This window comes from Hetaerina americana, unplaced genomic scaffold (genome assembly GCF_022747635.1).
Source record: "Hetaerina americana unplaced genomic scaffold, ioHetAmer1.1.p SCAF_2, whole genome shotgun sequence".
Taxonomy (NCBI): Eukaryota; Metazoa; Arthropoda; class Insecta; order Odonata; family Calopterygidae; genus Hetaerina; species Hetaerina americana.
In genome coordinates, this window is record NW_027286763.1 from 99,480,023 (window position 1) to 99,552,111 (window position 72,089).

At 36.0% G+C, this 72,089-nt stretch overlaps 3 protein-coding genes across 4 annotated transcripts in view; all 3 read right to left on the reverse strand.

The window, feature by feature from the left end:
* Nucleotides 1–13,782, reverse strand: part of LOC139687807 (acetylcholine receptor subunit alpha-type unc-63-like) — an 18,954-nt gene extending 5,172 nt beyond the window's left edge. For both annotated transcript variants that reach the window (XM_071585119.1, XM_071585117.1), the window contains exons 1-8: nucleotides 13,693–13,782; nucleotides 10,224–10,405; nucleotides 9,410–9,692; nucleotides 6,771–6,949; nucleotides 4,907–4,951; nucleotides 4,693–4,799; nucleotides 4,334–4,559; nucleotides 970–1,234 (exon numbers count right to left, since the gene is read on the reverse strand). In XM_071585119.1, coding sequence (XP_071441220.1) covers nucleotides 970–1,234; nucleotides 4,334–4,559; nucleotides 4,693–4,799; nucleotides 4,907–4,951; nucleotides 6,771–6,949; nucleotides 9,410–9,692; nucleotides 10,224–10,405; nucleotides 13,693–13,777 — 1,372 coding nt within the window. In that variant the 5' untranslated portion in view covers nucleotides 13,778–13,782. The remainder of the gene's footprint in view (nucleotides 1–969; nucleotides 1,235–4,333; nucleotides 4,560–4,692; nucleotides 4,800–4,906; nucleotides 4,952–6,770; nucleotides 6,950–9,409; nucleotides 9,693–10,223; nucleotides 10,406–13,692) is intronic.
* Nucleotides 13,783–21,608: 7,826 nt separating this feature from the next.
* LOC139688184 (acetylcholine receptor subunit alpha-like 1) lies at nucleotides 21,609–32,094 on the reverse strand. Its single transcript, XM_071585610.1, has 9 exons — nucleotides 32,049–32,094; nucleotides 30,785–30,942; nucleotides 29,834–29,878; nucleotides 29,617–29,720; nucleotides 27,657–27,879; nucleotides 26,991–27,186; nucleotides 26,666–26,821; nucleotides 24,040–24,209; nucleotides 21,609–21,843 (listed from the first exon to the last, which is right to left on the reverse strand). Exons 1-9 carry the CDS (start codon nucleotides 32,092–32,094, stop codon nucleotides 21,655–21,657), a joined length of 1,287 nt encoding a protein of 428 aa, XP_071441711.1. The 3' UTR covers nucleotides 21,609–21,654.
* Nucleotides 32,095–45,503: 13,409 nt separating this feature from the next.
* On the reverse strand, nucleotides 45,504–57,509 carry LOC139688344 (sorting and assembly machinery component 50 homolog A). Its single transcript, XM_071585856.1, has 10 exons — nucleotides 57,316–57,509; nucleotides 57,189–57,239; nucleotides 57,008–57,109; nucleotides 56,807–56,923; nucleotides 56,466–56,677; nucleotides 56,282–56,387; nucleotides 55,875–56,144; nucleotides 55,585–55,746; nucleotides 50,447–50,579; nucleotides 45,504–46,010 (listed from the first exon to the last, which is right to left on the reverse strand). The coding sequence occupies exons 1-10, from the start codon at nucleotides 57,334–57,336 to the stop codon at nucleotides 45,847–45,849; spliced, it is 1,338 nt and encodes a 445-aa protein (XP_071441957.1). The 5' UTR covers nucleotides 57,337–57,509; the 3' UTR covers nucleotides 45,504–45,846.
* Nucleotides 57,510–72,089: the final 14,580 nt, after the last annotated feature.

Genomic DNA, 72,089 nt, shown 5'->3' on the forward strand with positions numbered 1-72,089 from the left:
ATAGGAGAAAAATTTTTAAACATAGGAAATGCAAAAAGGACACTGACACAGGAGCTCACTCGATGTTTCAGCAATCATGTTGCCTTCATCAGATGAAGAGAAGTGATGTCTATGAGGGACTGTCCTCTGAGTGGGGTCAAGGGGTGGTGGAAAGGAATAGAGGAGGAGCAGAGAAGAAGAAGCTGTAGAGAGGAAGGGGTAAGAGAGGGGCAAGAGTGGAGAGAATGTGTGAGGTGAATGAGGAGTCCCAAGGGTGGGAGGGGTGCCAACAATTGAAGGGGCAGGTGAAGAGAATAAGTATGATTGGAAGTTATGGAAAGGGTATCAATACATCATGTCAACACTTATAATAATACCTAATTATAAGGATTTCGTCAGCCATAAGAGAGCCCTCTCTTGAGTTCTCACTTGGATGTTTCTTGCAGATTCGGGGAGAAATTCAAGAATTTCATATGAAAGCAACTGTCAAAAGATTGGTTATGGAGGGCAGTGTGTTTTGGGATAGGATAGTTGGTGAAGGCAGTGGATTTGGTGGAAAGATGGTGTTTGTTCATTTGGACGGAGAGAGAGGTGGTGCATTCCCCAAAGTAAAATGAGGGGAAAATTTTCATGTTAATTAGTGTGCATTTGGCTATGCAAGTGTTTATAGTAGACCAAGGGGCATTTTGTGAAGAGGGGAGAAGCAGATCTTTGATTAATAATCCCCTACCAAGAGAACAGCCCCTCACCATCATCACTTCTCTCTATCTGATGAGGGTACATGATTGCTGAAATGTTAACTGAGCCCCCATTTGAATGTCCTTTTTATGGGTTTTCTATGCTCAAATATTATTCTTTGGTTATATATTGTCTCGTCACTCACCAGCATTTAGGGTAGACATATTGGTTAGATGTTCCTATATACATGCATACACACAGTCAAACTACATTTTTGTGTATGAATTATTATAATGGAGACAGAGAACTTACTTGCTAGAGGTATCACAAGAACAGTGCTGTAGCCAGCATTGGTACGTGTTAAGGTTAGCTTCAGGGCCATACTTGAGTGAACTACTATTTCAAGTTCTCCAGAATCATCTGTGGCCAGAGGATCTACTAGGTCTGTCCCATCTTCCATAAGAGGGATGTCCATTCCAAGCTCAACTGCTGTATTTGCCCAGGGTGTTCTTATCCAAACTGTTTCTGCAGTCACTTCTTCTACTTGCCATTCTGTCTCAACCCTATTTTCTTCCAACTTTTTGGGTGAAAGTAATCAAATGTAATTAACCATACAGAACTATAAACTGCCATTACTGAGCATATCAAATTGTTTTAGGTATTTTTATTTTTAATAATATTCTTCATTAATGGGTTTTTTTTCCTCGATATTTTCAGAAAGTGAAGCATCCATTGGTATACATAAGAGGTATGGGCACAGAGGGCATGGGAGGAAGGGGTCAGCTACCTGACCCCAAATATCATCAAGAACCACTGACTTTCAACATTAATTTCATGTACTTGCAAGATATTCTAAATGAGGCCTAACCAGCAGATGATGACATTTCTCTTTGACCTTTTCATCACATTTACCCAGTAATCCTCTAATAAATCCTTAGTTTTTCTTGGCTTATCCACATATTCCCCATATATGTTTCACCCAGGAGAGGTCATGATTGAGGTTGACACCTAAGTATTTAATAGAGTCTACCCATTCCATTTCCGTATTTCCGATACAGTAGGCATTCGGGAGGGAATTGCTCTTTTCCCAAAAATTCATCAATATGTGCTTTTTAATGTTCAATACTAATTGCCAAGAGTCAATGCTGCATAGCATTAAGGCCATCTGATAAAGCTGCTCTGTATTCAGGATTATGGCTATCATGGTAAACCACTGCATCATCGACAAATAAACGTATCCTACTAGTGACTATGGAGTCAATTTTGTTAACTTAAAGTAGGAATAAAAGAGATATTTAAGAAGAGCTTTATGGCTAGGCACAGATTTAGGAACAGCATGAGCAATTCATAGTTTCCTGGGAGCAGATATACTCCTAGACTTGGATCACAATTATGTAATAATGAAGTTTAAAACCCAATTCTAATAGATAAAATGGGTAAGATGGTTAAAAAAATGGGAAATGGGAAGAATTAACCGCACTGATAAGGAAATGGTATCATCAGGCTGTAGAGAAAATCATAAGTAAGGAATGAGAGCTGGGAACTAAAGAAAAAAATGGAAACTTACCAAAAGAGATATTGGAAGCCATAAAATAAACTATAGCAATAGTAAACAGGAAAAGGACAATGAAACCATACATTTAGGATGGGATGATTTGGAAGATGAATGAAAGAAGTAAATGGAAGAATATAAACACAAGAGTTAAGAATAAGGAAAGTTTTTAATCGAGCTGCCTATCCAAGTTCAATAATAATATAAAGCACAAAACAAATAGGGTGAAAGAAGCATGGCGAAATACCCAGAGTGAGGATTAGAAAGATTTCAGAAAAGGATGAAATTGGTCCCTGGAAAGAAAGATGGCCAAAATAGAAAATCATTGCAATCAATCAAGGTTAAGTCAGGAAAGATATTAATGGAACCAGGGAAGATACAAGAGAGACGGAAGGAATGCATAGATCAACTATACACCTGTGATAAAGGCATTAAGTCAGCAAGCTTAGAAATGGAGAATATGGCATAGGTCCCGGCTTGAGGGTAGCATAGGTCCCGGCTTACTTGATGGTGAGATGGAAAGGGCATTAAAGGAATTGGAATCAAATAAGGCCATGGGAGTAGGTGATATGACCTCAGAACTATTGAGAGGTTTAGGAAAATGTGGGAGGAAAAGTTTTTATCGACTAATTGATACCATTTATGAGAGAAGAATTTGGCCTTAAGATTTCATCAGAACAGTTTTAGTTCCTATCCCAAAAAAGGGAAAAGGCAGCCAGCCATATGTGAGGACTATAGAACAATTAGTTTGATTTCTAACACGGCTGAATTAGTTCTCTGGATCATCGATTGAAGGATGGGGTACAGGGAAAATGAATACTTAGGGAATGATCAGTTAGGGTTCAATGCATTCAGGCCGCTAATACAGAGGAGGATAGAGTGCAATCGATGTATTTGTTTGGTTTTAAGATTTTGAGGAATAATTTGATAGAATGAATTTGGGTAACTAACTTATGTATTACAGAAAATAGGAGTAGATTAGAGAAATATGAGATTCATCCACAACCTATACATGTCACAGACCACTCAGGCGTGAGTTAAAGATGGAGAGTCTGAATTGACATTGTTAGGAAGAGGGCTAAGACAGGGGTGTCCATTGTCACCTGTGCTTTTGAATGTATAGGAGGAGGAAATGGTAAGAGAGAATTAACTATAGCTTTGGTTGAGATGTTTAGTATATAGTATGTCTTCTCTTCAAAAAAACTACCTAATACTATACTACAAAATTAGGTGTTACAAATCCATTAAATTGAAGTTTGAACATTAATAAGGGTAGTCCAACAGAAGAAGTACTCCTAATAATTCTTTTGTATGTACTAACTAACTCTATAACTATCCTCTAGTTGCACAGTAAGAATTTAGAGGGAATATGAATCTCAATCAAGAAATGTGAAACTCTCTTTTGTGTAATTTCACTAATTTTGACTGACACTTTATATTTAATTTCCCCTTATACTATTGTATTTCATTTTCTAGTTTTATTGTTGTATCATTGTGATAAAATGATTTTTCAAAGTCAACAATTTTTCATCTAAAAAATAGTTCCCTTTCTATTTGAATTAATTGCATTTAACTCCTTAAAAAAATATAAATAGCTTAGTGATTGACCAATCTGTTGGAGAGGAATTTTCAAATGTGGCATAGTTTTACCGTACTCTTAATGTCAGGAAGAGCATGTTTTCAGAGTTGCATAACACATACTTGATTTTCTCCACCTAACTCCATACTCATTTAATGGAATTCTGTAAACCAATAGTTCTTTCACAGCGGTAAGTCAATGATGACACAACATGCTAGAGGATCCCTTGGTACATTTTTAACATTCTAGGGATGTGCTGTCTCTTATAATTATTGAACTTAAATTATATTCTTTAATGGCAGTCAAATTAGACAGTAGGGATGTATTCGAGTAGATGTGCACTGGGAAACTGTTGTTTTACATTATGTTTACACTGCTTCCATGTTTACTTGTATTATAAATTAAACTTTGAACTTTTTCACTCTGTAAAATAACTTAATTTGTTGCTAAATCTAATCATTTCAAATTTTTAATTGTTCTTCTGTTATGCCAATACATTTACTTCTATTTCACCTTTAGTTATTTTACTTATGGTAGTTACTCACATATGATGCATTTTCCCAGAGGGTCAGTTGCAGTAGATGCTGTTGGCTCCAAAAGCCTAGTCGTAGCTCACAAGTTTGAGTGTCCTTCGGCCATTTTCTCAAGTCTATATTTTCACAAAATGCCAAAAAGTGTGCAGGGGGAGACCAAAATACAATCCCTTCATGTGAGACTATCATTCCTTCTCTAAAGCCATACATAACATCCATGCTAACAGGACCTGCAGAACTGAATGGAGATTTGTTATATGCAAATTTAGATTATTTACTGTCAACATTTATGGCATTATCTAATGATGAATAGATTGAATTATTGTTTACCCAAAAATTTATCTTATTACATATGTTTATGTCTAACTTACTTGTATAGCATCATATCTGGAATCCATATGTCACTTGGTTGAAGCACTAGTGATGTAATATTTCCATAATCATTTGGTGACCAATGTAGTTTCTCATCTCTCCAAGACTATTCATGATGATATTTAGAGGAACTATTAATAGTTGATTGACCATTGATATATCTATGTGATTGATTATTCATAAATCATAGGAATAAGTTAAAAATCAGCTTACCATTGCCAGGGTTCCATACACATCTAAGGTTGATCTCTTTTCATCCTGAAAGAAGTATCCTTTTTGTAAAACTTCATGTACGATAAGGCTAATTGATAACATCTCTACATATGCTTTCCGTGGTGCTAAAGGAAAATTTCCTAATTGCAATGAATATATATATTAGTAACACACATGAAATACGATATGTAAAAAAAGGAAACCTAATTACTGAAGATTGGGATTTCACTTAATGATAAAATCAAGATGGAAAAATTACTGAATGCTTTTAAGGGAGCTGCCATAATAAAAGGCCAATCTAGTAAATGGAATTTTAACAGCAATGCATATAAATCAGCATGATAATGAGGTGGGAATATGAAATTAATAAGAATTGATGCTGAAATACTGCATACATAAGTCAGTATCACTCACTTTTCAACACATATGAATGAATAATATATGAATTGTTATTACATGAAATAGACATCTAATTGGCATAAGTTTATTGCATGAACAAATTATTTGCATAATACAATTATTATCACTTCACCATCTTCATCTTTAAAAGGTTTCTACATCACATCATATCTCAAATAAGCACTTCAAATGAAAAGAATAAATGCCTTTTAATTATCATTTGGATATAAATATTTTTTAATCTTTAGTTAAGAACGAGTGATTATGGATAAGGAAATGAAAGTGACTAGGGTAGAACTCTGATTCTGAAGCATTTGTATATATGTTGAGAGGGTATTCTAGTTGACCAAAAGTAAACAGTCTTTTGCCTCAGTAAGACATTCATACTTACTAGGTAATCTTCACCAATAGCAGTTTCTGCAGTGAAACCAGTTTGGCATGTACCTAAGTAACAATCATTTTTTGAATCCTTTTACTATTAAAGGTGACTTAAAATGACACTCAACTACTGATAATTGCACTCTAGTTCATCAATTTGCTTACTTCGGTTGATAATTTATTTCAAAATCCCATGCGAAACATTATAAATATTAAGAATAGCTAAAGGAATAGTTCACCATGATATAATTTCTAACCTTATAATCATTATTGCTAAGTTGTGCATGTGAGAGTTCTTGGTATGCCAAATGTTGCTTTTGTGGTAGACAGTGGCATATTATATGCTCATTCCGATGGCTAGTTTTTTAATTTCTTGAGTGCCTTCCTTTGCTCAGTTCTACTGTTACTGGAATAATCTAATACTATTAAAGAAAAGATTCTCGCTTGACCATGCAAAACCAAGTATTTTTCAATCATTCACAATTTTAGGTATATGGGATGCTAGTCGCATGAAAACAATGGGCATGATTATTAAATTTTTTGACACTCTTCAAATTGCAAAGACAACACATTTTTCATTTGTACTATTGTGCTAATGATATTGAAGTGAACCATTTGTTTGAAAAATATATTCTTAGAATTAATAGAAACCTTAAAGAAATGACAGGACTATGTATCTATATTTAATACTATTATTGAATAGTTACAAGAAATATTGTTAGCTACAGCATATCAATTTGGATGACTTTTTCAAGTCTGGTGTGGATATATCTAGTAATATGTGTGCTTTAGTGTGTGTGTGTGTATGTGCTCTTGCACATGCATGTGTGTTCCTTTATTTCATCTTAACCCCTGATAATAAATTGGGTCTTAGGAAGATACAAATCTGATGAAGTGTTTGGCTAGATTTGGAGAGTAAAGAAACACAAAATAATGGCCTGATACTTAAGAATACCTGATAGGCACATGATATTATATTTAAATACCAACATTTTCAGCATGAAAAAGGTCTTCAGATGATTTGATATTGTCTGAGCACTAATGATATGAAATGCAATTGTGAATTTTTATGAATGACAAAACTTACCAAGTCAACACGTCTGCATACAAGATGAGTAATTATTTCTGTCCGCTTTGCTGAAGTTGAGTTGCTTGGACGTGGTGCAACGTATGGATCATAATCGTGTAATAAGTCTTGGATGAGTTTTTCACTCCACGTTAAAGGTCTTGAAGAAGTTATCACCTCCTCCTTTGCTTCATCTTCACCTTTTTACAAATTATAAATATATTAATATGAGGCAAACAGGGAGGACAATTAGTATCCATTTCATAAAAATGGATGCCCTTGGACACAAGTACGAGGGTCATCCGGAAAGTAGTACCCGTTCGTGAAATAAAAAGACAAAAGTAAATATTAACAAACATAAAAAATTTTATTTGAAAGAGGATACTTTAAACTACTTCTCAACATAATCTCCAAGCAAATTAAGGCATTTGTCATAACGTGTGACAAGTTTCTGTATTCCTGCTGCATAGTCCTTCGCCGCCAGCTCATTGAGATACGCGAGGGACCCATCTTGCACAAATTTTTGCATAATGCAGATGGTGTTTAACAATTTCATGAACAATTGTTCGAGAAACATTGGGAAAATGCTCACAGATGTCATCAATTGTGACGCGCCGATCGTTCCTCACGAATTCGTCAACTGAGCTCACCAGTTGGTCTGTAATGACAGACGGTCTCTCCGAACGCTCATCGTCGTGTGTGTTCCCCCTCCCCATGTTGAAGTTGCGACACCACCGCCGAACAGACGACTCGTCCATTACATTGTCTCCATACACCTCCTTTAATTGGCGATGAATATCACATGGGCGAACGTTTCTTGCATTGAGGAATTTAATCACTGCCCTCACTTCACAACTGGCGGCGTTCTCAATTTTTTTAAACATTGTAAACAATCACAGAAACAACACAGGCAATGCTAGCGTCACGCAACTTGGCTCAGAGAAGGCAGACAAGCCACTGAAGCTATCTGACCTCGTCCAGCGGCTACTCGCGTCGTCAGCACTTCATGCGGCACGAACGGGTACTACTTTCCGGATGACCCTCGTATTTCACCCAAAATTTGTCCAGCATTGGCAAGTTCTTTGCAATGACTGTGTGTGGATGCAACACCTTCTGTATTTTATTATTCAATTTTAAATGTAATATTAATATGTATTCATATTCTGGTTTTAATCAAACAAGATGTCATGCCACATTGTAAGAGCTGGGTCAACAACAAAGGGAATCATCGGTGAATAAGTTCCTCCAGAATATTTCCACAAAGATTGAATCCAACTGTCATTGCACTGCATAGATATTTCTATTTCATGATAAAGGACTGTGTGTCACTACACTATGGCTATCAGATACATAATAGTTTCATGAGATACTGACCACACGATAATGATACACAAGTCTGTATCTCGCAATACAGACCTTAACCATTGATACAGATATCCTGTATCCAAATCAGGTCCTCAATATCATGATAAAGAATTTTCTATATTATATCTGAACCCGTTTTCTCCTGAGCATTCCACGAAACAAAATGATTAATGTTAAATTGAAAATAAATATATTAAATATTTATTATTCTAAGTATGACTAAATAGTTTTAGTTGTGGTGAAATATGTGAAAATGTTAACATTTCAGTCAAAAGTAAATTAACTTATTAATGATAATGGGTCAAAATAGTCCCACTTGTGCATGGAAATATGTTGAAAAGTCTAGGCATAAAATTTTAAACTTCCCATGAATTTTCAAAAATGTTCATATGTTCTTATTACAAAACACTTTATTTCAAACTCATTGGATTAGAGCCTTAAACTTTAGGTATAATAAGACAAGAATTTATTCAGGTCTTCAATAAAATAGGGAAATTTCAGGTGATGCTCCTGTTTTTACAAATTTAAGTGTTTTTGCCTTGATGGGAAAAGTTGTACCATGTAAAATTTTTAACTTTACCTCTTCTGTTATGTTCTTTTAAATTATCCAGTTCTGAAAATTTTTAAGATTTACCAAAGTTAATGCATAATTGGAATGTTTGCTGTATTTGATTGTTGATTTAACAACATTTTAAACATGTAAATCAGAAAATTTAAACTAATGATTTCAGTATTGCATGGAAAAATTCTGAAAAATTAATTTATTTTCATATTCTCCAGGAATTTCATTAAAATTATTTAATAAATATATGAATTAAAGACTGATGCTGTGTACGCTTTTCAAGAAAATAGATACATAAATTGATTTGGGAACATTTGATGGATCATTCCTACTGAGCCATTAAGTACCTTGCATTTTTTTCAAATAAAAACTTCTTATCTGGCACATTATATTTCTCCAAGTCACATATAGTGTGCTGTAAATGAACATTATGTGGTCATTAACTGAATACTTTTAGGAAATTCAACTGCACACTTCATGAACATAACATTTAGCAGTAGAAGTTTTATAAAATTGTACTTCTTTGAAATACAGGTACGATTTTCCTGATTCATCATCTCACTAAAACCAATGGGCAAACAATTATCCTTTAAGCCATGGTACAACTTGTGAAGCTAAAAAGATTCAATTATCCATTGCTAATTCCCAGGAAAAACAAAAAAGACTGCCATTATAATTATATAGATTTTAAATAAAATAACTAATATGGCCACATTGTCAAACTATAACTAACCTTTGTAATTTTTGCAATTGAATAGCCATTTTCCATACACATCCCTCCATGTGCTGAATGAGATGAATCTTATTTTTAGAGGAGATGTGTCCTGCCACATGAGCATTGGCATCGTATCATTCTCTTTGCCAACCATAATTCTACCGTCCTTATGCATTTGGATCCAGAAACCACGAATTTCCCGGGATGATACCATGTTTGGTGTATTTATCCTTTGCTTAGATGTTGTGCCTTTCCCTCGACGAATATCAGTGTTTGAGTTCCGATTCGCCCCAAAAACTATCTATCGTATGTTAGGAGGAAAGAGTTTAAAAGAAAGAAATGAACATATAAGATTGATGCATGCAATGAAGATTAGTCATACCTGTATATGCAAGTAAAATCAAGGTTTTTTGCATTTTGCTATCTTAATTAACTATTTAATTATATTATTGCAATTTTGGCCCTAGTAACCCTACAATTTTTACACAAAATAATTAAAAATATTGTCTATTTTTTGAGTAAGCCCAGTGAAAGAAAACTGCTATTCAATGATTATATTTTTTCACTTGTAGGTAGCTTTACAAATTCATATCACCTGAAATAGTTCATTATGTAATTGGTTTAGAGCCAAGCACACCTCCCATTTTGAAGAAAATGTTTCTGTATCATTAATCATGACTATTATTTCATTTAAACCTGTATTATTTTGGCTTGGTACAAAGTAACCTTGGTAATTGACTTGACAAATTTTAACTTGGTTACTCAACGAAATATCTAGTTTTAAGACATGATGATTAAAATGTTATTCACTTGAAGAGCATTTTTTACTTGCCTCATAAGCCATATCCAGCTGCCCTGGGAAAGACTTTGGAGACAGTAAGACATGTGCATTGCTTGCAGCTTGAACTTTGAAATCCAGGCGGAAACCATCATCAGTAAGGTTAGCAATATCAGAGACTAGATGAAATCGGTTATAGTGGTAAGAGAATGAATATTCTTCCTCACAATTGACACCTGGAAATAATGATTCATTGTAAGCATTTTTGGCAACTTGGTAAAGGGAGGTACGAAAAAAATACTTATTCAATCTTGTGGATGTATGTAGGAGAGAGCTTACCCAGAATCATGTGCCTTATGGCCATGAAAATTATGAAAATTATAATGAGGCCACTGGGGTAAGATTTCTAATGGAAAAAAACTATTCACACATGTAAACCAATATTGAAATGCTTTTGCTGTGATATTAACATTTTTTATGCTGGTCTGATAGTTAAGTGATATAAATGATGTAAATCTCTTGATAATGCATGGCCTCCTTTGAAATTTTAAAATTAATGCCACCAGAAATTCAGTCACCCTTTTCACTTAGTGAAGGCTTACATATATTCCCATTCAATCAACATGCAAGTAGGCAGCAAATTTGAGAATGTTGAAGATGAAATTTCTATAAGAAATAACCTTCCTAAATAAAATTTGATAAGTTATGTACCTCAGTACCTCAAAGTCTCTCGTACAAGTTCTTCATTTAAAAAGTTTGTTTTGCTACCCTGGCTTAAATTAATCTTCAAAATCTAGCTCAGATGTTGCGCTAGTACTTATTCAATCAGCCCATGTGCTATATTTGGTAATAGCAAAATAGGGCACTCTTATACCAAGTAACAGGCATGTGGAATTAAAAGTAATGCAACTGTATTTTTGAGAGCCTTGACTCAATTTTTAACAACTGCCAGTGAAGGTCATTGATGAAAAATAAAATTCCAACTTTAGTGATTATGATTTATTTGGCTCTTATTAGTGATTAGGTGAGACAGTGCAAGCAAGTGTAATCCCCTATTGTACAGGTGTTTAATTCGTGATAAGAAAGATTGCAGAGGATGGAGGTAGGGAGAAATGACTTTTGTTGTAGTCAACTCTAATGAAATGGAAGATGTCAAGAGGTGGTGGGTGACAGAGGCATTAAAATGTTTGCTGGAAGGGTTGCCATGGACTGTTGAAAAGATATTTTGAAACTATTTTGAATTTTATGATGATTTAGAATGATTGGTCCTGACCTTTCATTAAATTACATACACGAACTTGTGTAAAACACTTGGCAAAATCAATCCTCCTGCCTTTACAGGGTCAAGACTGCTGGTCTATAGCTATGTTTTTATCTTCCAAATATTGCTTTCTAACTAAATTTGTCTTTTCCAAACTAAAGTTGTGTATGGAACCACATTTCGTGAAAACTAAGCGTCAATCAATATCCAATATCTCGTATGGATTATTGGTCGACGATGTCAATGCACAATACTGAACGGAGTGGAATTGGTAAGGGGGACAGCCAGGCACATGCTCCGGGGGCATCGCCTAGGAGGAGGTGCCAAAATGGTGAAATAGCTTTTTTATTTCTTGGCACTTAAGATAATTCTCTCAAAAAACGCAAAACCTATTGTTACGGGGGTCGCGAGGAGAGGCTCGCGTAAGGGAGAGGGCGCGGAATCCACATTTGTCCCGGGTGATTCAGATCCTAACTGCGGTTTTTCCTGTTCAAGTCAGTTTTATGGCATCTACCTCCTCTTTTGTCAATAGTTTCCGCTCAAAGTCCGATTCACCTTTGAATATAAAAATACAGCGAAACGGATAGGCAATGGAAAATCCTTCCATCCGCTAAAATAATAGTCCCTTTGCCTCAGAGCGTGATCAACTGAATGTTCAATGGTCAATTGCTCATTACTGGTCAGTTCTATTTTCATGGCAGAAAAGAGAAAGTTGGATAAACGGGGGGAAGAGGAAGGAAGAGACCAGGCTTTTTGGAATATGTAAAGGGTTTTAGGAGGCTCGAATGACCAAAGCAAATAATTGAGGGCAAACGAGAGTTTAGTACAGAATGAAGTTTTCAGAAGTACAGAACAAATGTAAAATGGATAGGGATCTTCCAAAGCTTATCTACGAGGGTAGGTCGAAAACTAATGCACACTGTAGACTACAAGAAAAATGACCTTCAGAAGCACTCCTTGTAACAAATGGAAGTAACATTTCCCCTCAACACGCATGCGCAGGTTTGAGGTCGTTACATTCATCCAGTGTATTTTGAGAAGCAGAAGTATGGAGACGTGTTCTAGTGCTATGTCAACGCGAGTTAAACAGCGTGACTTAAAAAGTGACTTCTACTGAGATTCTTCGTCGTTTAAAAAGGCTGTTTATGGTGACGATGCTGTTGAAAGGTCTATTGTTAATTGATGGATAGTAAAATTTCCTGGTTGCGAGCCTGGAAAAGCCATAACTGTTGATGAAACATGCAACGGACGTCCAATCACTGCCACAGACGATAAATATCGAAAACTCGTCAAAGATTTGATTCGAAATGACCGTCAAATCACTCAAAAGCGTATTGTAAACCACGGTCGAGTTTGTCGTGTTGAAGGCAGCCTGGCGCCAATAATCTTGTTTCATGACGACGCTCGTCCGCACACCTCGTGCGCAACTAGAGAGACTCTGGTAACCTAAAATTTGAGCCGATTCGACACCCTCCTTAGTACCCCGATCTTGCGCCATGCGATTATTATTTTTTTCCTCAAATCAAGAGACACCTCAATCGTAGCCATTACACTTCGGACGATGAGGTGAAGGCAGCTGTCAATAGCAGCACGCTGTTTAACTCGCGTTGACATAGCACTAGAGCACGTCTCCATACTTACGCTTCTCAAATACACTGGATGAATGTAACGACCTCAAACCTGCGTATGCGTGTTGAGGGGAAATGTTACTTCCGCATGTTACAAGGAGTGCTTCTGAAGGTCATTTTGTTTGTGGACTGCAAGCATGTGTGCTTTAGTTTCCAGCCTACCCTCGTATAATTGATAGACCTGTATGATGGCGGGCGCTGTGTTGTCTCCGGCCATAAGCTCTTGAACTTATGGCTTTCAGGATAATACGTAACCTCTAAGGACATTGTTAGGCTGCGTCAGCTGCAGAATTTTCAACACTCTCCCCGCATCGAGGAACAAAACGGGGACATTAAACTAGCGAAATTTCGTCAAGGGAAAATAATTGTGCAAACTTGATTTTGGTCTAAAATTTTAGATACGTTAAGAACATTTTACAGTTCTTCCGATTATCTGAATATTCTCAGTTTTAAATTTACGAAGAAAAGAAAAATATACGAAATCCGTGAAAATCACAGTGAAATGATTTAGTACTTATTTAATTAATCACATGTCACTAGCATTTGTAGCAATATGGTAACTCCATTCTTACATATGTCTGCCTCAAAACAGACCTAATGCACGAAAGAGGGTAATCTACCGTGAAATACCAACCATTTAAGCTCTCGGACGACGACTTTAAGCCCCACACGAAAGACCAAACTGGGAGGAAGAAATATGCCAGCACTCCTGCCTTCATTTTCACAGCAATGATGTCGACTGCTGGGTGAGAATGGCTTCGACGCAAGGCCGTGTATTCCCGAGATTTAACGGATGCAACGAATCTGCTTTCGGGAGATAGTACGACCCTACTTCCGCAGTCCTCCTTGGCGAGGAAGAGATTAGCACCAAAGGGATGATGAATACGTCATGTTCAGAACAGGGTTTGAGGCATGGGAGGATGCAGAATGTGACACCTATGTCACCCAAAGGATTGCCTTACCGAGGGTTGTTTTCAATTTGAACTTTACGCTAACGTGCAATGGGTTCTGTGACTATATCCGTATCTATGTATTTTTGTACATGAATATTTACTTGTAAGTGTGCTTCCCAAGGATTTCACAGGAAAGGGAATAGTTGCACAAAAACAAAGAAGTAGGAAAGTTTAGAAGTTTAAAAATGTGTAGAATTTGCCGATTCCAAAGAGAAAATGAATCATTCTCATGTCCCACCTACCTTATGTTCGTAATTTTAAGTGCCCCTTTCCTTCTTCTCATATGAAAACCCTCGGGAGTATGTTACCGTTCTGGAGTGCTTTTCGTGAATGACCGTGCAAATGCCTAATACGTCAGAGCCTATTTGGTAAGTTTCGCCGATCCGTTTTCGGCCAAAGAGAAAACGGCACGACGCCCCATGTCTGCCTCATATGCGACCGCATCAGCCTCTTGAATAGTCATCATTGGAACGGCAAGGGTCCCGGACCCAGTGGTATAGCTAAGGGAGTGGAAGGCGGGGAGGGGGAATTCGTCCCGGGAGGCACTTTTGGGGGGGCGGTACTTTAGACCCACTGCAATGGCAAACATTTTTTTATATAGGAAACGCCAATGAAAGCAAATTCAAACACTCCACGGAGCAAGTGGTCGTCCCCTGACTACTTTCGCGATACGTCTTTGGGTTTTTTTAACTGCAGAAAACTTTACCGTGGTACAGGAAATATTGAAAAGGGGAAAATGGGGATATTAAGCGGCAAGGGTTCCATGCAGTTGACGCATTTGTCCTTAAAGTAGAAAATTATTGAAGACACGAATTTCAAAATTAGATCAATTTCTGTTTAAATTATTCGTAAAGATTCTATTGAGATAAATCGGATGATCTCAATTCTCTCAATTTCATGTGTAGATGGAAACTCACGATGAAATGATTTACTCATAACATGATTAATTACACACATGAAATTTGAAGTAATAAATTCAGTTAAAAACGATATCATTCATTATTTTGAACCTTTATCATAAGATAGATCAGCCACTTCTGGGAATATACATTAAGTGAGGAATGAAGCAAGTTGCGTAAGTAGGGCCAAAATAGGATAAAGAAAAAAAAATAGGAAAGGAATTGGAACACCTTAAGACCACTTTCCGGAGAAATGGCCATAGAGAACGTGACATCAACTTGGCCCTAAAAAGGACCTTCGAGAAGCCGGAGAGTATGAAGGATGAAGGAGAAAAACCCATCGCCAGAGCCTGCATCCCGTTCGTGTCCACCATATCGAATAAGATTGGCAGGATCCTTAAGAAACATAAGGTGGAGACAATACATAAACCTCAGAGCAAGTTGAAATCCTTCTTATCCACCGTGAAGGACGACCGGAATCTAAAAAGAGCTGGAGTTTACGAAATCCCCTGCGAGTGTGGGAAATCATACATTGGGGAAACCGGGAGAACAGTGGAAAAGCGACTCATCGAACACGAGAGATGTATCCGACTGTGCTACCCCGAGAAATCGGCGGTGGCAGAACATTGCATCGAAAAGGAACATAGAATAGAATTCTCTAAGACAAAGGTCCTTTTTCAGGCCAATGGATACTGGGACCGGATTGTCAAAGAAGGAGTCCACATAAGATTGAATAAGAACCTGGTAAATCGAGACAACGGATTCCAGATTAGTAACGCATGGAAACCCGTACTCAAAAAGATCGCGGAATCACGGAATCGAGAGAACAAGCGTCTCGACCAATCACGAGACAGCGGACTCCACGCCAAACATATAAATACTGGGCACAATCCCGGCAATGTCACTTCACCCTGAAGACGATGGCGGAGTTAGCCGTCGAAACGTTGGTGCTACCCAACCTGACCTGGTGCGAAACCCGAGAAGCCTTCATCCACAGTATTCGCCAGGAAAGCCTCAGATCATTCTTCATCTTTTTTTTCTGTGTGTGAGACAATCTCCAACAGTAAAGAGGACGTTTTTGAGGTGGCGAGTACATTAGGCCAAATGTTAGTGCAATTAAAATTGACCATTTTACAACCGTTTAGATGGACACACGGTGCTATTCGCGAGCTATTTATTTGGAAACATTAATTCTGATTCACTCGGAAGTCGATTTTCTCTGAATATTTCAGAAAATCACAAATTGTCTCTATTTCGGTAGTAGAAACAATAGGCATGTCAAACAGAATGACTAGTGTGTAGGGTGCAAAGTAATCGCCTTAGAGAATTTTTTCAGATTGTGTGATTCAGAAAGTTGTACTAACGACTTATTAGTAGGCAGGAATTGCTATTAATGTATTCGTTATAGAACATTTTAGTGCTTTTAAAAATAATTGGAAGCACAATAGCAATTTTGCCGAGCACCTATTAAATGCTGACCACAACAGTGATTTCAGTGAAAATTTTGCATTTGACTGGAAATCGACGTGACGTGAAACCTCTATGGAGCAACTAGAAATTTTAAATAGAATTGGTGACGGTTGTTAATCAATGCAAGCTTTGTATAAAAAGTATTGGGAACAATTTTTTCCAGACGTGACTGTACGAGGGCGGTTCAATAAGTACCCGTGTTAGAAATGAAGAAACCATTTTTTCAGAAACATTTTTTTTAATTTTTTTAACATAGTCTCCTTTTAGAGAGATACACTTCTCCCAACGATCCGGCCATTTTTTTAAACCCTCCAAAAATAGAATTTGTCGAACTCTCCAAAATACGCCTCTGTCTCGGCGATAACTTCCTCGTTTGAGCTAAATTTTTTCCCGCGAGCCATTTCTTCATGTTAGGGAATAAGAAAAAGTCGCAGGGAGCCAGATCGGGTGAATACGGGGGGTGCGGCAGCAATTCATAGTTCGTAGTTCATGCAGTTTGGCGGCGACAACTCCGGATGAATGTGCTGGTGCGTTATCGTGGTGAAACAGCACCTTCTTTTTCGTCAAATGCGGCCATATCTCCTTCAATTTTTTGTCAAAGCGGTCCAATAACTCACTGTAGTATTTCCCAGTGGTCGTTCTTCCTTTTTCTGAAAAATCCATGAGGATGACGCCATTTGCATCCCTAAAAACCGTCGCCATGACCTCTCCGGCCGATCGGACCATCTTCGCCTTCTTTGGAGTAGGTTCACCGGGAGAAATTCATTGTTTTGATTGTTGCTTAGTTTCTAGTGTGTAATGATGAATCCAGGTTTCATCAACAGTGATAACTCGACGCAAAAACACCTTCGGATCTCGCTTAGATTGCTACAAACACTGCTTCGAAGTTGACAGCCGGATCAGCTTGTTGTCCACCGTGAGCAATCGCGGCACCCACCGGCGGACAATTTTTTCATCGCCAACTTATCATGTAAAATATTAATTGCCATTCCGGCAATAAATATTTTAGTGTAGAAGAAGTCTCTGCTACTTCACGCCCTTTCGTTCGTCGATCAGCGAGAATCACGGCGTGGACTTTTTGAATGATTTCCTCGGTAACCACGTCTGCCGGGCGTCCTGGTCGCTCCTCATAAAAAACAGATGTTCGCCCACGTTTAAATTCGTTGAACCAATATCTAACTGTGGTCATAGATGGCGAAGTGTCCCCATAAACAGCATCCAACTTTGCTTTTATCTCCTGGTATTTCTTCCCATCCAAAAACAAAAAGCGAATTACCGAACGATACTGCTCTTTTTCCATCTTAGCGAATGAGCTTAGAGCCAAAGCTCATCTCTTGTGAAGGCTGTTTCGCTGCTGTATCAGACTCGAAACACTGACACCCACACGCATGTGACGCATTTTACTCCTCTCGGCCTTCAGCTGGCGAAGAGCTAAGTGTGTCTCCTGAACAGCAGGATGGGCGGAGGGAAATCATTCCATAGATTTAAGAGCGCTCGGAGAGTCGGGACATATCACGTATGTCGTGTGAGTTCATACTGTCCAAGGCCGTTTTGATCGCTCATCCGCAGTGTGCGAAAGCTACTCAGCGGATGGAACTTGAACATTGGAGTGATATTCAGTGAGGTAAAAGCACGTATGCAAACGGACTGAGATTTAAAGAGGGCAGTGAGAATGAGTTCTGCCTTGCGCTTATTACCTTAGAATTTCACTATTAACACTAGACTTAGGAATTTTTCAGGGTTTGTTTGCGCATTCCAAATTAGGTCAATCGTAACGAATTTTTATGGAAACCTACAAAAATGCGATAAAACCTCATTCTGAATCACGGTAAGAGTAAAATAATATCAAAAGTGAGATCCGTGTATTCATCAACACTTAATTTACAATGGAAATAATAAATCCATTAGAACTTACCTGAACTAGCCGATGCTGCGCTAAGCACTGCGCTGCATCGGTATTTCAGGTCAATTCTAATGGGTTTATTTTTTCTTCTGAGTTCTCACGACCGCAAGTGAACTCCCAACTGTTCTCGCCCGGAGGCCCACTTCCGACGGTGGGAAAAAGGGAATTATGGGAGAAAAAACATCCCACATTTGAGGCACGACTATGCTTACTGTGAAAGCGAAAAGTCCTAAAACGAAGACGGGATTGGCCTGACGTTCGGTATAGTCCAGGATGAGGGGAAGAAAACGAAGGAAGTCCCAAGGCTGCGTGAAGGTGAAGAATTCTGCCGTGCGAGGGGTCATGGAGAAGACTTGAATGGGTATGGGGCTTTGAAAGAATCCTTTAACTCGAAGAAATAAAAGCTTGAAATTACATTCCCGCGCGAAATCAAATATCATTTTCAGGCTGAGATGGCGTGCGATTCCACGGTGGCAGAGAGCAAATTACGATGAGACGAGTCTGATAAAAAATGTGTCGTTTACCTACCTGTACTAACCCGAATGCTTAGAATTCGAAATTTAAGCGGAGGAAGGTATTTTGCGTTGCACCCCCACTATGGTCTGATTTGCGCCGACATTTTGAATTGATCTCTACAATTAGGAAGAATTACAATCCAACTTTGGTTTTGGAATTGTTTCAAAACGTTCATTGTGTGAAGATTTTTAATATGTGAAATTTACGGCAATCGGTTCTGTACATATGCCATTTCATGAATTTCGATTGATTAATAGAGTTCCATTCCCGAGAGTCGGAAAATCTTCTCCGAAGATGTTACAAACAGATTCAACGTGAAGGGCACTCTGAAGCGCCAGCCTTCGGATGAGGCATCATTCAAAGGTATATTTCCTTTTGAGATCTCATTAGAACGAGCTCCTTACTCCAGTGAGGAAGCAGCACGCTCGCTAATCTAAAGATTATGAATGCGACTCTCACTTTGAGAATCGGTGCTCTATGTAATCTCGTGATTTCATCTCTCTTTTCAAAGGGCAAAGTTAATATCATGCCACCCGTAACGTGAAATTATAACCTACGTGCGACGGCATTCGAAATAATTTTATTCCTATTAACGAACAAATGTAGTGACCCCCACGCGAATCCCGCATGTAAGGAACGTGCATGCGTGATTTACGTGGGGGGCACGGTATTTGCGGATCGTACGTTTTTTGAAGTATGTCCATGAAACTTATTTTACATTGTTCAATTAGGACCTGAGGTCAGCGTGTTAGATTCACTGACTCCATTTCTACTGGAAATCGAGAGTGGACATTAGAACAGGCTGCCGACAATGAGGTAATACATGAGGTAATATGCGCCACCTGTTACACTGAGTAATTTCGCGTAGGGTAGATTCTAGGATGCGGGGTTAAAACGAGAAATGTAATCGCTAGTAAACAGCAACTAGTTGCTCCAGATAAAAGCCCAGCCGCCTGTCGCACAATGTATCCAATCAAACACCCAGTGAATGGACATGATATTCACTTTATTAATATTGATATTGAAAATAAACAACTTGGCTTTTCCACATAGAAATTTTTTTATTTTTACTAACTAGGTTTCGTTATGGTATAACATCATCAGGTAAAAATAAAGGTCAAACACAGTATGGAGGAGGAGGATTGGCAATATTGATAAATTAGCAGGCTGGAAGGAGGGATTAATACAATGTTGAAAAACTTGGCATCAGGTTATTTGTCAGAGGAGTGAGGGAATGGGTAATGTGAAGGAGGAGAACGTCACTGGGTAATTAATTAGGTGATTAAGTAGCAGGAGGGGGGTGGGTTACTGCATTGTTGAAAAGGTTTGCTTGGTGTCAGTTTAGTTGGCAGAGGGTTGAGGGAAATACAATAACGGGGGACATGAAGGGTAAAGAAAATCGTTGGTACAAGCATCTTCTTCATAATCCAAGTGCTGAAGGATTTCTAATTGCTCCAGCACATCGAGGCGGTGGCCTTTCTTCTCAATGTGCAGGATTTTAGGGATGAAATCACTGCTGTGGCCACAATCTTTCAGGTGTTTGGCAAAGAGTGACGTGGAGATGTTGTTTCTAAGGCATGCTCGGTGCTCCTTTACTCTCGACTCCAATTTATTTCCCTCAACCCTCTGCCAACTAAACTGACTCCAAGCAAACCTTTTCTAGTAACCCCTCTCAGCCTGCTACTTAATCACCTGACTAATTATCCAGTGCCTTTCTCCTGGTTCGCAACACCCATTCCCCCAGTTAACATTACCCATTCCCCCACTCCTCTGACAACTAACCCGACGCCAAGCAAACCTTTTTCAACATTGTATTAATCCCTCTTCCCAGCCTGCTAATTAATCGATATTACCAATCCTCCTCCTCCGCCCCCTCTTCCTACCTCAACCAATCCTTGCTTTCCTTCCTCCTCTTCCCCTCTATCCAGAGCTATATATACTGTGTTTGACTTGCATTTTTACCTGATGATATTGTACCATAATGCAACCTAGGTAGTGAAAATAAAAAATTTTCTATGTGGAAAAGCCAAGTTGTTTATTTTCAAATTCAATATGAAGATTTTCCACCAAATAACACCAGATACTGTCTTATTTTTTATTTGCTTTATTAATAGTTTTTTGTTTCTATTCGGGTCCGCCGAGTAAAAATAAATACAACAGCAGCAACTTTCAAACCAGTGGTAAAAAATATCACACTAATACTTTTGTTGTAATTAAAAAAGCTAAAATAATTATTCTAGAATTAAAAAAATTGCAATTATCTTAACATATTAATAAAATGGAAGTTTTATGATAACATGAAAGAAAATCGTAATCCCAAAAAGAGCATTTCCTATTAGCGAGCTAATTAGGAGCCCACTGGCATTTTAATTGGGACTGAAGTGACCTGTTAGGTCGAATGGCTGGTGAAAGCCAATCTATGGTACGTGTTGCCAGCCCACCAATGTGTTTTTCTGATATATGCCTCAAGGTTCTGAGTTCACCAAGAAAATTAATATTTATTGTATCCTGGTTGATAGGTAACCAAATGCTTATGTGGCACAGCAAAATGGTACTAACACAGGTTTCAAGTCCAACACATCGTAAGCACATGCTGAATATTATAATAAAGAGTTCTTTACATATCTCTGACAAAAATAACTTGTATGAATGTTAATTAATTATTCCATGAATTTCACAATGTATGAAACGATGATTTCATAAAGGTAGATGAACTTATTTCAAGAAAAACAGATTTAATTCACAAAACAGCATGAAGATTCAATTTAATATATTGAATATAAACAATGTACATGCACTCCTTCTTTTATGAAACTTATTTCTGGTACTGTAAAGCCACATGCACTAATAAAAGATCAATTAAGTAAAGAGAATACATAGCAAAACAATCCAATGTAGGTGCAAAACAGAATTCTTTCGATGATTATTGATATCAGTATCCAATTCCATTGTAATTCACATTCCTTTGATTTGAACGAATAACCTTGAGAGTCTTCCTTACTCAATATACTGCCATCACAGAGGCGGTTGTAATACATGGCCACCTGTTTTGAAAATAGATATATTTTAATCTCTATACTTTAAGCAGCTAAAATGAATTTTTACTTGTAGTTAAGAGTAGACGATATGGTAGGCGGCCAACAAATGAGGTAGTTTGTGCCACTTGTTCCCCTGAGTAATTTTGTACAGGGTAGATTTAAGGATGTGGGGTTACAGTGAGAAATGTTATTAGTAAATAGCGACTGGTTGCACCAGATAGAAGCACAGCTGCCCATTGCACAATGTATCCAATCAAACACCCAGGGATTGGACACGATATTCATTTTATTAATAGTTTCTTGTTTCTATTCAGACCTGCCGAGAAAAATTGTTTACAACAGCAGCAATCTCCTCCTTTCCTTCCCCTAAGGACTATTAAGAAATCTAGAACTGAGGTGGGAATCCCTTTCCAGTTAATTCAAGAATCGTAGAATATTGCATTACTCCTTTGAAAAATTACAGCATAGCACACCTTTCTTGATACTCATAGATACAGCATAGCACACCTTCTTGATACTTGAATTTTTTTCTTAAATAGCATGCCCATATCTCTACATCTATACTTCACCTGATATTCCATCCTCTGGCTTCTCTCTCTTCCACTAAATGAAAATCAAGGTGAAGGAGTAAATATGTTTTTGGCATGTTAAGTAGTTCTAATAGAAATGACCAGAGATGTTGAGCATGAAGACCAGAAAGAACTTCCAGGACACCTAATAATCATGTCAACAATATGGATCCAAAGTTTGCACTCAGGATGGAGCTATTTCAAAGATAATCATTGTGACTACGACAACAGATATGCCTTGGTAGAATTTTTTTGAGGTAACATTTTGGGAAGCTCAAACTAGTAGCTTAAATGAATGAGGCCTTAAAATTTGAGGATTGCACTAATTAATTGTAAAATTTCATTTCAAGTATGGATTTGCATTGATTGGTAAAAAAATCTTTTTGAAGAATGTATATGATACTATTTTCTATTTAAAGAATTGCACCTGACTATAATGCATTAGTTGTATGCACCCCACTGGCTGGAAGTGTTGCATCACTCGAGAGAATGCATAAAAATTAGCCAGAATTCCTTTCATTCATGTGAAATGTGGCACTCTACAGGTCAGAAATGTGGGTCATTGAGAAAGTTGATCAGAGAAGAATGAAGGTCTTTGATATGTAGTGTTGAAGATGGATACTAAATATCAAGTGGCCAGTTAAATTAAGACAGGGCAATCAAAGAGAGAAGGGTAATATGGAGTGCTGTAAATAAAAGAAGAACGGGTTAGATGTTTGCCCAGGAGACATAAAAATTCATTGGTAGGACTGTAGAAAGAAAAATGGAAGGAATCACCCCATAAAGATGGCCAAGGATCACATACTATGGCCACCTAAAAAGAGATGTAAAAGAGGAGAGTGGGAGATTGTTGGCATCAGAAAGGGAGCATTGCAATCAACCACTATTCATATTGACATAACAAACATTTAATGAAGCTAAGCTTATTTAAGTTAGACCTCCGTAATTTTCTAATGTGCTCTCTTTGAAACTGTAGTAATAATAATAATTTGTTCATTTTTAAAAATGGTACAACCATATTAAATGTTGTCAAAATAAATATTACTTAATATAAAAACATAAGTTCTTAAATGTGATGAAGATTGCCCCAAATAATTCATCAAACAAGTAAAAGGGGTGAGCAAGTCACCAGGTATACACCCTATTCTTGAAACTCTGGATACAGTCCAATTTCATACAGTAAGTACTTGATGCCCTCCGAGTTATTTCATCGAATTTCACATATGCTATATGTGATTCAACAGTTTACATTATGCTTGAACTGCTGACATTCAGTCGTAATCCAGTTTCCTAATAGAGCTTAAAATGATGTCTAAACTGTGTGAAAGTAACCTTTCATTCACTGTCTCTAAAATTTCTCTGTAGGTAACTGAGTTACTGGCAAATATCTTATGCTATTCCTATTTGAAAATATTTGCTATTAACGTACACAAGTATTGGGAATAGAATCTTATTACCTGGATATATAACCTTATAATCTATAATTGATTAGTTATTAGTTAATTGAGATACATATATAAAATTTTAATCACATTTAAAGGCTAGAATTATTCAAAACAAATGTTAAACATATGCGAATTTAATGCAATAAAAGTGCATAATTACTTTTATAAAACGTGTAGTAGAACATTACCTTGTTACTTGGTTGTGGAAGGCAGAAGAACATAGCTAAAAACTTGGATTTTAAGAACCCACTGACTGATGATGGTATGCTTACAGGAGCAAAGAATATAAAACTTGAGAGAACGACTGAAGAAGCAATTGATACCCACACCATATGCATAATCACGATGAATGCTGAAACTGAAAAACCAGTCATTAGAATTGCCATTTGTAGTAGTTTCTGAATAAATTAATTTGAATATTCTTATACCACCCACCATAATAACATTTACATTAATATATGATGCATATTCATGCTTATTTTTGTTACTTTTTTTTATGTTAGTAATTGTTCAATCTTTATGATGGTTTTGAAAATAATAAAATATTAAATGACATTACTCTTTCCGTTCAGGAAACCGTAGTATTTAGCACTAAGGAATTCATATTGTAGGAATTCAGCTTTGATTTCTGGCATGCTGAAAACTAGGTGGGGGAATCCTCTTTCATATTTGCCTTCCTTTTCCCCAGCCCTCATTTTAGATGTCAATTTTTCCATCAACTATTAGTACATTTTAATCATTGGATTATTAAATGGAGCGTAGTAGGCATGAAGCTCAAGAGAGTGATTGGAAAGTCCTTCTGCTGGTTTGTATCTTAATTTCAACAGGTGTATTCAAATCTGAATTAAAAAGGATTGGAATAAGTATTCGAGCGGTGCTATTGTTTATCACACTTTTGTAAAACATCTACTTCCCTTTGACTAAAAATATGCCATTCAAAAAAATTTGAATTAAAGTATGTGCTAATTTTGGCTGCAAGACTAGTAGTCATAGTTATGACCTTAATCTGCTGCAGCTGATTTACCTTTTAGTAGCAGAGATATTGCAACAGCTGATTTCACTAAAACCTCCCCTAGAATTTGCAAATGAATGGTTAAACATTAATAGTTTTGAAATTGTTGCATTGAAATGCACATTAGCAGATGACTCCGTTAAAAGTTACTGTTGTGGCATCTCCCGAAGTTTCTTTGAAATTAATGGTTTTGTTTTATCCTGACTCAAACTGAGCTGGAGCTCCTTTGTATGTCTCTAAGGTCGGCAAGAAATTATCAAAAACCCTCTTCATTTTAAGATGCAAAGCATGTTAATACCTTTTGAGCATCTAAGATGAGATAAGGTACCTGCTCTGCTCCCTTCCAAAGTTACAATTATTATGGCCAAAAAATATGGGCCCCTGATATGGGGTAAAGCATGGGGTAAAGCTACTGATCAAAAGGCTGCGGTTTGATTCCCGGGCAAGCCTCTGTGGGCACCCTCAGCTATACTCAAACTATGTGATTTTTTGACTACCAGATCTTCCTGGGAAAACATAACCAACACAGGGAAAGGAACTGGCCCCCCTACCTAGAGGTGTGAATTTCACATGCCATTGGGCTTAGTAAGAGTACAAGGTGAACTCTACCATCACCTACCAAACCACCCTTAGGGTTGATTACTGTGTTTATGGTTCTTTTTTACCATCCAAAGAGAGAGGGAAAGAAAGAACACGCCCGCACTCCGGCGAGACTAAAGGAGAGTGAAATTATTGGATTGCATGGTGGCAAATACTAAGTATGGAGGATTAAAGAAAGAATTATTTATAGGGAAAACAAGAAGTCCATGCAATAGTAATCAGGGACTGTTTATGGCCCCTGATATGAAATTTATTTTTATGCTACAAAAAATGCTGCCAGGATATTAACCTACTCATTAAAATAAATGTCACTTCATGACCACTGCATACCTCTGTTTATTAGGTATAAAATGTTGACTTCATATAGCATGAATGTTTACAATATACTCTTAACTTTTGGGGAAAATTTCCCTTCAAGGTGTGAATTGCATGACTAGAACACAAGAAAAAAAAGACTTGATCTGTCAACCAACATGCATGAACAAAATCTCAATAACCCATGATGCCCATGGTCATCAAATCATTTAATCATCTTTCAGGGTCAGCAAGATTTATTAGTTTTGCCAAATTCAAAATAAAATTGCAGGAACTTGAGTCAAAATCATTCACTTTGACCAGATCCCATCAAAGATGAATTATTTTGTTGCTATGAAATCCCAGCATTTTCAATGTGCATGAATTGGATGACCTCATTATAGCATATGGAGTTACTCCCACAGTTCTGAAATTTGACATGGTTATACATTTATGACTGGCACTTAGTGTACAATACTTGGTTGATCATTATTTTGCTCATACTGGTACTGATCTTATCATTTGATTTGTAATACACCTTGTACTGCCCTGCTCCTTTCCAAGGTACAGTGTTGAATATTTAATGACCAATATAGTATTAATATCTGTTAGAACCAAAAGGTTGTTTCTGATTAGTGGTGGTAGAGGTCACCAAATTTGAAGTCCAACAGCACATAGTATTCATATATTTAAAATAAAAGTGTCAGAACCTTGCCCAGTGCCACCAGTGCTTTTCCACAGTCTTATGGCATCCAGAAAATAATATTGATTGAATCTTAACCATGGTGACCAAAGACATTGACCAGAGTTGAACCTTGGATTCTCTGCACTATCTATGATCTACAAACTGATCTATAACCTACCAACCGGAGCTAATTATTTTAAAAATTACATAAATGTATGCTTACAAACTGAAGGGAAGTCCTTGTTGTTATGATTTGGAATCACCTTCCAGCAAAACATTACAGAGAGAGATACTATCACAAGTGTAAAACATTGAATGCCCACTTTCAGAAGTCCCAAAGGAGAAGCCCAGAATGATAATAATGTTAATATGGAAATAGCTGAAAAAGAAATAACAATCATTGTATTAAATAATTAATTAATTTTGGGCATTATTAATTATATTAAATTAATTTAATTATTATTAAAATTAAATTAATTAGCCTGATGGGCATTAATGCCCATCAGGCTAAATGGAAGTTATAATAAAGAATTTGAATTCTAACTTACTTGCTAGGAATATCATCAGTGCACTGTAGTAAAAGTTATATGAGCGAGATAAATTAAACTCAATAATGATATGGTTTGGTTTTGGATTATTCATTGCATCCAAGTCCTTTTTAATATTCTTGAATGAAGGGATCCACTTTGTTTTCACATTCATTTTTTCTATATCCCATCCTTTATGTATTCTTGATTCATCAAGCTAATTTAAAAAGGAAAGTAATTTAGTTAACCACTAATATTCTCACAAAATTCAGATCATTTAAATCTGACAATGAGTCAATGCAATTTATTTGATTAGATAAAGTAGGTGCTTATGATAAAGTTATAGCTGTAGTCATCATTACTTGGAAAAGTTTACCACTGACATAAAGTAAAATATCTACTATTCCAATCAAAGTATCATGAAAAGTTATAATCAATATTTCCTTTTCATGAATTTTGTTGTTAAACTTTGATTGCATTCTGTTTAAGAGGATGCCAACAATTTGAAATATTTCTGCATCAGAAATATTTGGAAAAAATATGAAGGGTTGCTTGAAAATAGTGCAATATGTTTTTCTTTACAGAAAAAGTTATTTGAAGGCAGGCCAAAATTGGGGGAGAGCCAACTAACCTGGCAGAAAGTGGCTTGGAATCAACTTATGATTTGATCTAATTATCATCACTCACATGAATCCAATCCTTCAGGGGAATCATTTGTAAAGAGCCATAAGGACCAATCAATCCTAATTGAAGCTCACAAACATGTTTGTCCTTTGGCCACTTATGATGATCTATTCCTTTACAGAATGCAGTAAAATGGACAGCACGTTTCCAAAATGATGTTCCGTTTGAGTATACTCTCACCTTTGAATACCTAATGTTGTAGATTTCTAAATTCAAGTATGCATTGCTGTAATACAAATAGGTAAAAATACAGATTTGCAGCAGAATTGTACTGTTTAGAGACAGACACATGGATTAAAAATAAAATTTTAAAGTTCACATAAAAAGTTTATATTTTTGTGATTTTTGACTGCTTCAAAATATAGCACTTTTGAATAATTGACAAAACGTGTCTTAGGTACTCTTCTAATGAATATTTGTTATCATTATTAATTTATTGCTCTAGCATTCATATTAAAAAACATAAAGTGGTCATGTTCTATAATTCATGACTTGGCCCCAAGGAATTTTCTTATTTCCAAGCACGAGCCTTTCATGTTGGCCGTTTGATTTTTTTTACATCTTTACTAATGGTAACCATTGGCAAGTCTCTCATCTTAGTAAAAATTTCTTCACCTAATACAGCCCTTCTTTTAATATCCTAAAGACTTTTCTCACTTTCTCTAAAATACTTCTTAAATAGATAAAATATTCTACCTGATCTAGTTCATTTCCCCCAAATATAATCTTGAACTCTTATTTCTTGAAAACCTAATTTACTTTGTTTCCTAATTGGTTCATTCTTGTCCCATACCTACTGTGATGATTCTGAACGGCAGTAAACAATGCCTGCAATCCCTTGGCTGGCTGGCATACTAAATCTTAATAATCTGCAAATTTGACTTTTATTTGATGTTAATTTAGCATTTTAGTTCCTGCCTCCAGGCCTTGCTATGCTTCTCTTAGGAATGTTTTCACTTTCAATATGTTGACAAGTAAAGGTAGCAATGAGCAGCCATTTCTTACCTCTTTCCTAACAATGCCCATCCTGATTCTCCATCCGCTACCATATTTGTATGGCATAACAATGACACATGTAGAACATTCAGAGAAGTCATTTATCCCTCCAATGTACTACCATCTTCTGGTAAACATTATTTTTTTCTCCACATCTATGAAGGGTACAAATAAATCCTGACTGTATTCCTTTCTATCAGTGATCTCAATTCTGCCATGTCATCATGCATAAGCATTCTCTAACTAAACCTGAACTGATATCCTCCTAAATAATCATTTGCCCTTTTCTCCATTCCTCTGCAGATGATCCAAGGTGCATGCCATTTTTGCTGTGTGTAAAATCAAACATATTTCTCTAGTCTTCACATACTTTTGCTTTTCCCTTTATGAGATGGAATAAATACTGATCAAATGAAGTCTTCTAGCCAAATTCCTTCATCGAAATCTTATGATATGATATTATCTTAGCCTATAAACACTCTTAATTCCATCTTTTCCTAAATTCTTGAGTATTTCCACAGGAGTATTTTATAAGCCCCCTTCATTGTTTAATTTCACTGGACTATATTTGTACCATATAGCTCCTCTATACATATATTCTTTCCATCTTATCATAATTTCTTCTACTTCAATAATATTTTTCCCATTGCACCTTTATTAATATAAAAGCATGAATGGTATTATTAACATAGAAAAAATGGAGAATGCACAACTGCTGTTGCTAATTTTAATAAAATTGCAAACACAAAATATAAAAAAATAGTGAATATGCCTGCTTTGCCACTGTAAAATATAGTAAATCAATATGAATTCATAATATCATGGGTTGCTATAACTACATGCCTATATGTATGTATTGCACAGTCATATTCTGAGTATTCAGAATCATTCAAAATAGCAGCCCATGAAAACAGATAATTATAGAGGGCAAGTGTTACATAGTTAAATTATAATGATCCAAACCTACTTGCGAAGAACAACCTCTGGAGTCCACACTTCAAAGGAGTCAAAATCGAAATGCTGTCTTCCATATTCCTCAGCAGACCATGTCATTCTGCTGTCTTCCCAATGCTAGAATGATTTATAATAAAAAGGAACTGTTACTTTTGCCACTACAGATAGATATATGTCATGAAACAGCTAATTATTATTTTGTATAATCAAAATATTTTTTATGTTCCTACCATTAAAAGCTCCCCATTCAAAACCAAGATTGATCTTTCATCAACCTGAAAATATAAATTTTAGTTACTGCAGTATAATCCTTAATATACTTGACATTTCTGTCAGGGAAGGAGATAGGCCTACAGGACTCTCATCCCAAAACACAAAGAATAGAAAACTGGCGACTTGACATCAAGATTGAAACTCTGCCCTGAATTCTTATGCTATGAACTATGGATGACTGTACAAAACAACTAGAAAACTTCTGGATATGTGTTCAGAGAGATAGTATCTCAAATTTTCCCCATGAATGAATAATTACTTCTTGGAACCTGCCCTAGGCACATAGTTTCACTTTTTTTACCAAATAACTTTCATATGGTCAACACAGGAAAAGTGACAAGGGCAGGACCTTTATCTAGATTACATAAACCTCAGGGTTTCAGGTTGACTTATAACTACTATATTATTGATGGTCACAATCATTTTTAATTTCTTTCCTGGAGAATAGCAACTCTTTCAGCTGGTGCCATGCCAATAATTGTGAAATGAAACAAAACGACACACTTTGAAAATAATTTATACAAAGTTGAAAAACTGAATTCCTATTCATATTTGAGTAAATATAGATTCAAACCAGCCACATAGCCAGAGTTAGTTCTCTTTGGGGTGGTCTTGAAGTTTGAATATCAAAATAGAAAACATACAGTCATTTATGCTATAAAAATTTAGAAATTTCCGATAACTTAAGGAGTAGGTCATTATCCACCAACATCATAAACAGCCTATATTTTTTAGAAAGTTACACATGAGATTCATGGTCATGATGAAATCCAAGATTCAAAAAGCTTGTAAAGGTAGTAGCAGCATATTGGCACAATCATATAAAGATAAATTTCAACAATTGAGCTCATGTTGATTTAAAAAACAAGGAAATGGGACTGTATTGGTAGAAAAAATACCATACTTACCAAATTCATATAATTACAAGTGAGGTGAATATACACATTGGTATAGTTAGATGTTTCTGGATTAATGGGTGGTTCAATCTCGATATCATAGTCTCTTTCCATGAAAAATTGGATAATATCAGTATTTTTACCCTGAGATTTAGAGTTATGATATTTTTCTGCAAATAACATCATAAATTATTAAACCATATATACTACATTTATGACTACTGTAAATATACAACTAGATGAAGACAAAACACATAAATAATTAGCCTACATGTTTTGCTTCATTTTTAAATATTTTAATTACCTAAAGATGTAGAAAATTCCATTGTAAAACATAAGTAAACATGAGCACACACACACAGACACACATGTATTTGTATGTGAATGAAACCATTCATGAACCTCTCAGGTATAAACAGTAACATATATTATATTACTTCAGTCATGGTGGTCATAAATACATTAGATACTATCTCAATTGATTAAGATAAGATAAACTCTTACCTTCTTATGTGCACCTTAGTGATGATTAAGTAAGTAAGAAATTGAGTTGCATGTACATAATTAAGGTACACACATCTATGGATTAAGTTTCTTGCCAGAGTTAATACTGATTAAACATAACAAACCACTTTTATAAACTTCTCTAGTGACATCCACTGAAAATTGTGCATATTTTTGATATTCATAACTGTATAAATACCTTTAATTTTGGTACAGTTGAAATCCCATTCAGCTGAAATATTTCCCCAGCTGGAGAAAGAGAAATATTTTATATCAAGAGGGTGTTCATCCTCCCATTCCATAAAGGGATACACTTCTCCTCTTTTACCAACTTGTATCATTCCATGTTTACTGATTCTGACCCAAAAACCCCGCTTCTGTTTGGGAGACAAAATCGCTGGAGTATCAAGTCTTATTTTAGATAATTCATATTCCTTACGACGGATATAGGAGAATGTGTTTTTTCCAGCACCAATGACCACCTTAACAAGATAGTTCAAAATAAATCCATTAGTTCAAGGATGGGAACCATGGATCACCAACTTGATGCAGTGGACCAAGCATATTAACAATGTAGCATATACTTAATTAGGGCTAAGATAATACCTGTATCAATGCAAAGGGGCATTACAAGCATTTAAATAAATATCAGTTGGGCCCAATTCATCTTGATTACTGTATATTCAATAAATGGCAATATTTAAAACATACCCCATTATGCATGTGAGAATATCTCCGGATGAGTCATAAAATATTATTCAGTTTCACTCACTTCCATTTGGATGCTCAGGGTGGAGGCCCTCAAGGCAATCTGGCATATAAAGTTGTGGTACACTGTTATAAACTCACACTCTCATTTATGCAGATTCCCTACCCCTTGTGATTGTCTATGGTTCATTCTGAAATCCAATCTTACCCATTCAAATTAAAAGAGATTTATACCTTGCCAGAGATCTTCATGGTCATGTTATTTTCTCAATTCACCAATCACATTTAGGGTGATTTTCAGCCAGTACCAAACCAACATACAAAATATTTTTTCTAAGTGGGACAATCAACTAGGATCATTCCATATATTATCATTAATTACAGCTGTCCCACTCTCCTAAGGGAGATGGTAGTGACCGCATAAATTGCACCTTGGTTAACTGAGAAAAAAATTTCAAAGGAATTCAACTGGATATTGCTTAAATTAGTTTTCCATGTTATTTAGTCAGAAGGAATATATCCAGTTTATTTACCAGGGAAATATAAATATCTATTTTGAAATTAATTTTAGAATTATGGAAAAGAAATTAAATTTGAACTTTTGACTGGAAATGATGGAATCTTGGCTTGCAGCTTATCCCCTCCCTGCTTTTCCCATTGAGAAATGAATTGCAACTTATGATAAAACTGAAACACTCCCTGAGTGTACATAGATGAAAGACTGAAATTTGGTATGAATGGTTGTAAGTTACTTCCATCTTAACCATTTCATGGTTTGGGCTGTGACTTAATTCGGTGACATGCTCAAGGATGCATCATTTTCAGCACATAGCTCGCAGTAAGTGAAATGAAACATATTTTATGACATATTAAAGTTCTTTATTATCATTGAAGTTTTCAGCCAAAGTAGCTCTTCTCTTTGCCCACATGTTCTACATATTATCATATATTTTTGCCTCAAAGGGAAAATGGAACTATTTCAAAGGGAAAAGGGAACTTTCAATTTCAAATCTAATACAAAATATGTGTTGGCCTTGCCCCAAGATAAGGGAAATTAAAAGCAATTGTACATCAAATTACACTTTACTTCATACCTCATAGGCAGCCTCGATCTTAGCAGGAAAAGGTCTTTCACTGAACTTAATATGAGCATCACTTGGGGATTTAACTTTAAATTCAAATAAAAGTGTGCCATCGCCTGATGACTTTAAATCTGATATTTTATAAAAGTGGCCATAAGAAAAATCTGATGTAAAGAATTTGCTGCAGTTGGTCTCTGGAAAAAATATTTTTCAATAGGCATAAAAAAATACCTTTCTGAGCATTTTTATTGAGGGAAACATGTATCAAATGTAATTTTTTGAAAACTTACAATATTTTGGACAAAGAATATCATCTTCAAATACCCGAATGGACCCAACCAATTAACATATTGTAAGTTAAAGAGTGAAACAAAATATGTATATTTTTACTTTTTGATAAATGGAAATATAAGGCAATTCAATGCATTATATCTGAGAGTATGAATCTCAAATGAGTGCCAGTAAATTTCAAAATCTGTGAAATTACATTCTGGAAAATAAAATAATTCAAAGTTAAAATATAACTATTGTGTCACATTTTTTAGTTTGGAGGAAGAAAATTTGTAGGTTAAGACACCAAAATATTTTTAATACCATGATGCAGGCGAGTCCATCTTCCCATGGACTACAACTTGAAAATGTGGTGTGGTGAAAGGGTTTCAGTGCCCCAATGACTCCTGTATCTGTATTAGCAGGTAAAAGCAAATGCCTATGAGGCAATAGCAAAAGTATGACCATCCAGGACTGAGGGGTCAGGCTACCAACAAAATTGGAGGGTGCATCCATTAATTGTGTGATGCATTTTAGGAAACTACTTTACCCCTCTCAATTGCATTGTTGACATTTGGACAGTCCCATACCCATTGATTTTTTTAGAGAACCACTGTGAATGTGATTTCAAGCTTATTACCACATGGTAAACATATTTGAAAAAGAAATAGAAATTTAATCCCAATATTATCATAATTTAAAATGTACAAAATTAAAATGATTAAAATTTGCTTACTTTTTTGGAACTTGGCTATCTGTACCAGTAAAATGTCTAACTACCAAAGAATGATTCAGAGGCAACGTGTAGTCACTGGATATATATATATATATATATATATATATATATATATATATATATATATATATATATATATATATATATATATATCCAGTGACTCCAGAGTATCCAGTACATATATAGTAGTCACTGGATATATATATATATATATATATATATATATATATATATATATATATATATATCCAGTGACTACTATATATGTATATACATATATATTACCTAACCAATTTATAATATAATGAGACAGGTTAAGACAATATCCATTTTAATATCTTCCTAGGGGGGTTGAAGATCTTGATCATAATTAACTTAAGAGTGATTTAATGCATATTATTATTCAAAATAATTACCAGGAGAGAGGAATGAAGTTTCAAATGGAAGAATAACAAAAGTAACTCGATAAAATTCCAAGTGAAGACTAATTTTCGAGGCTTTAGGCAGAAAAGGAGAAATCAATAGGAAGATGGACAAAAGAAAGAAACGTAAGAAAGTGAATATGGAATTTCAAATGCGGTTGATAGAGAAATGTGATTATGATAAGAGAAGTGTGATTATGCGAAGACATTTGAGGGAGGGAAAGATACTGGAATTTGAAAAAATTGGTAGGAAAATAAGCAGAAACTATTTCATTTACAAAAGATAAAACCTGCGAACAATATAGTAATCAATCTCAGGGTTATAATAAATGACGGAGCTCACGTCATTTCAAGCCAAACAACATATGAAAATTACTCATTCAAGTTAGTTTTTGCTCTTTTACATTTGCCACCTCGGTTTCGTAAAACATTTCGATTTCCAGTAATTCGTACTTGTTTTATTCTTTCTTTCAACAAGATGTATAGAATATAATTTCGTCGACTTAATTTTGCCCATTTTGAGGACGATTTCCATTCAAGTCCAAGGTTCTTCTGTAGAGAAAATCGACCGATATTTGCAATGCCGATCACACTAATCGGCTCTAAATGAAACATTAATCTTCATATCTTCACTAAAATTGAAATGAACATCGAAATCTAGAATTATAAATTGTATTGTGACCATTGTGTCAGATCATCAGTGCTCCATGTTTGTGACCAACCGCGAAAAAGGATGATACGTTGACTATTTTTACAATTATAGTAGTCGTTTAAGTTCTAAAATTTCATTCTCTTACCTTCCAAATAAGAAACTTCAGTTGAAGAGCATACACGAGAAATAAAAAGAAAAAGTATCAAATGTCCCAGCGGAAAAACCATGATTATGCACTTCTCAGATTTGCCTGGCCGCCGCTCAAAAGCTAAGATTTTTTTAGCCAGTGGGGGGGCGGCGATAAGGACTGAATGGGGCCAAAGGCTATAGAAATTGTACCATGTGTCAAGAACGAAAGAGGAAATGAGCAAAAGAGCGCGTTGATATTGATGTTAGGAACTTGATATGGGGGTATTTTGAATGTAGGTACACGCAATTCTGTTCTGATTTACCGAAGGTCACGAGTTAAGTCAAAGTTGTATCCTGAAGATGTAACGACCCGCATCGCGCGTATCTTCGTAATTTACGTGTCCATGTTGCAACCTGTAGATGTAACAAATGAGACACATAATTTCATTACAAATGCAAGGCGATTTCCAAAACGTTGATGAAATTAATAGAGAAATTCTCCAATATTCATAATATTTAATTACACCAACGCGCTATGGAATTGTGGGATATTTTACTCATTCAATTTGCTGTTGTGGTTTCCTCGACCGATAACCTCAGTGAGTGAATTTAAAATTAGCCAGCGGTTTTAGATTTGGGGCCTAATAGTCCCGAATACGCGGCAGAAAATAGGGAAGAGGTATGAGCTTCTTCTTAAGAAACTCCAGACAGACTCGTCGCACATCTCTTAAAGCACTTACTTACCAGTGAATCCGGAAATTAAAAATGTCTTAGAGAACAGCATTAGAAGAATACACAAGTTTCAACATGATAGTTGCATTAATATTGTAGGTTCATACAGCCTTAAGCAAATTAGAATTTAACCATTGTGCGGTAACCTTAAAAGGAAGGCCTTGAATACAAGGTTCCCATCCACATCAAATCTCACTCACTTCCGTTAGTGCCCTATTTAATCCTAAAATTTTCTAATTTGGGTATTGAGGTATTCAAAGATAAGAGAATATTCGACGCAGAATATCGAGTCTTCGAATTTTATTCCAGGACGTAATTCACCCAATCAAATATCAGTGTTTTAAAAATTTATTGACGAAATTCAAATAATTTTCCTAGGCTTTCGAGTATATTTTTTACTAGCTAACATGACACAATCATTTTAATATTGTACTAAGGCTTTTTAAGGGTAGGGGGCTACGTTATAGACGAGGGAATCCACCGAATCTTGGTATTCGTAAACGGTTACCATTCAATTCGTTTAGTCGATCGTTAAAAAAGAGATCATTTGAAGAACATACAAGAATAAGTTTAAATAAGGCAAAAATCACAAAAATGATCCGTTTTTCCCATTATTTCGATATTTGCCTGATTGATACGGTTATCTCTCCATATACACCGTAGGTATAGCGATAATATCCTCAGCATTTGAAGTCTTGGTCATGGCTTAATTTTTTCACTGTATTCTAACTTGTTGTCAATTTTATGGAAGTTTTACTTATTCTAGTATTTATTTCCTTTATCTTAAAAATAATGAATTCCACGATCACCTTTTTTCTTTTAGATTGTTAAAAGTTTTGTATTTCATTGTCTCCTTTACCCATTTCATTTTATTTTTCACACTTTTTAGAAGTACGAGCAGCAAAAACTCGTCATTTTTCATTGGGATTACCTTGAAAAAGTTTGCACACTACAGCTACAATTGCTTATCATTACCTGCATGTTTAGGTGAAGTTTCTTGTAAGACTAATATGAGTCCCTAGTCTACCTTAGCCGAAATGAGGACGCAGATAATTAATTATGGATAGACGAATGAATTTTAATAATTCCCCCCAGACTGGTGAAATTCTAGTTTTTGTGCATTTTTCACCGCTGCATTGTGAAGGTACGAAACATTTTACCAGGCGTTAAAAATGATATTTAAATAGCCGTCCATTATGAACATTGGCATAAATGTCGGCGGATTAGCTTCGCAAATGTGCATGGGCTATTTGCTCTCGTTAAAGAAGTGCTCATCACACTGACTCAAGCTGCATAGCTAAGGACATGACTCAATCGACGGCTAGTTTTGGCCAGATTATATAAATATACACTACATACGTGAAAGTTCATCGCTTCTAGGAGTGGATGACCCCTACACATAAAAGCAACCCAAAATTAACAAATCTCGCTCTAATTTCTTAACTTTCCCGAATAAGCAAACGAATAATAATTACGGTAGTTCTGGCGAAAATTATTATCCATGCTGAGAGGTACACGAGGTTGTTGAGTTGATTTACATATGCTTCTGTTTCCTGTTAATGCTTAAGGCTGGAATCAAATTCGTGATCTTTGAGTAGGCAGACAACCGCGTTTTCAAAATAATCTGACCGGTAATTTATTTGAACTGTAGTGATATAATTCTGAAAACATGACAAAGAAAGTGAAACAGTGAGTTATGACGACAGAGCTAAAAATCTACCAAATCACAGTTGAGAACCTGAAGGTCGGTTTGATAGGTGGGGGTAGAGCACACCTACAGCTGATTGTCATTGATCGGCCATCCGCGTAGCATTTTATACAACCAAAGTAATCAGCCCAAAAGTTAGATTGGTAGATAAAGGTAAAGCTCAACGAATACAACACCCAATACACGAGAAATTTGCACATTACGAGATTTGCTATTTATATTTTGAGCCTTGACAAAACTAAGTGCTTTAGGCGCCATCTGAAAGTTTCTCTTTTAACGCTCACTTTCTTTAGAACATTTTGTCGTTTGATCATAACTTATGTTGTTTACAGTGATTCGACAATTTTATCTCAGCGAAAAAATGGAGTTAACTCGTGAACACTTTCATGCAATAATTTTTCTTACGATTTCCGACGTGGATTATCAATACAGGAGTGCATCAATCAACTTACTTCCACTTTTGGCGATGAAGCCCCATCCTATGCCACTGAGAAACGCTGGTATAACGAACACCATCATGGCCGAACTAACCGCTCAGCGACGAAAGTCGTCCGAAATCAGTGGCTGTACCAGAAAACATTGATGCTGTGAAAGAACTAGTAAAGGAAGATCGTCATGTGACCCTTTGTGAGATTGAAGCATCCTTGGGGATTAGTATGACTGGCATCAATAAGATATTGCACGACCATTTAGATGTGAAAAAAATTTGATCGCATTGGATCCCGCCTAATTTGACAAAATCTCAAAAAGATGGTCGTGTCAATTGGTACAAAGAAATGTTCAACAAATACAATTGCGGTGCATAAAAAGCTGCGTATAACATCTATACAGGTGACGAATCTAGGATCTATACGTATGAGCCCGAAAAAAAACAGCAATTCACTGTATAGGCCTTCTAAGACGAGCCAAAACCGACAAAAGTGATTCGTGCACGAAGCACATTGAAGCAAATGATTGCCTGTTTCTTCGAAATAACTCGACATGTGACGACCGTGCCGTTACAGCAACGTAGAATGCAAGCTCTCACAGATCGGCTGAAACAACTACCTATTTGATTGGCCAGGGTCATCCTCCGTACAGCCTGATTTAGCATCAAATGACTTATTTTTATTCCCGTTTATCAAGAAAAAATTGCGTGGCCAACCTTTTTTGGCGCCTGAAGAAGCAGATACATTCAAAAACCATGTTTTGGCGGTACCTCAATCGGAGTGGAATAAGTGTTAGAAAAATTGAGTCAAGCGCATGCAAAACTATATTGATTATCCTGGAGAATAATTCGAAAAACAATTAAGCCATTTTCAACAATAAATTACTGTCTTTTCATTACTAGGCTCAAAATATAAATAACAACCCTCGTATAACAAGGGAAGAGGGGTCAGTTCCTTTCCCTGTACCATGTGTTTTCCAAGAAACATCGAATAGCTGAAAAATCACGAGTTTCACACATTTTCAAGTTAAGCTGAGGATCTATTGATGCATCACTCAAAATCCAACCTTGGGCTTTCATAACTCAGCACCCTATCCTCTCGCCTACAACTTAAACCATGGGTGCATGCAATTTTGGGGTAGAGGAGGTGTGTCATTTCATCGAGTTTCCTTACTGGGGGGTACAGGAGAAGTCTTACATTGCATAATTTTAGCCATTGTTTATGAAGAAAGAAATTAAAATATCCTTTATCACCCATGATGATATAATGCAAAGGGGTCTAAACAGGTCTAGCAAGTGACATATAAACATAAAGAAGGACCACACTGACGTTTTAAACTCAAGAAGTGATTTGCGTGTATAACCAATAGATTTCATGTGTATGTATATGGTTAGTATTGAAGTGTTCGAGCAATCAGGAATACAGTGGACTCTATTACATACTGAGAGAGAACCTCTTATCTTAGCTTGTAAAGGTCTTCCCAGACTTGACTGAAAAAGGCTCAGCTTGTACTCCTTTGATGAATTGTACTTCACCACCACCAGTCTGCACAACTATGCTCCTGGCTAGCCCAAAGAAACAGACAAGGTTACGGAAACAGCGGCTTATTCAAGTAAAATGAGATTCCTTGGAGAGAATAGTATCTTCATGAGGACTTGGCTACTTGTAGAATTAACCCTATATCTCTCGTATTGGTTTGCAGTATCCATTTTGTTAGCACAAGATTTCTTTCTATTTTCATCTATGAAATTTGAACAAATTTTCGCTATCGCTTCTATATGACATTTTTTTGGTAAAAACATTAAATACAAAAAGATTTACCCATAAATTATAGCTTAAACTCTATTCAAATTAAATGAGGAATACAATGTATCTTTCCACTGTCATTGTCCGGTAGAGGATATTTGAAAAAAAAGGACAGTGGAAAGATACATTGTATTCTTCGTTTAATTAACATGAATTTCCACAAAGTTGAGCCGGGAACAATTGAATATTTAAACTCTATTCATTTACAAAAATCCTTTTCTGAAACAAAATGCTCCAAATAGTAACAAGGAGTATATTTTCTTTAAGTATGCACTGAAACCCAATTATAAGGCTAATTCCAAAACTTATCATTGATGCCGCCATGAAAAAGAAACAGCACCATTTTTTAGGGGATGTGCCTTAATATAGTTAATTAGTTCAATTACACTTGTATTTCGTTGCAGTTCCACTCACCAATGACTAAATTCACTGATAAAAAAATAATGAAATGATAGTCATGGTATGTATCTGTTTTAAATAATATTTGTTCACAAGTAGAATAATTTGGGAAAACAATGAGATAACATGAAATTAAAGCTACATATTGTCACTTCGGTGAACAAAATGCACAACTCAAACCAGCAACAAAATTTCTCACATGTAATCATTGCATCTCAAAAATCAAAGATAAATACCCACAAAGTTCTGATCATTGCTTACATTTCTGAGCATGCAATGAAAGAGAAACATTTTTAGGCATGAAAAAAAATTAAAATGAAGCCTGAAAAGCTCTAGGCAACAACATTACAAAAAGAAGTTGACCGCTGAGAATCACTCAGCTTTGAAAGCTGCATCAACAAAGCCTTAACTCCATCCTTGTTGCAAATTCCTGACAATGGTTTACTCTGAGCCTAAGTTTTCACCAAACATGTTAGGCTGACTGGTGAAGATTTATTTTGTTCACCATTGGGTATTTTGTGCTGGCTTTTGTCTTCACTTGGCTCTTATACTTAAGCAGCATTTCCCTATTTCCTGATAATTGTTTACTGAGACTATACAAGAAAAAACAAGGTGAAATTAGACAATGAAATGGATTCTAGTTTGAGTTGCTACACTTTCAGAGCAGCTAGAGAAAACTAAGATATAAAGTGATGGGGTGAGGGTAGGCAATTGATGACAAAGATAGGAGTCAAACACAGTAATGAATGCTTACTCATCTCTTATTTGCTTGCACTTGGTCCGAGATGCTGCCAAAGGAGGCAATAATATGTAATAATTATATTCCAATACATACAATCAAGTAATAAAAAAGATATTCTCAGCTGGTATAAAATGGAGTAAATGTGGCAAATTGTAACATTTTGTAGAAATAGTGACATGTAAGTTTTGCAGATTGAAAGAGTGACATCACTACAAAGTCATGTTTTGAGTCCAGTGCAAATGCTAACTAATGCAACTTCTGCTTCAGAATTTTTTGTGCATTTATCAACCTGTTAAAAGTTCATTTCATTTCATTATATATATTAATGCCATTAAAATTTTAAAAAATGTTTTCACCCTTAGTCGTGTACTTTTATCAGAACAGATATCATTGCAGTGCTAACAGAGAAAAATGCTTTCATCAAATCTAAATTAGCTTTTTCTTTTTTTTTTGTCAAAAACAGGGCATCTCTTTGATTTCCTTGTGAAGGCTTCCGCGGAGTGAAGATATTGAAGATCTAAGTCTTCAGGGATTTACTCCATGTTGAGCCATATTTCTGGGACAATTTTGGCATCTCTTTGATATTAATAATAGCATAATTGAAGGCAAAATTAATGGAAAGCAAATAGTGGATTAGGAATTGTAAAAGGGTAGTTAAAAGATTTGTTCCACCAATGCCATTAAGTGACTCACAGGTGTCCAATTCGCAAACCCAAATACAATGCCAGATATGAAAAGAGAAAAATCTTATTCCATCTTTTTTGAATGAACTGCTTCATAGGTATTTATGTCAAGATATGAAGTTATAATATCAAATGAGAGAGGTGCCATTTTTGCTTTTTTAAGGCCTTGGGAATTCGATTATACAACAAAACTTCCTCAATAGGTACGGAATAATGACAATTTAAAAGAAGGAACATTCAATCATAAATCATGAGAAAATAAAAATAAAAATTATTTTTTGATGAACAAGATGTGCAGCATATTCCTATATAACCATTGATGTGGAGGGATAATGAGGACTATTACACATAATATACACTTGCTTCTTTCTTTGTTCATTGAACCTTCTCCTTCCATAATTTCATTTTTGCATCCTTTATTTTATCTCACCCACCCTACATGATTTTATCATTTTCCCAACAATTTTTCCTTTTCTTTCATTCAAGTAATCTATTGTTAGGTTTTGGGCATTATCAGAAATATTAAATGTCAAGGACTTGTAAATTATCCCCTATCAAATCCTAAAATCCATTTGTTTTATTTACTCAAGTTCTCCAACCATCTTCAAACACTGAAAGACTAGAAATAAATCCTTAGGCTTCTTTGATAGCTATCTAATGAAAGATCCATGCTGCTTCTGGGAATTACATATGCGATGGTGATTCCCGTAAGCAGCATGGATCCTTTACTGAAATACTAGCTTATCATCTGTAAATTAAAGCTCACATTTTGGAAATATACTTTACAACAAACTTTTAACTGACCTTAGTTCAATTATCTGCCTCCACCAACAATCCCTTCCTTGAAAATACATCTTTTTTGTTTCACCAATTCTTTAATATTATTATTAATTTCATCTTCCATTAAAGTTTTACATAAATATGGGCATTTTCAACCAGTCTTTCGGAAAGGGAATTTAAAGATGCATTTTGATTCATGTAGACTCCTATTGCACATTATAAAAACACTAGTGCCAGCAGATCAACAGAATAAACCTTGATCCAATTTGGCATTTCATTTTTAATCATCAGACCTCTGAATTTGACTGAGGATAATAGTTTTAAAGTGCAATTGAGGAAAGTGAAAGGGACCACACTAAAAAAGGGTAAACATTTAAATAGTGCATCTAGCTAAGTTTTATAACCTACAATACTCATTTATTCAGCTTTTTCCTCCTACTTCCATAATCATTTTCATGAATAAGTATGTATTAAAATTATATTTCATCCATTTTCTTATTACGCATCTTTGCCAAGAAGTTTTTTGCCCTGTTCTTCTATACGAAAAGTGTAGGAATCAAAACTCCCTGATTGGGACAAGATAATTGCAAGATTTCACATGCAGTGAAAAGAAAGTGTTGGCTAGGATTGTGACAGTTTTGGTCTTTTTAAATAATTATTAATCATATTCCTTTCAACAAAGACAGGACACAAGTGGTCTGTCCAAAAAATACGCGAACTGGTGCAATCTGGTGGCCGTGACGTGGACTATAGCCCCGCCCACTAGCGGCGCTAGTTGCTCGAGACCCAATGAGCCGTCTGTGCTTGGCAGATTGTTGAGCTGTGCGTATGGTGCCAGTTATGTTAGTTTCTGTTGTCCTTGTTTTTACTGTTTGTTGAAAATGGAAATTGACAAAATCACGGAGCATTGAATCAACATCAAGATTTTTGTGAAGTGCGGAGTAAAAGTTATCAAGAAATTACTCAAATGTTGACAGCTGTTTCTGGTTATAATGCTCTGAGGAAAACATTCATTTTCAAGTGAATTCAGCATTTTAAACTTGGCCGACAAGACACCATGGATGATGCAAGGCCAGGACGACCTTCAACCACCTGTGTTGACAACAACATTGATCGTGTTCAGTCCCTTGTCCTTACCGACCGTCGAAAAACTGTCCGTATGATAACTGATGAACTGAATTTAGGAAAATCGCAGTGCACACTATTTTAACCGAACATTTGGGTTTCAAAAACTCTGAGCAAAAATCATGCCCAAGCTGCATTGATTGTTCACCAGTTTCTGGCAAAAAATTCAATCACCATCCTTGATCATCCTCATTATTCACCAGATCTCGCCCCCTGTGACTTTTTCCTATTCCCAAAATGCAAAAATGTGATGAGGAGACATCACTGGGAAGATGTGGACACAATAAAGCAAGAAACGATGAGAAAATTAAAAAGCCTAACTGCCAAGGGCTTCCAAGGGTACTTTAAACAGTGGAAAAGAAGATGGAATAAGTGCATAGCAACGAATGGAGAGTACTTTGAAAGGGACAAAATCGATTTGAACTAAATTTTGCAAAATAAAGTTTTTATGGCCTCAGTTCGCGTATTTATTGGACAGGGTAGTATGTTGTGTCATAAGCATTCAATTTATTTCATTCACATTGGAGGGTTCAGAGTTCAAAGCCAGGTAATAAACATGGTCACCAGTACACCAAAATTGTACCATTTTCCATTCACATTAGGAAAGCATATGCTGAATAGGGTATAGAACTGGCTTCCTTGCGCTATAGGATTCTGGACATAGTACCCAGAGATCTCTGTGCTTACTATCAAACATTTTTGAGTTGATGACCTATTTTTTCCCTAAGAATCCCACCCAATAATTTTGCATACACCAGTCAAGGATTAGAGCATATACCTTGAGTATATGCTCCAGTTAAAACGGCCATGATGCAATGGTCATAATGCAAAATGTTCAATATACCTGGCGACAAAGGCAACTTTTCTATTTTTTTAATTGAAAGTTTTCATTGCTGGCAACTACTTTGACATTGTCAACTGGAAAGTTGGCAAAATGATCCAAAATACTCTTTTAGAACGTGTGACAATTCTGAATATTATTTCACAATATTTTGAGCAAATAACAGGCCATTTCTTTTGATTCATGATGCCCTGAGGATTGGAAGTTTTCCTTCAACTCAGAAATTTTTCTATGCCGTTTCACTACGGATTCACGAGTTGGTAATTTTTTAAGCAACTTGACATCACCATATTCATTAAATTAAAAAATTATTCCAAAATAAGATTTCTTTTATTAGCCTGAAAAAATAAAAGACCATCCTTTTATTATAATTTGTACAAGCCTTTGTTTGGGCAAACACATGCTCTCACTACAATTTGTATTATGCATTGGAGATCAAAGTCTACAAGTCCAAATAAAATTTTAACATGGAATTCTCTATACTTGGTTAAAGGTTTTGAGGAACTAAAATATACTGGCTTGGGTAGAGATTAGATATTTTCCAATTCCAAGTTTTCAAGGTTGATTAATACTACTTGGTAGACGTCCACACTTTAAAGAATTATGGAAATGCAAGTGATTAAATTTGTCATAATGAACATAAAACATTTCCATCAAGTAACATCAGTACAATTTTTTATACCTCAAGGCTGGTGGATTTTACATTGTTTTACAACATAACATTCCAACATTCCTTTATGGAACTAATTTTCTTTTCTACAATATGTGCGACTAAACATGCAGAATTTACTTTACATAAGTGGGCAGCATGATTTGCAAGCATTATCACTATACTAAGCATAAAGATTATATGACCACAGGTAGCAGTAAACAATTTTATTTCTATGGCCAACTAGTTTGCCAGTAAAAAAAATGTTAATTTTTAAGTAATTCTAGGTTATTTCCCAGTTAGAGTATATGTCATAAGGAACTTAATGGAATAAATTGAAGAATAAATTAATTTTATTGGTAACAAATATTACATGGCCTTTGTAACAATCACTATCATGGCATGACTTTACATGGTATTTATCCATTTTTAAAGGCATGGGCACTGGCTTTTTTTTAGTTACTGCTACAATTGGGTGATGTTTGATGAATATTTTTTTTAACCAAACACTTAGAATGTTACACGAAGAAAGATTTTGGGAATGTAACAAAAGTAGCTTTCTTCATTTCTTTCGCCTCTAATGGCAATGATAAAATCAGTGTTCTCATGTCTAGCCAGTGCGCAGAAGTACTTTCATGCATCTATAGTTTCACTATAACCTCTTGATGGTTCAGCCACTCACAGAAATGACAATCCTACCCCAAGTTGAACACCAGGACACACATGATCATACTTTTGAGCAAGGACAGGAACACAATAATTAAGTTCGACCCGAGCAATTTGACCTAACCTAAGTGCTATCCCAATGCCATATGCCAATCTTATGTTTTGAAAATAGTCCTCTGAAAATCAGAAAAAGTAAACATTAAATTCCATCCAGTATCAACAATAAATACAGGACACAATAATCAATCAATATATCTCTATACAATTCTACAAATTTATCAGAGACAATAATCAATCAATATATCTCTCTATACAATTCTACAAATTTATCAGAGGATTTACTCCTCCCATTGTGGCACAGACAACATATATTGCTGTTTTATATTAAGTGATAAAACTGAAAGATAGTGCACACCACTACTGTTACCCAGTGTGGTGGCCATGGAGTGATGGGGTCACATTAAAAACACTAAGCAGGAAGGCAACGGAAATCACCTTTATTATTATTCCCAAGATTTCTATGATGACGGTTAAGAGGATTTCAGTCCAGGGAACTACAGGACTTGGCTCAATAAGCCGTGTGACATGCCTGACAGTGGGGGAGGAAAGGCTTCTGTGGTTGTCATCACACAAAATCCTTGCGAAGCAAAACTGACAGCAGCGTCACAGAAGATGCAAAAAAAGACCGAATATTTAGAATAGGAACTTAGAATGTTAGGGCAATGTTGAGGAGTAGAAAATTAGAGCATATAAATGAGAGATACAGAGAGGAAATATGGATGTTTTAGGGTGGTGCAAAGTTAGATGGAAAGACAGCAGACGTTACTGGAGTGATATTTATAGAGTAATAAAGAGCGAAGGAGACGAGGGCCAAGGAGGGGTGGCATTAATATTGCAAAAAGGTAGGATGAATCATTGTTAACATAGAGCAAGCAACAGATGGAATATTACTAGAAGAGGAAAAAGCAGAACCAACTAACTTCAATATTTAGGAATACATGCTACCACGCAACCATTGAGAGGAAGAAGTAGATAAGATATATGAACAGTTAGGACATAATCACGGATATTCCTGGAGGGAAACATTTGATAGTGATGGGCGATTGAAATGCAATGGTAAACAAAGAAAGAGATGGTGATGAGGTGGGGGATTACATTTTAGGTACAAGGAATGGCCACGGGGAGAAAGCACTTGAGTTCTGCATGTAATGATAAACCCCTGAGACTGGGGTTTATCATTACCAACACTTGTTTTAGATGCCACAAAAGGCGTAGGTATACATGGAAAATGATGGGGGACTCAAGAAGGTACAAGCTGAACTATATTATGGTAAGGCACAGATTTAGGAACAGCATTATCAATTTGCACAGTTTCCCGGGAGCAGATGCTCTGATAACAATTTGGTATTTTTGAAGTGTTGCATTATGATTCAAAAGGGTAAAGCAGGGAAGGCAGTTTAGGAAATAGAACATTACAGCACTAACTGGATTGAAAAGGAAGGAGTATCAGCAGGCTGTAGAGAAAATTGTAAGTGAATAAAGGGTGCTGGTTACTATAGAGGAAAAATAAGAATACATCAACGAAGGGGTATCGAAAGCCACAAAAGGAACTATGGGAACTGTTGACAAGAAAAGGAGAAGGAAACCATGGGTTACGGAAAAGATGATAAGAAAAACAGATGGAAAGGAAATGGAAGAATGTAAATACAGAATCAGGAAGAAGGAAGTATAAAGAGTTGAAATATGAATTGACACAGTAATGAATACAGCAAAAGAAGTGGGGTGGAAGATGCAGTACAGAGATCTAAAAAGTTTGCAGAGGAATGGCAAAATTTGTGCGGTATACCAGAAGGTTAAAACACTAATGGGAAATAAATTAGTTGAACCAGAAAATATTCAAGATAGATGGAAGGAAGTTATAGAATAACTGTACGGTAAATTCATTAGGCCAGCAAGGTAAGACATACAGAGAGAATATGTCATGGATGAGGATAGATTAGATAGAGAGAAATGCCAGCCCTGGTGGCGGTGTGGTAACATCCTCGCCTGCCAACCCAGAGGTTGCAGGTTTGATTCCCACCTAGTTCCGTTTTCTTACATCTAGGGGTTTGGGTGTTTGCATTTGTTTCTATTTGTTATATATATAATTGTTAAATGTAAAGACCCAAGTACTGTTTTCAGATTAATGCAAAATAAATAGCTTAGGTCCAGGCTTACTTGATAGTGAGATAGAAAGGGCATTAAGAGAAATGAAATCAAACAAGGCCGTGGTGGTAGAATACGTTCCAGAGGCACTACTTAATGGTTTAGGAAAATGTGGGAGGAAGAGTCTTTATGGGCTAATTCGTTGCATTAATGTGGAAAAAATTTCGCTGGAAGACTTGAGACATGAGATCAGTGTTAGTTCCTATTTCAAACAAAATAAAAGCTACATCATGTGAGAACTACAGAAAAATAAGTTTGATTTCGTATGCAGCTCAAGTGGTTTTCAGGATCACCAATAAGAGGATGGAGAAAGAGCAAATGAATACTTAGGAGGCGATCAGTTTGGTTCAGAAAGAGTAGAGGCATGCATGTTTGCAACAGCAGTAACGAGGTCACTAAGAAAGAGGACCATAGAATACAATTCAGGATGCATTTGTCATTTGTCTGTTTCATTGATTTTGAAAAGGCATACGATTAAGTGACTTGGAAAATTAATGAATGTTTTGCGGAAAATAGGAGTAGATTGGAGGAATAGGAGACTTAACCACACCCTGTACATGTTTCAGACTGCTCAGGTGCAAGTGGGGGAATGAGAATCTGGATGGGCAGTATTAGGAAGAGTAGTATGACAAGGATGTCCATTATCACCTGTGCTGTTCTATGTATATGAGGAGGAAATTGCTACAGAGTCATGGGAATAACTGGAGGTAGGAATTAACATCACAGGGGAACTGATTTTATCTGATAGGTTTGCTGATGATCAAGCCTTAGTTTGTCATTCTGCTAAGGGATTGCAAGTATTGCTGGGTGCATTGGAAAGCCAGTTCAATAAATATAGCATGAGAATAAATGTAAGCAAAATGTAGATTATGCAGGTTTTCAAAAAGAGAAAGGCTGAGTTAAAAATCAAAATAGAAATCATAACCTAGAGCAGGTGGAACAGTTTACCAATCTCAGAAGTGCTCTGGATCAAAATGATAACAGTAGAACGTACTTAAGACAGAGAGTTGCATTAGGCAAAGAAGAACAATTGAACCGGTACATTGAGTAAGGATGCTAAGAACAGGCTTGTTAAAACTTTGATATGGAGCATAGTAATGTACGATGTGGAAACATTGTCATTGAATCAAGATGATAGGCATAGATGGAAGGACTGAAATAAAGGTGTGGAGGATGGAGAAGGTCAAGTGGACAGAAAGGTAAAGAAATGAGGTGTTACTCATTATGGGGGAGGAGAGAGGATGGCTGGGAGAAATCCAAAAGAGGCAGGAAAGATGAATGCAGAGTATTTTGATTGGCAGTGGGATGTTGAAGACTGTGGTAGAGAGGAGAATGTTAGGCAAACAAGGAGGTTGCAGGAATAGAAGGATGTTGGAGGGAATGAAGGGAAGAAGTAAACACCCTGAGTTGGAATGGGGTTTATTGTATCATAGGATGTTGGGCTATGTTTGTCATGAAAAACAAGGAAATTGTCACTGTACCATTTGGAAGCTTGTGTCAATTGAAACCTACCATAACCGGTAGATTACCTATAGTAATAATGTACATTCATTTTCAACAAATTTAGATAATGGATTCAAATTTCTGTTGGTAAATCTTACATTTTAGCATAGGAGGAAAAAATTTTATACCAATTTTTAATTTGACAAGCATCACATAAATTGTTAAACTGAGCTTCATGCTGTGCCAGAGAAAAATTGCACAAACACCAAAGAATTTCTTATTCATTTGGATGCAATACTAATCAAATAAAATTGTGGTAAGAAGTAATGGATCTCCTTTAAGGGGTATTTCCAAAGAGTTTATCCATCTTTATTAAGGCAGTTTAACCCTATCTTTTTAAACAAAGTACTTACTGAAGTATTCTATAAACCCTTCTTCAACATAACCAGTAAAACTCATACCATTAAGGATATATTTAATTTTAGGGTTCACCTTCGTAAACAAAAGTTGGTCATTTTGAATCCACTTACCTAGGGATCTCAAAGTATACCTTAAAGTTCCCATTTAAATACAACAAGAAATTCAGAAACAATGAATTAAAAAATCAGATAAATTAGAAAAAGTAGTTAATCAATTAATTGATACCTCCCATCAATTAATATCCCTTGACTGACACTCTCCATCAATAAATTGTGAAAATAAAGATCAGCTCTCCTAAGCAAGAACTATATTCACAATTTCTAAAGAGATACTATAAAATGTTATATCACATTAACAGAAAACAATATCGAAATTATGCTGACAACAATTTCAGATAAAAATAAAGAGACCTGATTAATTATTAGGTGTTTTCATTTTTTGAGCAGCTTATTTTCTTATGAGCATCACTTATGCTTTGGCACACAAGAAGCATACCATACATATAATTTGGATTTACTTCAAACGAAACCAGCATGATACTTACTGTAATTACTACTGCTTGCACAGATGTTTCCAGCATTTACAAATATGTGTGTTCGAAAGAGATCACCAAATCCTCCCCCACCAGGGCGAAATGGAAGAGGGCTAAAAATATGTAATCCTCCAGCCCAAAATACCTGTAAAATAATTATATTCATAAAAAATTTTTTCAACAGGTAACTATCACAAGAGCTAGTGACAAATGACATGGGTATTGGGAGAATCAAAGTTATTCTGTCACACGAGATGAACACTTGTACTTTAACAATTAATGTTCAAACTCTGCAAAATTGTGATTCCAATCTTTTAAAAAAGAAGAGATGAGGTAGAATATTTATTTCAAATTGAAGAAAATTAATTCACAGCTGAATTAATATTAAAATTATCAATTACACTGCTCAACGTGCTTTTTTGCATCTAAAAAATTATTATATTATGTAATTATTTTTCCTCAAATTTTTAAATAAGCTTATAATTATTATCTATTAAAAAACCATAAACATAGGATTAAACCTGAAGAACTGTTAGGCAGGTGATGGTTGAGGTTCACCCAGTATTAAGCCCGACGGCATGTGAAATTCACAAATCAGGGTAGGGGGGCCTGTTCCTTTCCCTGTGCCAGTTATGTTTCCTAAGAAGATTTAGTACCTGACAAATCACACAGCTTGGATGGAGCTGAGGGTGCAGAGAGGCATGCCCAGGAATTGAACCCCGGCCCTCTGATCATTAGTCTAACACTCTACCCCTGGACTACAACATCCCCTTTATTATCTACCTGTATTACCCAAAATTCAATCAGGGTTTCAATTTTGTTTCATTCACTAATGACGTCAACAGACTACAAAATGTATCTATTCCACAGACATGTTAGTTTATGGTATATTTTCTCTTATCAATTAATGGCTCATATCATTACAGTACTATCATCTGTTTCAACTAATTAACATACCCCTGTAACTACCTATGCTACATGTCATCTACAAAGTGATTTTCACACTTTCACATATTTAATCAATGAGCACAATGAAATGATGATATTCCTGAACATTGTGCTCATCTTGCTATCACAAGTCCTGAAATTTCCTTTTCATTAATTTTTTTTTCATCTAGAAAATGTGAAAATAACCCAGATGCATTTATTGAGTTTGCAATATGGCATAATAAATGACTAAATCTCCTAAATGACAATATTCAATTATTTTTTGGACATCGCTCATATGACGATATGACGGTTAGAGTATGCCAGGCATTGGCAGCACAGCCAGGTTGTGGTGATCAATACAAGGGCATATTCTCTGCCTGATAACCCACACTTTGGCAGATGCAAATGTATGAGAATGACATTTACACTATGCCTAAACAGATAATTATATATGCTATCGGAGTTTGCATAACCTTTTGTTTGCACAGACAATGAAAAGCATTTTTTTATTTTACCTTGCTTAGAGAAATGACAGATACAGATTACTTTATTTCTTTTCACAGTCTTTCACACCAACAGAAACCTGTATTGATTCCCAATTCCTCTTTCAACCAAATGCTACTTTTGAGGATTCTATTCCTATACTTGCCCAAATTTAAGCCCTTTATTAAAAATGAAGGACCTTCACCAAAAGCAAACCTTTTTCGATACCTCAAGTGCAATCTCTTACATTTCCTTAGGAATTATCGAATGTCCCTAGCACATAAATCCATATCCTTCATTCCTTATGGACAAAATTAAAAATATCTCATTTCCAGCTTTCCAGAAAACTTCTTGTTAATAATTTATTGCACATATACTCTGCCATCACCTATCAAACAGACCTTTGGATTGATAACTCTGGTTATGGTTTACTATTATATCCTTGCATTTATTTTATATATGAGCCTTTGCAATTCTACGAATACGTATCATTAGCCTCGTATTTATTCGCATCTGTAATATATATATACATTGTTTCACATCTACTCTCCTTCCACTTTGGCTTCTAATAACCATAATTGTTGCGTCTATTTGAGCATTTTTATTCACGACTCTCAGTTCCATACTGACAGTCATTCATACGAAGCAAGCCTTCACTAAGGCACAGGTAAGGACTTCTATATGAGAGTTGCAAGGCTCCCTTTTTCTGTGGGAGTCTACATGAAAATAGCAAAGGTCAGCCCAGAGTTTGCTTCATTTTGGCAGCTCAAACAGAGGAAGTCTTCAAATGCAAAGGAAGCTTTTTTCCACTGTCGATATGACATTAGATCATAGCAAAGGCAACCTTAGATAGGTGACTCTCGGTACAGGACTCAGTCCACTCCTTCCAAACTTTTGATGCAAAATGGTTATACTTTGAATAAGAAATCTCCCCTTCAAACCCCTTGACCCTTCAAAATAGTAGTGTTCCCTCAGATTAGAAGTTAAAAAATCAGAATGATGAAAAAGTGTGAAATGCTATTTATTAAATGGGAAATATTTCATGCCCACTGCAGAACCCAGGTGCATATCTGTGGGTGCTTAATGTTTGTGAAAAAAATTATTCCTATTATACAGCATTAACCTAACATGGCGTTGTTATTAAAAGTACGAGGCATATTCATGAAGTAAGGGCCGTTTGCTTATATTTAAATATTGGGGCTTCAGAACACAGTTTTACTCCTGCAGCGCCATCTACTGATTCATTGAGAAGCTATAGCAGCATTTGTTTTGTTTCAGAAGTCATTTGCTTGTCCGTGCATGCAAACAATAATGTCCATGACAATCGTTCATACTGCCAGCTGTGAAGTGCGTTCTGTCATATGATTCTTGTATACAAAAGGATTGTCAGCTGCTGAAATTCATCAGGAGTTATGCCTAGTGTATGGACCTACCGTTATGAGTTGGTGCCGTGATTTCAAAAATGGACGAACAAATGTCCATGACAAAGAGCGAAGTGGCAGGCCCAGTATTCTGACCAATAAAATTGTTTCGCAAGCGGAACAAAAACTGCAATGTGATCGTCGATTGATGATTAATGGCCTTGCTAAACAATGTCCTCAACTTGGACGCACTACTGTCTACAATATTGTCACGGAAAACCTCGGATACCACAAATTGTATGCAAGGTGGGTACCAAAAATGCTCACCGACCACCACAAAGAGCAAAGAATGTCCAGTGGACGAGAGTTTTTTGACTTTGACCCCACACCGTACAGTCCTGACCTTGCACCTAGCGACTACTTCCTCTTCTTGCACTTGAAACAGTGGCTCGGTGGACGCTTTGAAACCGAAGAGGAACTCAAGACCTGCGTTGTCAATTGGTTCCACTCTCAGGTGGCCAGCTTCTATGCAGCGGGTTAAAGAGGCTGGAGCAGTGGTACGAAAAATGCTTGGAAGTGAACGGCAATTATGTAGAGAAGTGAAGCAGGTTTGCAGCTAACAAACAGTCCTAATAAAATGTGTTTCATATGAGTATATTTTTTCCTGTGATCAAATGGCCCTCACTTCATGAGCATGAGCAGTCAGGTTTCTCTCCACCCTTCCTCCATTTCCTGAACATCCTACCCTTACCAAATTACCCACCTATCCCTTCTGGCACAAATGATCTATGCTGTTGGTTGCATCAACTAATTACTACTACTTCATGGGCACAAGAATGGCTGAACAACCTAATTAGTATTTCATTCGATTCACATACTTTTATGACTCATTTCTTACCCCCTCTCTCCAATTTTTTTTACCAAAAACCTTCCTAAATAATTAGTAATCATTTCTGCATTATTTTTATCCATGAATAGACGATCTTAAATTAATATGAACATTTCCATTTACCAAATAACTGAACAAAACCTTATCTGAGAAGTGATATTTAAGAAACTTCAAAATTAATAACTGACTAACTTTAAAATTTCCAATTTTGTCCTAAGAGCTTAAAAAACTCTAGAAATAAGTGGCCATAATGCTAACCTGAATTATTTACTTAATGTAGATTGCATCTGTAGACTGTTATTCCATATGAGCCAATATATATATTTTAATGCATGCATGGACAAATTCTTGTGCATGTAAGGCTGGTGTCCTAAACCTCGTGCATACGCCCTTGCGGTAGATTGTGGCATATACAGTAAATGTAACTGAATCAACTTAAATATTTTAATTTAACCTCTCTACCTGGTATTAGCTTTCAGAATTTGCAGTATTTGAGGATGGTTAACAACAATCTATTAGAAACAAATTTTCAAATATGCGTTTACACTAATTTAATCTATACTTCAGTTCTAATTGACATGCATAAGTATCAAAGGATTACAGTGCGATCCAAAATGGAATGTTACCAAATAGAACAACATTATGTTTCACTTTTCATAATTCAAAATACTCATTGGCATAGAAGTTTATTTATTCACATTATATTGTGACCTATGTTTCTTCATTAAATGCATCTGCAGATGGCAAATGATATCATCTATGCAGAGTATGGACAATTGTACCTAAAACATTATATACTACTGCATCTTGCTATTATCCTTTAGCTTACCTAATTATTTTAATGACTCGACTATAATAATCTATAAACAGTCATTTTGGCTTGTGAAGCAGTTAACCGAAGGATTAAATGATAGTATGATGGATACATACTAATGTACAGAAATAGAGGTGTGAGATTTCATTTCATTTTCCAGATTGGATATAACCAAAAGGTATTACATTATTCAGACCATACATGTGGTATTCCCATTTTAAAAACCAAAATGGAAGCAATAAATCAAAAATTGTACTTGAATTTAATATATTGTTGGTATACAAAGGAAATCATTTAATATAACCTTTGTTTCACTGGCCAAAAGAATTTCAATTTGTTTCTTTATTAGCAACCTTATTTTTGGGCAAAGTATTGCTTACGAATGCTGCCTAGTAATGCTTAATGAACCTACATTGATGTAAGAAAAAAATTAGTTCAAACAATTGAATCCCTTGACTCTGCAGACTAAATTCAAAGAGCCAGTTGTGATGCTGAGTTAACATTTTCACATCTGGTATTTCAATTAGATAACTGCAGCAGCGTTTTCCTTTGTTCTCAGTCATAAATGAAGTTTTTTTTCGCCATAACTAACTAGACACAAAATATTACAAGTTACAATACAGACTTAAGTATTACTTAAAGTTTAATTGCAACATTTAAGAAAAGAACCAACCTCCCCTCCGAGAGAATTCCCTTGATCACGTGGTCCAGCTCCTCTCCAATCAAAACCTCTTATTGACAAAGGCCCTCCAAGATAAAACCTGTCACATATCTTGGATGTTTTGTTATTGCTAAGATTTTTGAGCATTCCACACTGAAAAGTTGACTGTAACACCTGCAAAAAAGTGAGAAATAATAATCAACAAATATCATTAACAATTAATATATTTCTGTAAAAACAGAGAGAAATGTGACAAATAAGACAAAACACTATATCAATATAATCTTAGGGATTCAACGCACCACATCAGATGTCAAGGATCTATTGTTTTGGTACTGAAACTCATTCTTCAGGAAGCCAATGTCCCCTCCCAGCCCTGCAAATTCTTGAACCAATTTAAACTTGGTCCCGGATGATGGAAAAACAGTACCATCCCTTTGGTCAGACACTGCTATGTGTCGAATTGATGATTTTAATGAATGTCCACTTTGCTCACGCACAAGGAAGGATGTTGAGCGGGTTAAGCAGTCTAGTTCACGCCATGACCCTTCCCACTGGATGTTATGTCGAAGCTGCCAATGAAAAGCAGGAGCAGGCAAGGATTGTAAAGGTCGATATAAATTTTCAAATGGTTCATTTATTCACTCATATAAAACTGAGAAAATATAAAACATTCACTGTGAACGTTGGTAGGCTAACAATTACATACTGAGGACTTAGAGTTGAATCCAAGGTCCAATAACAAGCCTCTTTCAACAAGTTTGTAACCTGATGGAATCCATTCGGTCCCTTGTTGAAATAAGGAAGCAGAAAACCTAATAAGAAATTGTTAAATTAATTAGCTTGGCACAACAAATGTTAGCATATGGGATATTGAAATTAACAATACAAACCCTGCATTTTGTAAAATTCGGAGTGGTTTATAAAAGGTAGTACTGAGGCCAACCGTTCGATTCCAACCTCGGCTATATTCAGCAGTAAGTTTCTCGCCGCGTCCAAGCATATTAGGTGCTTTTAATTCTACAACTAATGACCCTTCATTGTTTCCCATTAGAGTTTTAACTGATCCGGTAATCCTTTTCAACTCTTTCACTTGAAAAACCACCTGAAAAAGATAGCCATTATAGAGAGAAACGTGAGATGACACGATGCGAAAGTACTAAGGGTACTTAATCTGAAGTTATGAATAAATTACTAGATAAATTAAATCAGAAGAGATTGGGCAATAACCTACCTCCAACCCATCTGGGGTTGAATCCGGCCCATCACTGGTATCAATTAAAATTCCAACTTTGCTGAAACACTCTAATGCTTCTAATTTGCTTCGGACTTTATGCGCGCCCAAAAGAACCTTAAATTAATACAAGAAAAGTATAACCATATAAATATATACCAATTCACTTGTTTTGACTTAACTTCGGCATTACACATTTACCTCTTGAAAATCCTGTGCTTGAAAGAGTTCTCGCACCTTATCAGTAAGTAAATCATCTTTCGTTCTTCCCAAACCTTCAATTTTTACTTTGTCCACTCGAGCCTAGTGAAAAACATTACCTCAACATAAAAAAATTCGTAAACCATAAAATAGCTTGCTATATTAAGTAGAAATCACCAACCTTGACGCTGTCTAAATTAAATCGTTGTCCCTGTGAAGGAGCTTGATAATCCTGATAAAATAAAACTTGTATTGCAATAAAAATGTAAGTAAATAAACCATAACCATTCCCCGAAATTGGATCATACCTTAGCATGGACTAGCCCCATCGTCCAATAACGCCGATTTTCCAAATTACGGGCGAAAATTAACTATTCATTACATTTGTAATTATAATGTTAAACTACTTCCGCAAGCTACTTTACTATCATCTATGAAAATTTTGTGTAATAGACAATTTTGATGAATTTGCACAGGGACTCAAATTAGTTGTTGAATTGGAGTCACTTGAAGGGTTTATATTATTTTCAGTCGATGAAAAAGGTATATCACACAAATGTTTACTCATTTTATAATTTTAAAATAATAAATAATTATTTATAAATGTTTAAACTAAATCTTCCCTGAAAAGTCTTTTGTGTCATAACAGACCAGTTGTATCTTATTGTAGGGCGCCAAAACATATATCTTTTATGTGGGTTACGTCATGTCCAAATATTTCTCTGTTGGCTAGCAAGTTTTGCCATGCGTAATTCCAAATAACTTTTGGGTCACCTTTTCGGCATGCATTCTATTTTATTGCTGTCTTGAACTATTGATCTTTCGCACGTATCATTATCTTAAAAAAATGACTGTACAGCCATGCGTATTTGTAATAGCATATACGCCGGTTCACGTTAAATGATAACAGTAAACATGTGGTACCTAATGTGTGAAGGGAAAATGACTATATGTGGTAATTATTTTACTCTGTAATTAAAGTTAGGACTATAAAACATTCCTTTCAAAATTAATTTATTCTTTTTGTTTACTTCGGGCTGCTAACCCTGCGCCCCTGTGACAACACCCTGCGCACCCAGGATCTACCGGTATTTCATGCTCAATAATGCGCGAGTTTTAATCACGGAAGACTAAATATCCAATAGATGTCCAATGAATAATCAAAATATACCCATTGTATATAATTTGTGTGTATTTGAGAATTATATAATAATAATACTTTTTTCATTTTGAAAAAATGGTACGACCATATTAAATGACAATGTAAATAATACTAAGTATACAAATATTAAGTCTTAAATGTGATGAAGATTGTTACAAAGAATTCATCCAATGAGTAAAGTGGGTGAGCAAGTAACCAGGTATATACTCTATTCTTGAAATTCTGGATACAGTCCAATTCCAACATTTGGCAGATGGTTACACAGTCGCATTTTTTTATTGTGAAATGTGTTGTAGGTTGATGACTATCTACAGTAAGTAGTATTTAGATTCACTCTACCTCTCGTAGCTATGGATGTGACATCTTAATTGGAAAATGTCTAGGCTAACTTTCACATGAATCAGAGCCTTAAAGATATATAAACTAAACACAGTCATAATTCCAGGCCTAATAAAAAAAGGTTTGTAGAAATTACGTGGTGGTATATTAGCAAGAGAGCGAATAGCTCACTTTTGCACTAGCAAAATTTGTTTAACATGTGGGGACTGACCCCTTAACTCAACACCATAATTCAAATGACATTGGAAGAAGGCATGGTTAAGTGTTAAACAATACTAATTTGAAATGAGAAAATTGAGCTTTCTTGACTTATAAACTGCTTTACTCAGTTTATTACAGATCTAACTGAAGTGGGTCTCCCAGTTAAGTTTTTTATCACTATAAATTCCTAGTATTTTAGCAGTTTCAATATCAGTTATTTTATGACTGTAAGACTGCATACAGTATGCTGAATTTATGCGTATCAATGGCTGGATATACATCATGTAGTGGACATACAATGAATATCTAGCACTAGTGCATTGAAAAATTAAATTTGTTAAAATGCACTTATCTCTTATTTCATTGTAAAATTTTTATAACAATAATTTTTCAAAACATTGTCTTAAACAAATGTAGAATCTAGATGATATAGATGAAGCCATTCTGCTGAATAAACAGGGTGTATACAATATATATTCATTCTATCTCATCTGTATATCCAATTGATATCCAGCCTGGAGATATGTAACATATGGACTTGTTCTGTGCGATGAGTACTAACCGCCTTGCTGTGTTGACTGGTTCCAATTTTTGTGCGCAAGGCACTGGTTGAAAGTCATTAATCATAATAATGTAGTAATAAATTAATAAAGTCTTCATGCACATATGATTAGGGTGCTTCAGAAAAATTATAATTACCATGACTTGAAAAACCATCATATATGTTTATTAGACCTAAATTAAGCATAGATAAATTGATGAGTTAGGATGATGAGTTCAGGTAAGATGGTATAGCCTATCCTATATTCCCTTCACATCTTACCAATAGATGTTGTTCCACCGGTCCTGAAAATTTCTTCTTTCAATTGTTCTCTAACCTAATAACCCCTTCATCTAATTATTCCATAGACCATTCCACCTTAGCTTCTAAGTATACTTTTCCTCTCTAAACCTTTGGAAGTAGTATATTCCTTCCTCATGTAGCAACTCTAAGCCTTCAGCCTTCATTTTTCTTAAACACTTGTACCAAAAATCGTAACAATATTTATGCATTTCCCAATATTTTCTCATGTATGAGAGATTAGCCCAAGGAGTAAAAGAATTAGCATTGGCCTGGGAAGAATGTTTTTGATTTACTGATTTACTCAAGGAAAATACCTGCAATGTACAAAAGCATACCAAACATTTTTCAAAATGAATGATAAGATATGCATATTAAATAGTTGAGATGTATACATGTATTACAGGCACATAGTGGGAATGGCCAAAAAATAGCACCTAAATTAAAAGAAAAACTTATTTTGTCATTGTTGCCAATGCTTATCACAGTTGAGAAAAAGTAGTTTTTATGGAAACTCTAAACATAGACATATTTTAAAATACATGTTACAGACTTCATGAAGTTACATATAACTTATCGTAACCCTCTTCATTCATTAAACTCTTTATAAAATTGAATCAATGTAGCTCATAAAATATTCATAGTGCATTTAGCTTGAATAATAGATGTGCATATTACCTTCATTGCCTAAGTTTCATGAGGGTCTTATAAAAGAACAATATACTTTTGTAGTGAATTAGTATCACTCAAAGTAGGTATAAGTGCACAAAGTGATGCCAACTTACTTCAAAAATATTTTGTTTTCTGAGAACCCCTTGTGGAATGTGAATTTATCTTTTCAAAAAAGTTGGATATTTAGTAGTTCTATTAGTTTAATTCTTCAAGTTGGCTAATCAACTTTTAGTAGTGAAGTCAGTGAGTATTAATTTAATTCCCAAAAAATGTCGTGGACATCATTGCCCTGCATTATCATTAATTCCCTTTTTATAATGCAGCACTTACAACATGTATAAATGCCATTTTTTGTGGAATTAACTGCTTGAAAGTTTAAAAAAAATAAATGTCAATTCTGCATCTATGTCAAGTTATTTTCTTCTCTTGTATTTTATAAATTAATCTTTAATAAATGTGATCCATGGGTATGAACTTAATGATTGCTGTGCTACATGTACACTTACTTTGCTGTTGGCAGTCTATATAAAATGTATAGAAGTATTATCTTATAAGATATCTTCAATTGGGGTTCTTGCAAATGTCCAACTCTCTGAAACCTTTGTTCCAAATCATCAAAAACTACTGCTGAAACATTCCTAAATATAGCCAGAAAATCAATAATATTACCTTATGGCACCCTATGGGATGCCAATTTCTTTGCTATAATGAGCCTGCTCTCAGTATTGGAGAACTTAGATTATATGATAGCTTTGAAGCTTTCACCAATCGAAGGGGCAGATAAAATTTCTTAAATAATACGAGGGTCATCCGGAAAGTAGTACCCGTTCGTGAAATAAAGACACAAAAGTAAATATTAACAAACATAAAAAATTTTATTTGAAAGAGGATACTTTAAACTACTTCTCAACATAATCTCCAAGCAAATTAAGGCATTTGTCATAACGTGTGACAAGTTTCTGTATTCCTGCTGCATAGTCCTTCGCCGCCAGCTCATTGAGATACGCGAGGGACCCATCTTGCACAAATTTTTGCATAATGCAGATGGTGTTTAACTATTTCATGAACAATTGTTCGAGAAACATTGGGAAAATGCTCACAGATGTCATCAATTGTGACGCGCCGATCGTTCCTCACGAATTCGTCAACTGAGCTCACCAGTTGGTCTGTAATGACAGACGGTCTCCCCGAACGCTCATCGTCGTGTGTGTTCCCCCTCCCCATGTTGAAGTTGCGACACCACCGCCGAACAGACGACTCGTCCATTACATTGTCTCCATACACCTCCTTTAATTGGCGATGAATATCACATGGGCGAACGTTTCTTGCATTGAGGAATTTAATCACTGCCCTCACTTCACAACTGGCGGCGTTCTCAATTTTTTTAAACATTGTAAACAATCACAGAAACAACACAGGCAATGCTAGCGTCACGCAACTTGGCTCAGAGAAGGCAGACAAGCCACTGAAGCTATCTGACCTCGTCCAGTGGCTACTCGCGTCGTCAGCACTTCATGCGGCACGAACGGGTACTACTTTCCGGATGACCCTCGTAGATAAGTTATGCCAAAAACACAAAATTCAAAAATTTGGAACTGTAAATATTAACTGAAAATAATGACATTTGTCTCATCCACAGTTTCCTTAGTAAAAAGTGGGTGTCAAAATATAAGGATTTTGTGTATTATTTGCCTTATGGAAATTGAGAGAGAATGGAAAGGCAGGTCGATCTGCTCTTAGGAATAGTTCATGAGATATGTGCATCAGCTCTATTAATATTTCAGGATGTTGTTCGACTGTTTTGTCCACAGTAGGAGAAATGATTATCTCAACGACAGATCTTGATGAGTTAAATACATAAGGATGATTAGGAAAACAAATCACAATATCCTTCTTCTCTGGAGATGCCACAGTGGTACGCCATTGTTAAGCCACTAGTTATTAATGCAAACACCATTCTCCTGACCTCAGTTCCATTTGAATGTTTCTTTTCATATGGAGGCCACATGAATGAGATCCCACTAGAGGAAAATGAATTAAGGAACTTTTGGGAAGCTTCAATTTAAAATTGTTATACCCTAAATTATTACCCTACCATTCCTCCTGATGAAGTGTATTTTGTATGTGGTGCAGAAATTTGAATCCAACTCACTGATTTCTATTAAATCCCATTGTAAGATGGAGGAGAGGGAGTAGTGGTTGAAAAAGGCTGCAAAGGTCTAGCGTAGATTGCTGGTGAAACATTTATATCTGTATTTTCAAATGCTAAATGCAAACTGAAGCTACCACCTGTCATACCTGAGACTACAGCTACAGCATATTGCTATTGTAGTTGATTGAAAAGTTGCAAAATTTTCTTCATTCAATCCTCAGTCAAAACAACAAAATGGGCAGAAACATAGAGATAAAAATGGGCTTTATCTAGTATAAATGAAATATTCACTTTGTTCCCAAGTAAATACTAATGCCTTTGGTAGGAAATATCCAAGAAAAGCTACAAAGAATTTTTCCATTCCTGCATATCTTATCATTGTATTCTATCTACCTAGATATTCATATTTCTCTACTTACTTCAGTTTTTATTTCCATCTAAATCCATATCTCATCTGCCATCTCTACTTTTATTTCTTGGGGCTCTGGTTCATACCTACCAATTATGTTATAACACATGATTTTCTTTGCTTCTTAAATTTACCATGTGTCACCATATCATGAATTGAGAATCACTTCTCATGAAATTAGGATAATTTGGTGATGCCAGCCAAGAAAGGCATTACATTCACAATGGCTTGAGCACTCTGCAAAACCAAACTTTGCAGATATGGACGTAGTATTCTTACTTTGGGTCATTGATTTAATTCTCTTATTGCAACATGTATGGTAGCTTGTTATATCAATCAGCTCTTCAAATTTGCTTTAAGAAAAAGAGTTTTGTGTAAAGAACTGCCCATAGCTCATTTTTGTCGTGACTATTTAGCTTAGAAATGGAAGGCCCAGCCCAACAGAAGTTATTAGCGATTCTTAGGATGATATATGGATATTGAAACGTCAATTTTTAATTTTGAGCTGAGTGAATTATGAGAAAGGCAGCCTTGAAGTATGTTGATCATAATAGTTCAAGAATAATGGATCTGGTGACCCAAAACCCACTTGTTAATAAGGTAACCAAAGCATCATATTAGTTCATTGTATTTAGCATAACTTTTTTGGTCATACATTTATTCATCTATTCCTCCTTCCCCTTCCTCATGATATTCTGGATAAATATTAATGAAATTTTGTGAAGTCATGCTAAATTCAAAAAAGGAATGATTTATTAGTTTAAAATTTTCAGAGAAATAGTAAATAATTATCTTTTGCACTTTTCATTTTTGGACTTTTTTCTTGTCTTTGTACCCAACTAAATATTTCAGGTTATGGACTTAAGTTCATTATCGTGGAGTGTTCATTATATACTTTTAAATGTGAAATTATTACTGAAAAGAGAGAGAGAGAATGCTCATGATATATGGCTTAGATGTTTGGGACATTGAAACAAAGGTGACCTTAAAATTTTTAGACTGTCATTTAGTGAATGAAGTGCATTTATTGTTGGGCTAAGAAATCCATTTGTTAGCCTTTTGATAATGCCGAAAAGTTTTTGCACCCATTTGGTGGTTTAATTTTTTCTGACATTTGTGATCTATTCAATTCACTCTTTCAAGTAATAGTTTTGCGATTTTTCTTTTTTCATGGGTTGCTTAGTTAGAAGAAGAGACTGAGCTAAACCTTGTTGAGTTCATGAAGCTTTTGAAAACCCTGCTAGATGATAGAGTAAAGAAAATTAGAGGTCACACTAATGGGCAATTCTCATCAATGCCTATGAAAACTTTACAGAAAGAAGAGCTTACAACTACAGTATACTGTGGCTAGCTCATTGTAACAGAATTGGATTAGCGAAAGGATTATTAGGATACTGTTGGATTGATTGTATACATTTACATGTATTTTAAATTTGTTGAAACAGGCCTACCCAAGAGTTTGTAGGGAGAGGAAATTCTATGTATGTTCGACTAATAAACTCAACAGATGTCCCACAAGAGCTAACCAAAATATCCCTCCTGCAACACATTGATTGATATGAAGAAAATGATACGAGGTCTGTTGGGAAAGGATCCAGCCATGCAGTATTTTGAGAAAAATAGCCTACCTTGAATGATATTTAGCCTCCTTCAAAGTACTCCCCTTAGGACCTCATACGTACCCTTATCCCAGTACCTGTTCCACTTTTCAAAACAACCGGCGAAGTCCCTCTTTGGAATGGTTTATAAGTTGCCTCATCGCATTCTCTTTTATCTCATCAACGTCAAGAATTTCATGCTGCAGTTGCAAGGGACTTGCCCCAAGTCACAAACAATGACCCAGGTTTTCTAAAAAGGTCATAACTGGATATGAGTCATGGGTCAATAGATATGAACCTGGAACCAAAGCCCAGTCTTCCCAATAGTCAGTTGATGAGACAAAGAAGAATGTGATGAGGCAGTTGACAACCATTCTGAAAAAGGATTTTACCGATTGTTTTGAATAGCAGAAGAGAAACTGGGATAAGTATGTGAGATCCTAAGGGGAGCACTTCGAAGGGGACGAAGGCCTCCTTGGTCTAGGTAGGCTATTTTTCTCAAAATATTACATAGCTGGATCCTTTCCAGGCATCTCATATACCCAAGGTGAGGGTCTTTGAAAGTGAGGCAGAGACTGTAAAATTACCTAAAACCGCTAAGTTAATCAGCTCAAGCCAATCTGATTATTCAAGGTGATTATTTGCTATGATGGAGGAGGCTACCAGTTGTGGAACCCCTCAGAAGGCAAGACTGTAACTGCAAGTAAAGTTGCTTTTAATGAATATATTCTAAATGATTGAGGAGGCGGAAATTATTTATTTTAGGACTGATCAGTCATTAGTGGATGAAAACCATAAGAAATAAGAAGATACTAAAATGGAAAAGATTGCAATCGATATGAGAACTTAATAACGTTTTAACCAGATGTAAGAGAGCTACAAGTCAACGTGAATTTTTAAATGAATATGAGCTGTTCACAATATAATATCTTCTGACTAATGTTCAATATTCAAAACATATGGTGAAGCTGTCTGCTTACTCGTAGAAGGTTAGAAGAAAGATATTTAAAAAAAGTGCTGGGATGATATCAAAAGATGAAAACATGATTACCTGTAGGAAGCATGATCATTGATAGAAAATGGACCTTCTGCACAAAATAAGATGGATCTAAAAAGGTAAGAATAGTTGCTAGATGATTTCAACAAAAGAATTGAGGAACAGATGAGCCTGTTAATGAGCCAGTTGGCCAAATGTCAACAGTAAGGACATTAATTGCACATTTAGTTCAGAAAAGTAAGTCACTCACTTGAATAGATACCCTAATGTATTTTTGAATAGTATGTGCATGTGGAGACACTAGAAGAAGATGACGAGAACAGTTTGGTTTTAAGGCTAAATAAGATGCTCCATAGACTAAATAATGCTCCAAAGTGGTGGAACCATTGGTTTAATAAGTTTGTTTGGATCAAAAAATTTAAAATATCAGGCCATGAATGCTGTTTATATTGTAGTGAATCAGTGTAGATGACAGTTTTTGTCGATTATACTCTAATTGCAGGTGATAAATGTGACAGAAAAAGTCTAAGTGAGTCAATTTTTGTTGGTAATCTGGCATTATGTTTTTAAAAATAAATTGCATAGCATTATCTCCCGCAGAATCTGAATGAGTCGCTGCTGCAGCTTCAGTACAAGAGCTATATATTTGAATTTTTGATTATACATGGAGTAGTTTAAAAATTTGCTGGTAAAACTGCTTTGCGCATGGGTATTCCAAGTGCAGTCATAACTGCACAAGATATCAAAAATATTCAGAAGGAAAACACGTTAATTTTTGTGAATATTTTATTTAAATCTAATTGATGAAAGGAGTAATGGGTATTAAATATATAACTTGGTTGGGCAAGGTGGCTGACATGTTAACGAAACCGTCGCGCGTATAACAATTTCTTAAGAGGAGGTATCTTTAAAAACTGAATGAATTTGATTTGTTTGTTTTTCAATGCTTTAAATTTTTAACTGCTTCACACATTGTGATTATTAAAGTGAAAGTATGAGTATTGATTAATTAGAATGTCTGTCCCAAAAGAAGGAGGCCTTATCTTCTCTCGGATAGACGGACGGACGGGAAGCGATTTTTCTTGTTGGGTTCGAGGAGGGGAGTTTTAGCAAAGGCTGGAGGCCGGTAGCAGGTGACTCCCAGCCTTTGCGAAGTGTGGATCGTTCTCATGCAAAACCTTTATCACGTGACCTCATTACGCTCCATCATGAACCGGTTAATGGGACAGCGCTGCGCCATCAAATTTTGCGTGAAACTGGGCACAACCGGGAAAGAGACTCATGATATGCTCAAGGCAGCTTATGGTGATAATACCATAGGTAGATCAGATGCTTTTGAGTGGCACAAGTTATTTGCGGTGGGTAGAGAAGATTTTAAAGACGTCGAAAGTCCAGGACGCCCTAAAAGTGTGACGAAAATCTCGCAAGAGTGAAGGATTTGTTGGACAGTGATCGCAGATTAAGTGTTAGCATGGTTTCTGCTGAACATGGCATCCCTATAAGTGCGGTGCATCGACCTGTGACCAAAAACATGGGAATAAGAAAGGTTTGTGCGAAGTTGGTGCCACGAGTTCTCTCAGACAAACAAAAGGAAACTCACACGCAGATCTGCCAAGAGCTTCTTGACCATGCCTCAGCCACACTACAGCGCTGACGTTGCCCCACCAGAATTTTTCCTCTTCCCCCACCTCAAATGCGTGCTGAAAGGACGTCTACACGGTTCGGTGGAAGCGTTACAACAAGCCGTGACGAGTGAGCTTAGCAGCATTCCGGGTGCCGCCTTCCAAAAGGTGTACGAGGCGTGGAAAACCCACTGGCAGTGGCGTGTGGACGCACAAAGGTGCTTCTTGGAAGACTTTTGAGTGAATGAATCAATTCTGGCAATACTTTGTGTTTAAATCGACTCAGTCCTACTAGTTTTGGCTAAGTCCTTGTATAAGTGGTTTTTACATATTTATTTTTTTGGCTGAAAAATTAATTATTTGATTCAAAGAGGAATGTTAGCTATGGTTTTGTTTCAAAAGCATACATATATAGGTGGCAGAAATAGTATTGTGCTGCATATAAGAAATTAAATTTTCGAAATTAAGACATTTTCATTAAAAAGTTGATGTGAACATGCGACTGGATGGAGTTAATGAACTTTCCTCTCGTTCTTGTACCCAACCAAGTACATCAGATAGTACCTCTCCTGATGATTATGGCATTAAAAACTGTAGTACTGACAGTGTGATTATGAGCAAGTGTAAACTAGTGGGTACATTTATTCATTTTTGGGGATCCAGTACCATACACATAAATTAACACATGATGTGCCACATTTTTTGAGCGAAGTTATTTAATTTTTTAATTGATTATTATTCTTAGAGAATGCAAAAATTTTTATAATATAGATAAACCATATTATTGGCAGACATTTGGAATGATTATATTTAAAAAAATTGAGTTATCAAAAATAAATTTTTAATTTCAAGTTTCAATTATCCATGCAATTATATATTCACTTGAATGCAATACATGTATTTGTACGAGTAATGAAGCGTGATTATTTTTTAGATTGCTCTTTTCCATTCAAAACTCACACATAAATGCATTTAATTATTCCTTGGATTCATTTTGTTGGTGCTCCCATCATTTTGCAATTAAGCCCCAAAGTTAATGCCCTCAAATTAATTTAACTGAAAAGAATTGCGCTTTCATCAAGCATAAAATTATTCACATTTTGCTACAAAACACGGTAGCCGTGGGAGTTTGTTTTTCGCCCACATCACTTTCTCCCGCTATGAGACAATTAGTGGTCCCCTTAGCGTCTTTCGTTTGGAGTAAACTATTACGACACTAGGTTTCTCCCCAATTTTCTTTCTTCCTTGTCTTCCATTCCCATCCTTATACCCCTCCTCTCTGCCCGTCCCCAGCCTGCCGAAAGGGAATGATACTTACCTTGTCAATCGATTCAGCATCAATTTCATGTGTTCAAAGGTAGCATACCCCTCCTATTTTGGACCTGAAATCAATTAATTCCGTCATATAGATATCTGGACGAAAACGTATTGAATATTAACACCTAGAAAATATTTATCGCATGCATTTATAGACGCAGGTTCGGCTGCAATGAATGTGAAGTAACGTGGCTGCGTATTTTTTCCAACGCATATTTACCATTCTTCTACAAACCCTTGGTTACGTATTTAGTTAATATAACTTAATAGATTGATTTATAAATAATGAGTCAATAAGCATTTATCTAGACACAAATGGCCCGGATATGATGTGGAATTTCGAAGGCAGCGTTGAAGTGCGTGGGCAATGGAGGAGGTGGAGAGACGTGACGTGTCGCTTGATTGAAAGCTTAGGGGCCAGAGGGTAAGGAATAGACTGCGGGAAGGGACGGGGAGCATGTACTCATCATGCAAATATTCAATAATCAATATTTTTTTCATATTTGGAGTGCATAGTAAGACGTGTTCTGAGCCACCCGTGTATAATTCTTTTTTAGCTTCTATTTTGAGCATTCGATAAAAAATAATTGTAATCACCATTCCTAGCAATTATTCAATCACACGAAGTATACAGGGTTGGCTAAGAATGCTAGCTTGTTAACGAAAGATTCATTTAATGAAAAGTTTAAATGTCCCAATTAATCGGCAGTGTGGTAAGCCTAGTGGGTTGACCACCCACTGACCAAACAACCTGATTTTATATCCGGGTAATGACTGTAGAACTTCTGAGCATCGACCAAGCTATGTGATTTTTCGGGTTCCAGAGTTACCAAGGAATTCTCACAAGGGAATGGAAAAGGTACTGGCCACCCTGCCCTGACGTGCGAATGTCACCCACCGCTTATCATAACGACGTTTTACAAATCTAGTTCCTCTATTCTGCACGCGATCCAAGGCAATCGGTCCAACTTCGTGAGGATCCCATATACTAGCAGCGTATTCTAAATGAGGCCGATCCAGCGAAAGATAACATATCTCTTTTACCTTTTCATCCCATTCACCCTGTACTTTTCTAATAAATACTAATTTTTTAGTATTTATTTTGAATTTTTGATAGAATTTTTGTTAGCTTGTCCACATATTCCCCATATATTTCATCCACGAGAGGTCGTGAGTGAGGGTGACGGCTAAGTATTTTATCGAAACTGAGACAGTTGGGTTCATTTAGAGGTGGAACTCAACCCCAACGTTTCAAAACAGCCTTCTGGTAGATTACAGACAGGAAATTTGAAGAATAAGAAATAAATAAAAAAGGCTATCACTAGTCATAAGAAAATACTTATATCCTGGAAAAGATTCTCGAGCGGATATTTAATTGCTGAAGTCGAGGTGGACTAACAATTACTTTAAAATCAGAAGGCATTTCCTTTACTGTACCTGAAAAATAATTCCTGAACTTAGATTAGGTACACAAATCGACGAAGTCAGATACTACGCAATTACTTATATATTAAAAAAATCACAACTTACCCTTTCTCAATATGTCCACGAGTAATCTCCAAATTCGTGATAAAAGTGCTTCATCTCAACTCTCGGTAAAATTGGTTTCCTCGTTTTCCCATCCGTATTGTTTTCCAATATTTTTTTATTCCCAGTTTCGTTTGATTTGTAATATCAGCGAAACATCAAATTGATGAGTTAAAAAAAGCAAAGGGGATGAAGAAAGGAATTAATCAATTACGTGACTGTATGGTGTTTTTCGTCGGTTCGGCAGCTGCAAGCCTCGTCGGTTCCTCCAATTCAGCCCTTTTCACATTCCTGGCTGCTCATGGGGAGCGACCGCTAACAGAATCAGGATTTGAAGGCTGTATGTCAGCTTGAATTCAATGCAGTACCTGGAACGAACGGAAAATAATCTCAATTAACGGTGACGTGGGTTGGAAAATAGCATACAAACCTAGGGAAGTGTCTGAAGTGGGAGTGTAAATACCCTTTCTACACCAAGACAGAATGGCCATAGTTTGGTTAATTCTATTTTTATAAAAAAGTAAAAAAGTTAATACTCTATTGGAGCACGTCCAACAGGCTACTTGAGCTCGAAAATAAATGAATATGTATACATGACCCGTAGAAGGTAAATGCTACATCATGTAAGGACTACAGAAAAATAAGTTTGATTTCACATGCGTCTAAAGTGGTTCTCTGGATCATCAACAAAAGGATGGAGAGCAGGGCAAATGATGACTTACAAATGGTGATCATCAGTTTGGGTTTAGGAAGGATATAAGTCCGCGTGATGCCATAGCAGTAATGACATATCTTGTAGTGATAAATATAGAATACAATGAAGATGTATTTGCCTGTTTCGTAGATTTCGAAAAAGCGTTTGATAGAGTGAATTGGGAAAATTTAATGAGCATATTGAAGAAAATAGGAATAGATTGAAGGGACAGGAAGCTAATCCGCAACATGTACATGTCTCAAGACTGCTCAGGTGCGAGTGGGGAACGGGGAGTCCGGATGGGCAGTGTTAGGAAGAGGTTTAAGGCAGGGTTGCCCATTATCACCGGTGCTATTCAACGCATATGCGGAGGAAATGATTAGAGGTAGAGGAGGTAGGAATGAAAGTGGGCGGGGAATTCGTAAAATCAGTCAGGTTTGCTGATGACCAAGCTCCAGTTTATCAGTCAGCCAAGGGTGGCAAGCATTACTGAGTGAATTGGAAATTCAGTGTGATGGATACGGGATGAAAATCAATATAAATAAAACACAGTTTATGAGGTTTTCAAGAAAGAGATAGGCGATGGAAAATTTTAAAATAGGAGGGCAAAAACTAGAGCAGGTAGAACAGTTTACGTATCTCGGAAGTGTTTAGAAATAAAATGGTCAAAGTAGTAGGGACGTAAGAAAGCAGGACGTTAGGCAAATAAGCATTCACAATTAGGAGAGAATTAATGACAAGGAAATTAAGTAAGGATATTATGAAAAGGCTCGTTAAAACTCTGATATGGAGCATAGAAATATATGGCGCGGAAACATGGTCACTGAAGCAATATGGTAGGCGTAGATTGAAGGCTTTTGAAATGTGGATGTGGAGAAGGATGCAGAAGGTGAAGTGGACAGAAAGGAAAATAAATTATGAGGTGCTGGGTTTGGTGGGGAGGGGGTTGAGAGGATTGTTTGGAGAAAACATAAGGAGACAGGAAAGATGGATTAAAAGCATACCGATCTGCAGGTCCGCTGTGATAGAGGGGAGAATGCTTGGCAAACGAGGAAGGGGCAGGAATAGGATAGGGATGCTGGCCGGAATGAAGGGAGGAAGGAAATTTAAGCAGATGAAGCGGGGCTAGTTGTAAAGTAGGATGTTGGCTTGTATTTTGTTAGACGAGATTATTGGTAATATTAGTAGTATTTGGTAATTATGTACATCAAAAACCTACCATAAGCGGTGATGACCGTGTATATATGTGAAGCATTATTGGCACTACTTTTCGAAGTGCCGGTGCCTACTAGTTAATAATGCATTACTTAATTGGAAGGATCCCTACTGTAAAAGTGGCCTAAGATTTTCTGAAACAGCGTTGCGATTGTTAAGTCTAAGTTTTGGCGAAAGTAAGTTGGTAGAACGTCTTTATATAGAATCCACTAATTAATGGAAGGGGAGGCAGTATCTTCCCCTCTGGAAGCAGTACCTTCCCCTTTGCCGCCTTCAGCTTCCTAGGAAACCTTGTTAAATAACCAAAGCTGGGGTTAACCTGTAGGTCTACAGGAG

Excerpts from the sequence above, each read along its gene's own strand:
- LOC139688184 (XM_071585610.1), bottom strand. The coding sequence starts at position 32,094 with ATGCCAGATTGCCTTGAGGGCCTCCACCCTGAGCATCCAAATGGAA. Across the intron at positions 30,943-32,048 it reads CCCTGAGCATCCAAATGGAA|AAAAATATCATAACTCTAAA; the intron begins GTGAGTGAAACT and ends TGTTATTTGCAG. Across the intron at positions 24,210-26,665 it reads CAAGGACTTCCCTTCAGTTT|TTTCAGCATTCATCGTGATT; the intron begins GTAAGCATACAT and ends CTGGTTTTTCAG.
- LOC139688344 (XM_071585856.1), bottom strand. The coding sequence starts at position 57,336 with ATGGGGCTAGTCCATGCTAAG. Across the intron at positions 55,747-55,874 it reads GATCCTTGACATCTGATGTG|GTGTTACAGTCAACTTTTCA; the intron begins GTGCGTTGAATC and ends ACTTTTTTGCAG. Across the intron at positions 50,580-55,584 it reads GGAATTCTCTCGGAGGGGAG|GTATTTTGGGCTGGAGGATT; the intron begins GTTGGTTCTTTT and ends ATTATTTTACAG.